The following is a 72,089-nucleotide window of genomic DNA, read 5'->3' on the forward strand; positions in this document are numbered from 1 at the left end:
AGGTTCCTCAAGAAATTACGAATAGAATTACCATATGACCCAGCAATCGCTCTCCTGGGCATCTACCCCAAAAATATAAAAGCATTTCTCTATAGAGACACGTGTACGCCAATGTTCATTGCAGCTTTGTTTACGGTGGCCAAGACATGGAAACAACCAAAATGTCCTTCGATAGATGAATGGATAAAGAAGTTGTGGTACATATACACAATGGAATACTATTCGGCGTTAAGGAAAGATGATATAGGAGCATTTGTGACAACATGGATGGATCTCGAGAGAATAATGCTAAGTGAAACAAGTCAGACAGAAAAAGCAGAGAACCCTATGATTTCACTGATATGTGGTATATAAACCAAAAAGAACAAGACAAACAAATGAGAAACAAAAACTCATAGACACAGACAATAATTTAGTGGTTACCAGAGGGTAAGGGGGTGGGGGGTGGGTGATGAGGGTAAAGGGGATCAAATATATGGTGATGGAAGAACTGACTCTGGGTGGTGAACACACAATGGGATTTATAGACGATGTAATACAGAATTGTACACCTGAAATCTATGTAAATTTACTAACAATTGTCACCCCAATAAAATTAATTAAAAAAAAAAAAAAAAAAAAAAAAAAAAGACAAGGAGAGCTGGTAGTTCATAACTGAAGTTGTTTTTTCCCCTGAGCTCCACTTACATAGATTGATTTATATCCCTGACTACCCCCATTTAAAATTTCAATACTCTTTCCCCTTTACCCTAGAACTTCCTACTTTTTTTTTTTTACTTTTTTTTCTCCATACCACTTATCACAAATATACTATTTTACGTATAGAATTTGTTTTCTTCTGACTTCCCTGACTGCAATGTAAGTTCTGTGCAGATAAAAATTTTCTAATGGCAGTGCCTCAGCTTCCCTGGACAGTACCAGGCACATATAAGCAATTCAATAATATTTGGTAAATGAATGTAGGAATAAATTGTTATGTATTGATCAAATGTACCAAGTAATTTCCAATTTTCCATTTGACTTCTTGTTATAACGATCATTTTCTGGAAGGCGGTGCCATTTAATAGTTGAGGGTAGTTTCTGAAGTCACTGTGGATTGAATCTTGATTGTAACATTGGTGGTCTGTTTAACCTTGGACAAGTTACTTAGCATTTTTTGCCTTAGTTTTCTCATTTCCCACGAAAAGGAGAATAATTTACCTATCTCATGCTTACAAAATATGTGTAAAGTGCTTAAAAAACAAAAGTGAAGTACATTCTGGTACATAGTCAGCCCTTAAACCTCGCTAGTAAGGTCATTAAATCAATTTGTGAAAAGAATAATATTCTTTATGAACTCATTGCCTAAGTGAAATAGAGCCATGGTAATTATGCAGAAATTAAAAATATCTTGCTTGGGATCACTTAGTTCAAAGCATATTTTAAATATACATTACTAATATAATTTACTTTCTGAAAATTAGGACATTAATTTTATTTATTTGACAAACTCCAATTAAGCCAAACAGAGTAGTATAATAATTCCAAAGGTCAAGCTTGTCTTTGAAGTCGGCCCTACCATTTACTGGGTCTGTGATCCTGAGTGAGCCAATGAGAAGATTTAGGCTTGCAATTCCACATTTGTAACAGGTTAAAAATTAAATCTGTGTTAGTAGTTGAATATTAAACACAGCACAATGCCTGGCACATAACAGATCTCAATAAAAGGAAGGTAAAAAAAATTATTAAATATACAAAATCTTGAGAATGGTGTTTGTGACAGAACTATATCACTTTGTATAAAATTGGGTGAGAATTGAAAATGAAATTTTTTTTTTTCTGACTTCAAGTTCAATCTTAAGGAAATAAATTAGAAATTTATATTTTGGAAGTTATTTTAAAAAGAAAATTTAATATGAAAATATGGAGATAATTGCCAGCAAATTACTTAGTATTTCCTTTGCATTGCTAAGTATAAAACACAGAGCCTATTAGTACCAGTTTAAGAGATGTGCTTGCCTCTTTTTAAAAATCAATACTTCTGAATGCCTTAAAATTTAATGTGGAACATACAATCCTCCTCTTACTCTATCCTCATCGATATAAATTTATGAGAGTACTAAGTTAAGAACCATGTACAAAACTTTGTGCATGCATATCTTCAAGGTCCTTATTATCTACAAATTCATTATTAGTATTTTGTAATATTTGCTGTGTAAGGCAGTGTTGTACACCATTGTTAGCACCAAAGTAGGGGTGTTGGTTCCTGTACTTGGTTATAGTGGAGAAGATGGGAAATGCTTCTGCTCAGGTTCTCTAACCAGAATTTGCTGGACCCACAATGGGACAGCAAGCACCTCATGTCATCCCACAGTGGACCACAGAAATCAGGTTCTACGTTGTGATATGAAGCTCAATTAAGTTTTTTAGCCAGATCAGGACTGGAGTATCCATATCTCTAATTGTAGCCTTTCCACCGCGCCCCCAGAAGCTACGGAACCTGAGCCAAAAAGACATTATGCTTTGAGTGTAAAGAGTCTCAATATAGAGTCCCTAAAGACTCTGTAAAGAGTCTGTAAAGAGTCCCTAAATTCCAAGCATCCCATTTTAGAAAAGAACTTTAGGAACTATGGTAATGTAGCATCCCCAAGCTTGCTACTGTGAGATGATGCTCAGGTTTTCTCTGTGCAGGGGAAGTATTGGAGATAGGATTGGGAACAGGAGATGTGCAAGTTTATAGCTCATCATTTTTTTAAATTTATAGGTAGAACATAAAGAGCCTCCAAAGTCTTGAAAATGCCATAAGCACTGCCAATGTTACAGGGATAAAAATGAGGCTTTTCAGCATATATAGAGTTTGGTACTACCCATGGTTTCAGGCATCCGCTGGGGGTCTTGGAAGGTATCCCCTGCAGATAAGGGGGGGGACTACTGTGTGTGTGTGTGTGTGTGTGTATAATTTATATGTATATGTATATGTATGTATATATAATTCATAAATTATAATAACACATTTGTTTGATTTTTTTAATTAAATTTTTCACAAAAAATTTTTAAAAAATGTGGCTTTTGCCTATACAAGAGATGTAGGTATCCTTCTAAAATGCCCTGCTTAATGTATACTAATGCTAAAATACAGACCAGTACAAATAACATTATAAATATAATAATATGATTTAACGATTCAGTACTGTCACTAATCCACAGGACACCTTTGTGTTGAGTAGTCTGGCTTCAGAACATGTGGCTTAGCCAAAGAAACAGAGGCCCTGTAAACATCTCTCCACTGGATGCCCTTGTGCAGGGTACAACTTGCACGCCAGTATGTGGTGGCCCTGAAACTAATATTTCAATGCCTTCTGTATGTCCAGAGTACGTTATGTTTTTTTATGCACTTATAGTTTATAAAGTCTTACGATCATCATCTTGATTTTCAAGTGACAAAGAGAATGACTGATGGGAGGATTTGGGTCCATATCTGCTGATATCAAAATCAATTGTTAAAGTAAACTGCCTTCTACTGCTACCATCTTTTCTTAAAAAAAAATAAAAATAAATTGTTAAGTGTTTTAATCTCCATGACAGTGCTAGAGGTCCTGTTCAAAATGTGAAGGGGAGAGGCATATCTCTTTTGGACAAACTCAGATTGGATCCAAAGTTGTAAAGCCAAGACTTTACTACTGCTATCAGTAGGCTGTTTCAAATAGCTGAGTTTCTCATCCATTTTTGGTAAATACAGAAATGTCCAGTTTAGGCTGTAGTAATAATACTCTTTTCACAATGAGGGCTTCCTCTTCCCGTTTAAAAAACAATTTTCTCCCTCATGTGCCCATGTTATAAAATACATCTATTAAACATACAAAATTTAAAAGAGTAAGGATAAATGGCAACTTCCCCCCGCCCCTCCAAAAAAAAAAAAAAAAAAGAAAACACACCGAGTTTATTTAGTATCAGATATTTAGGTAATTTATGCAGTAAACTTTGTTATCAGAAAGATCTGAAGTTGAATTTTAGTTCATCTACTTGTTTTCCGTATCACTTAAACTTCCTGAGACTTATTTTTCTTTCTGTGTACCTGGAGTAATAATTCAAATATAATCCAATTATTAGAAGGAATGTGAATGAGAGACTATAGGTAAACAGTCTGGCACACAGGGCCTTCTATGTGTACAGTGTGCACTCATTAAATGTTGTTTTTGTCCATTAGAAAACATAAAAGCTAGAAAGCATTTCAGAATAATAAAATCACTCACCATCGAAAATTCCTGACTGTGAATCCCTAGGGGTGGGAGACATCTCTAGATTGAAGACAACAGTGTGGGTCTAGCATTCCCAATGCCTTCTGGGAATTCAGGGGACTGACCATAAGGAGGGAGTGGGAGGGCATAAGACAGGTATGTGTGACGTGGCATGTACCACTTAGAAACAAGCTGCTCTGTTTCCTAGTAGTTTTCCAAAGAGTCCAGAATAGCAGGGCTGGCTTAGTCTGCTTGAAGTGTCTGGAGGATCTAGACAATGGAGATGTAGGTATAGCCAAGAGAGCCCAGGGTCTGGGTCAGCCACTTGTGTGAGACTTTCATTTAGGGACTCTCCTAAGGGATCAGAACTAACCAGGCTTGTGGCTGTTTTCCCAAAAGTCGTTAGGTTTGTGCCTGAGTATTACGTTACAATGCTGAAGGAAGGAAGCTCCTTTGAGTTAACATTTTTTTCAGTCTATTTTAGAGAGTAAACTCATACTTTACTTTCCCACATCCTCACCAAAGTGACTTCGTTCACCATAAACTTGTTATATAAAATGATGATTCAAAAGCAAAATGTATTTCCTTCCTTTTGCTAAAGATGTGATTAATCATCTAAGGGTAGATCTTTTAGGACATCTAAAATATCATGTTCCCCCCAAAACCCCAAGCTTTTAAAACGCACTAAATTATTTGAACAAACCTTTACAGTTTTATTTTATTTTTGCTTTTTATGCCTAGACCAAAAACCACCAACCCAAATGAGGTTTTGTGTTTTTTTTTTGTTTTTTTTTTTCTCTTCAGTGAAAAGACTGTACTTGAAGAATAAGTTGGGCACTTCTGGAAAATGTTTAACTTTATCAGGCCAATAAAAAGGCATTGAGAAAAAAGAAATTAAACACCACCCTGACAGGTGTTTAAGTATTAAAGTCAATTTATATTTGTTTGTTCAACCCACATTGATAACTTTAAAAAAAATCACCATCCATTACTTTTTCCTAAGAATTCAAAGTTTTCATGTGTCCGTATCAGTTCTTATTACCCACCAATGACCAGTCATTGGAGGAACCATGGTGTCATTCCACACATAGTATTTTTCTGTTCTCCATTTTGCTTTATTCCTGTGTTTCCTGAGAAAATGATACACAGACTACTGATTTGGAAAAATAGCGGTAGTTGGGAATTCCTTTGTTGAAGGGAAGTTTTTCCTGACATTATTTGGTCATCAAGAGTATTGAGAATTCTCTGAGAATCAAGTATTAAGTGTTAAATTCCTCTGCCTTTATGTATCTTGTTATTTTCAAGTAGAGAGTTGTCTCCAAATTGGTCTGTCTGCCTAGCTATGCTGTTCTAATCTGCCAAATACTTGGTTTGAGTTCTTCCTATGTCTTGCAGGATGTCAGGCGGGGTCTCTGCTCCCGCTCCCCACATAGGAACGTAGGACAAGGTGAGGCCAAAAAGGAACACCCATGGAGCCATAAGTAGGGGAGTCATATCACTATATTCTCACCGGCGGCATCCGCCTCTCTGCAATCTGCTCTTGCTAGCCCCCATTTTTTGCTAGCGTAGCCACAGCAGTTATATTAGTGGCCAGTGGCTCACTGGTTACAGCTGACGGCCAACTAGCCACAGCTGATGGCCATCCAATCACAGTTGATGGCCATTTACTACCTGAGCCAGCACCTTTCTATGTGAGGCCAAGAGCCTGGAAACTGCTTTCTGGGGCTCTGTCCCCACATTATTTATCATAAAGAATTTTTCTTTTATGAAGTTTATGTTTTATGTGTTAGCTCTTCCATTGCAAAAGCCTAGTTTTGTCAACCTTAGTAAACTGAAGCCAAAGAATGAAAATAATTTTGAAATATTGTGACCAAAATCTCTGCCTCTTTGCTGATAATTATTTCTCATAATCATTAGGCCTTTAACGAGCTTTGACTGTGTGGGGAGGCAAACTGCCTGCCTATCCAACAGTGAATTGAGATCAGCCGCAGTCTTTCCAGCAAGTAAGGGTGAAGGCTGGTGATGCGCACATGATGACTAACTGTTTTCTAGGTTTTGCAATGGAACGGATACGGTTGCTGTTGCTTCTAACAATTAGAGTGCTTCCGGGATCTGCTCAGTTCAATGGCTACAACTGTGATGCCAACCTCCACAGTAGATTTCCTGGTAAGTTGGAGCCTAATCTTTTCTCTAATTGTATCTGGAAAAAGTGATTATGTTTGAAAAGTAAATCATTTAAATACATATGAAAAATAGGGGGTATCCCTCTATGTTAAATGGATATTAACAAATGGCGAATGACAAAAGACATTTTTCTGGAGTTGTAATTTATATCCACATTAACATACAAAGTGTTCATTGTAGTTAATATTATTATAATGAGTGTTCACAGATGTGAAAAATATTGGCTAGTGGGTTGTAAAATTGGGAGAGACTAATTTCATTCAAAATTCTTCTAATTGATGCCTTTTTCCCCTCATATGTTAATTCAGACTTTCAAAACTGGTGTTATATGCAAATACATTTATTTAGGAATAATATTTAAGAAAATGATTGTAAAATATGCAATACTCAAAAAATATTATTTCAGTAAAATGTCTGTCACCACTAAAGTACAAGACCAGCTTCAGCATGCATTTCACAGCAACCCAGGAATGTGGTGACAGACATGAGATTTTGACCATATTGATAGAAAGGTCCCACAGATTCCTAAAATCTTTACTCAGTGAGAAGTAATTCAATGATTTATTTAAGTATTTGTCATTTCATATCCAATAAATTATAGAACCATAGTTCAACATTTTCAAAATAAAGTTTAGAAAATCTGAAACTATGTTTTCAAGTCTGCCATGTAAACCCAAATACCTTCTGCCATGTTTTCCATTCTCCAAACCTGCCAGTACCCCTATGTTCAGAGCATGCCGGAGCAACAGCATACCTGTGCAGAGCCATCAGTAGGTCGTTATGTAGTTGTTATGAGATTTCTAGTTTATCTGGAGAAGTAATTTGGCTTGCTCCAGGATAAAGATCAAAGAGTGTAGAAATGTCTTCATGAGCACAGACCTAGGATACAAGTACATGGCAGAGTAAGTAAAATATAGAGGTCAGGTAAGTCTAGGAAGGTGTGCTAAGGCAGGGTTGTTAATGGTTTTGAACACCTGAAACGATGTTTTTTTTTAAATTTGTTTACGTTTTTTATTTTGGAAAATTTCAAATATACTCATATAGAGAAGCAGAGATTAGTAAAACAGCACTCATACTGATTATCAGCTTCATCAATTATCAACATTTATAAATTTTGTTTCATCTTTCTCTTTTTACCACCCCATCTCTGGAATATTTTTTAAAAAATTCATATGGAATATTTTAAAATAAATTCATATGCATATATAATGAAAAATAACTTAAAAATCATTACACTTCACATACATGTCTAATAAACTTAACAATAATTCCTTAATGTCATCTAATACTCAGCCAATTTGCCTCTGAAACATCCACATTTGTTGATTTGAGTCTTAAGTCGATTTTAATTTAAAACAATTCCTCTATGTCCTTTGCTTTTCTAAAATGCTATTTCTCTCTTTACATAATTTGGTCTTTTTTTTCTTTCTCTTTTTTCTTTTTTTCCGTAGAACTCTGACACTCTGGATTTGGTTGACTGAAACTCTGATGTGTCTTTAAAATACTGTTCTTTTCCTGTATGTCCTGTCAACTAATTAGAGCTAGAGGTTTGAGTAAATTTAGGTTCAATGGGTTTGGCAATACTTTGTGTGTTATTTGTGTAATAAAAGTGTTTTGTTTTTATTTTATAGGCAGTGAAGAGCCGTTGAGTCTATTTAAACATATCTTTTAAAGGGTTTGACAAGGTCACGTTTTACTTTAGAAAGCAGACATTGGGAAAAGCGTGAAAGATAGAATCATGCTAGAAGAGACTAGAGGCAAAGAGAAATATCATGCAGGCAATGGCAGTGGGAGCAGAAGAAGGAGACAGCTATAAAAGATAGTTTGTGTAGACTAACCAGCAATGGAGGATGAATGTGATTTGGGAAATGAAAGGGAATACTAGAGGATGTTTTGAACTTGGATAATTGGATGTTGATACTGTTAACTGACACCAAAAGTATGGGCACTTGCAGGTTTTAGAGAGAAAGTTTGGGTTTGAAAATAATGAGTATGGGGTGCTTTTAGAACTTCATGGCAGCCTCTGTTCAGTGGTAGGAAATACGGGCCTGGGTGTGAGAAGAGATGTTGAAACTGAAAATAGTGAGATGAGAATTGAATCCCTGTGCAGTAAGTGACCAAGAACTGGGGGATAGGAAAATGGAAGGTATGAAGAAGGACTGTTAGTTAGATCACTTTGGTGGTGAAGGAAAGAGAGGAATAACCTGAGCCAGCTTTCATCGAGGTTTCGATGAAAAAGAGGATTTTTGGATTAGAGACCACCTTAGAGTATACACGAGTGAAGGAAAAGTATTCAGGGATTGGGTGTACTAGTAAAGAAATAACTGAGGTAATGAGGAAAGAAAATATGGAAGAGATCAAAGGAACAGGTAGAAGTATTAACCTAGGAAAAATGGTTGCTGTTTCTCTGGGTTAGGAGAGAAGGAGAAATAAAAGACACAGGCAGAGAAGTTGAGAGATGCTGATGGTCTTCGTCTCCACAGTGAACTGGGAGGCCTGGTCCTCATGAAAATGAGGGTTTAGAGGCCTGGCTGGGGCCTGGAAAGGATAGTCAAGACTTACTCTGTTATGGATGAAAAAGAAGGCCAAAATGTAAAAAGATGGTGGCAATTTCTGAATCTGCAGATGAGTCCAATATACATTTATGTTAAGAACAACTGACATAGTATATTCTATTATTTTCTTGAGTTCATTATTTTCATTGAAAGCACAGTCATGTGCTAGAGAAGCATAATTAAAAACAGAATCTCCCAATCCAGAAATGCTCTCCACAAAGATAGTAGAGATGAAAACACTTATCCTTGAATAAGCATTAAAGCAGAATATGATGCTCATCATAGGCAATCCACTAAGAGGTTACAAAGACAGAAAGAACTCTCATTCTTTTGCATAGCCAAGCAGATGCCACCCATTACAGATATGTTTTCAAGATAAATGATAACTAGTCCTCAAGTAAGAAGACTTGACAGCACCTTTTGTCACATATGATTTATCCTAAAATACCTGGTAATTGTGTTAGCATATTGGCTTTATCTAAGGGAAAAATAAAATTCTCATATCTTTATGACAGGAGGTACTTTTTCAATTTGGAGCAAAGATCCCACTGAAGTTAGGCTCCCACCCTCCCACCAAAACTCTGAAATTGGGGTTCTATCCTCCTTGACATTTACATTTCCAAGAGATGATTCCCAGGTTCTTGAGAAAAACATTTCTGGGTCATAAAGTAGACAAAAGACCTGTCTAGTTTTCTACAGGATTTACATACATTTCAAAGAGAAGAGAAAGTACTTACAATTATGAGTTTTCTGATGTAAATGATCTAAGTAATGGAAAGAAGGAGAAGTCTGTTCCTTTATTTTCAACAGGGAGGGAGAATCAAGCCTCTTATTTTCAATTTGTAATTGTCTTTGTATATGTTAGCACTTTTAGTACTGGCTTAGACAACAAATACCCAAACTTACACACACATACTCACTCATATATCACCACCCTCGCCCCCCTCCCACACACAATGTTGCGATTTAAAATTTATGTTTAAAAAAAAATCTGAAATCCACAAAAATCAGAAGTTCCAGGAGAGACTTTAAGTTTACGTGGGTATTATTTTCAAGTAAGCCCGTTTTTGCAGGCTGCTTGCAAAAGAAGACCAGAGTGAGCAAATAAAGCCTAAAGGTTAATTGCTCACTCCCCTCTTGGCTTTCGCCTTCGCTTCCCTATGAAGATCATCCTTGATGTCACCAGGAGCTCACATGCTGCTCAGACACTAAGTGTCAGTGTAGAATGAGAATGAGTCTGGCATAGGAGAGGGACTATTTAAATGCAAAGTAATGTTAATAATGATGACAGTAATCATCTCACCCTATCTGACCTTTGCTGTTTCATGACATTAGAACTATTTTCTTTAATTTCCATGGCATTTATCCTTGAACCAAGGGAAACACCACGGTCTAACTCATTTCAAATTTAAAGGGATACCATCTAACTTTAAGGTAGTTAACTCTTGGCTATCCAAGCGAATAGCAGGGAATAGATACTGTCCCACTGACATTATAGTTGTAATAAAACTCAAACCACAGTAGACTTTTAGAGTACCAAGGAATTATTTGGCCAGAGTGAAACATACCAAGAAATGCATTTGACTTCTGTGACTGATGGATAGTTTCTGGAACTAGCTTCCTTTTGGGGGAAGATGATAGTATATGAGAGTGAGCCTAAACTCAGACCCCTAAAGAAGTCTTTAATGACAGAGGTACAATCGAGAGATTAGGTTTATATGACACTAGAAACTTTGGGGCCTGACACTGTTTTATGGTGACCTAACTGGATGTGGGACACTGAATGTAAGTCAGTGTTACATAACTTGTTATTTTGTATGCTATTTAAAATAACACTGATAAGGAAGAAATCAATAGGTTCCACATATTGCATGCTAGGCACATTACATAATTCTCTCTTTTATTTCTTACAACAAACCTACAAACCATTTTTAATCCTCATTTTATGATGGGGAAATTGAGGATTAGAATTTGTTTAATGCTGCAAAGCTAGCAATTGACAGAGATTAAAAATTAGTACTCTTTCCATTAAATCATGATGCTTTAAAGTGAACTTTGAATACTAAGTTTAAAAAATGATGTATACAAACAAAACAAAACAAATAATCCAATTAAAAAGTGGGCAAAAAAAACCTGAATAGACATTTTATTTTTCCAAAGAAGGCATATAGATGGTGAACAGGTATGTGAAAATATGTTCAACATCATTAATCATCAGGGAAATGCAAATCAAAACCGTAGTGAGATGTAATTTTGTACCTGTTAGAATGTACTGGCAAAGATGTAGAGAAAAGGAAACACTTGTGCACTGTTAGTAGGAATACAAATTGGTGCAACCACTATGGAAAACAGTATGGAGTTTCCTCAAAAAGTTAAAAATAGAACCACTATATTACCTAGCAATTCTACTTCTATGTATATGTTTGAAGGAAATAAAATCACTATGTCAAAGAGATATCTGCACCATCATGTTCATTGCAGCATTATTTAAAATAACTAAGACATGGAAACAACCTAAGTGTGCATCAACAGATGAATGAATAAAGAAGTTGTGAGAGATATATATATAATATATTTTACATGTTATATATTATATATTATAATGTAACATTTTAACATATATATGATTTTATATATATAAATTATATAAATATAAATTATATATATAATATAAATTACATATTTATATTATATATGATTTTGAATCATATATATAATTTTATGATTTAATCATAATCATAATAATCATTTGATTATGATCATATATATGATGTTATGATTATGAATCACATATATGATTTTATGATATAAATATAAATTATATATAATATAAATTACATATTAATATTAAATATATGATTTTGAATCATATATATGATTTTATGATTTATTATTTTACATGTTATATATTATATTATTATATATAAATTATAATATATATATATACATATATATATATAATGGAATACTATTCAGCTATAAAAAAGAAAGGAAATCCTGCCATTTGTGAAAGCATAATGGACCTTGAGGGCAATTTGCTAAGTGAAATAAGTCAAACAAAGACAAATAGACAAATCCTATATGATCTCATTTATGTGTGGAATCTTAAAAACAAACAAACAAATCAAAAAACCTAAACTCATAGAAAAAGAGATCAGATTTGTGGTTACTAGAGATGGATAAAAGTGATTAAAAGGTACAAATTCCAGTTGTACAATAAATAAGTACTGGAGATGTAATGTATATGATGATTTTAGCTAACATGACTGTTTAGCATATTTGAAAATTACTGAGAGTAGATCCTAATAGTTCTAATCATAGGGAAAAAAACATTTTTTTGTATCTATATGAGATGCTGGATGTTAACTAAACTTATTTTGGGAATCATTTATGTAAATCATATATGTAAGTCAAATTATATGTGTAAGTCAAGTTATTATGCTGTACACCTTAAACAGTGTAGTATGTCAATTATATCTCAATAAAACTGAAAGATAAAAAAATGATGTGTAAATGGAGAATCACAGTGAAAATAACCACATAAAGGAATCAGAAAAGCCATAAACTAGAGCAATTTGTTTAGCTTTTTTGACTAAGGAAATCTTTTTTTTCCAGCAGTATTTATTACTATTTCAATGAACACTAGTGTTCCACAGGAAATAAAATAGAGAATCATTTATTTAGTTGATAAAATTCATGGGTGGGTCAAGTAAAATGAATGGTCTTCTGTGTTGGGCTTCAGTTAACCATTGGGTTGTTCTGTGCCCACAGACAATGCCAGAATGGGTAAGGGAGTAATTATCCCAGGGAATGAATGTTTTCTGGCCCTCTGTGGAGATGAGAAAGGCCAGTTCTCCTGCCTTCCTACCCAGTGTAGTGCTTTGGTCTGTGAAGTTCTGAAGAGGATGCCTGCTTTCTGCTTGGCGACTGGGACTGTGATTCCTAGAACCCAGATGAGGAAGAAGAACTGATCCGAGCAGACAGTGCTGACCACATCCTGATTCATGCATGGGGATAAATTTCAGTGGCAAGAAGAGCAGTCAGTCAGCGAGTTCAGTGACTGAATAAGTCAGTCCCAACCCTTCTTTATTTTAATAACAAAGTTTTTCATTGCAGGAATATTTCATTTCCTGTGCTTGTGTAAGTAAAATCCACAGGCATTTTTCTTCTTGAAAAAGATGACCACTCTTCTGGTTTGGAGAAGCAAGTGTGAATATAAGTCTGCAAAGTTTGCCTCAGACTGTGTTTGAATTTCCCACAGTATTGGAAACAACAGCTTCCATTTGCTAACAAGAAACAGATGTGAAAAACTAAGATGGCCAGAAACCTCTTCAATATAGACAGGAAACTTGAATTTCTAATCCACTTTAAATTCTTCATCAGCTGCTGGTATTTTGTGTCGATGAAATATCAATACTCCCTTAGGACTTCTCACTCTTTTAGCAACAAAACCTCAATATTGTATAAAAACTTAAGAGGAAAATTAACTTTGAAAAATGAATTAAGGCAGTCCATATAGCATCATTTCTCTAAACAATTCTGTTTTTGTAGTGCCAAATCTTACTTTCTCATTTTTCAGAGATAGAAATGGAAAAGATATATACATTACTCTTATAATCTGCTCAAATGGTATAAATTTGTTTGAAAATACCTACCAAAGTCCATCAAGTCAATTATTTCCAGGTGAGGTTACTATGGCACCACAAAGCATTGCATTCTTCAGCATGCAGAAAAGGCTCCTCCGAATATATTGAAAATATTTTGGTTCATACTATTAATTTTAAACCAATGCTACTATTAAGGTATAAACCAGCCCATGGATACAGGTGCCGTCATAGTCATAGGAATACCTACGTCTGAACTGTCAGAGCCTCCACTTGCTCACAAGACTCACCCATTCAACCCACATCTCTTCCAGAGCGTCAGAAAGTGCCCGGGGGGCACGGTCGCCATTTGAGGTGAACTGTCCTGCTTCAGTTATTACACTGCTATGGTTTATGAAATGGGCTATTGGGAGGTAGGAGAAGTTGAATCCTATTTCCAATTTTGTTTCACACATTGCAAGGGCACTAAACTAGATTTACTTGGGCTCAGTCTCACAAAACTTTTCATGAACCTTTTTCATTGAGATTCAAAACCAGTTAGTTCCTCAGACAAGGGAGTCAGACACACATCCATCTCTTTCATAGTTCTCTCTCTCTCTCTCTCTCTCTCTCTCTCTCTCTCCCCTTTTTCATACAAACCTCTTGTAAGCATGCCCAGCCAAAATATATAGTTGTGACGAGAAGTTCAACTGGTTAGGAGACTGGCAACTTTAACATCACCTGGAGATTGTGAGAAATGCACAAACCAGGCCCCACCCAGGTCTACTGAATCAAAATCTGCCTTTTAATAAGATTTTCTGGTAACACATATGATCTGACCATTAAGTTCATGAACTTTGTTGCAATGGTGTTGCTAACCTTTTTTGATATCAGAGGGATTATTAATTATGAATTTGTACCAACTGGACAAACCGTTAACCAAGTTTGCTATTTGGAAATGCTGTAAAGGCTGCATGAAAAAGTTAGACAACCTGAACTTTTTGCCAACAATTCATGGCTGTTGCATCATGACAATGTACCAGCTCACAGGGCACTGTCTGTGAGGGAGTTTTTAGCCAGTAAACAAATAACTGTATTGGAACACCTTGTCTACTAACCTGATCTAGCCCCCAATGACTCCCTTCTTTACCCAAAGATAAAGGAAATATTGAAAAGAAGATATTTTGGTGACATTCAGGACATCAAGGGTAATACAATGACAGCTCTGATGGCTATTCCAGAAAAAGAGTTCCAAAATTGCTTTGAAGGGTGGACTAGGCACTGGTGTCAGTGCATAGCTTCCCAAGGGGAGTACTTCAAAGGTGACCATAGTGATATTCAGCAATGAGGTATGTACGTAGCACTTTTTCTAGGAGGAGTTCGTGAACTTAATTGTCGGACCTCATATATACAGTAAAGTATAATAAGTATTGGTTAGAGCAGGGTACTTACGACGTTTTGCTAGCTCTGTGTTAGTACAGTGTTTATGCCAACACCAGGTGGCTGTCATTCACTTCCTTGCTCTTAATGACAGCAGGGATCAGCAAATCTATCATTGTTACGGGGAAATGTTTTTTTTTTTTTAATTCATTATTAATAACGAGGAAGGACAATTAGTCTCCAAGACTACTGCATTTAAAAAGTAAAATACCTAACCAAATAACAAAAATCCTTCCTATTCATATTATTTAATGGGTTGAATTTTTTCAGTTGGAAGTCAGAAAATATCTGACAGTAACGATTTTGATGTTTATCTAAATCTCTGCCAGTTGGCAGGCAGTTGGCAGAGTACAGATAGGAAATACGAGTTCTAGATGAACAGTCAGGATGGATCCCTATTAACTGTGCACATATTTTCTTTGTCTGTGAATCTTAGAACTTGATATTAAGAAGTTAGAAACCATGCTGTTTGTGAGATAATTGAATTAAGTATATTTTAATAAACATTCACTGAGTATTTCTTAGACACTCTGGGAAAATGCAGAGCTTCAGATGAGTTCATAATTCAGTGGGGAAGCAAGTACACACTTCCAGATGTAATGAAAGCAATACGGTAGACTCACCGCTAAAGTGATGTGGATAGAGCACAAGAGAATGATTATATTCTACTGGGTAAACGAGAGAGAGTCTCATTAAAGGACAACTTAGCAATTATTGTTCTGTTTTCAGCCTATTTTTCTTCTTTCTTGAATACTGTCATAGGTATTCCATCTATTATTATTGTTTGTTATAGATGTGCTGAGTATTTGGTGATTCTCAAATTTATATTTTTTCACTCTTTTCTAGTCTCCGAATATTAGAATCATATTTGCAATTATGTGCTGTACATTTCTGCTTGAATGTCCCATATGTACTTCAGCCACTCAAAAGCTAAGCTGATCATCTTTTTTTCTTCCTATATTCCTTATTTCAGGGAATAATCCCCTCAGTCGCTAAAGCTAGAAACCAAAGTGTCAGTTTGACATCCATTTCTCTTCATGCCAGGCATGTAATCAATTTCTTTTAATATTTAGTCATTTGGAACTATTTCATTTCTTCCCAACAATCCCTTCCAAACACCTCTGCCCTACCAAGACATGGTTGTATATAACATGGTATACATACTTCTACCCTAGCATTATCAGGCTGCAGTGTAATTGTCTGCTTTTCTTGTCTCTTCTATTCAACCATAAGTATCTTGAAGTAAAAGAGTCTTGCTAATGTTTATATCTTCAAAGTCCAGTACAGAGACTGACCCACAATATGTATATAATAAATGCTTTCTTTTTAATACTTTGTTGACACAATGTGGTATGTAGTTTAGATCTTGAAAATAAACAGAACCAATAGCCTCTAGCTTGTATAAAACTGATTTTGTGTTTTCGATACTTGTTCCTATGCACTCCACACTTTTTTTTTCCTTTACATTATACACTGACCCCGAGAATTGCTTTTGACAGAGATTTTTACTTATTTAGATCAATAGTGAAGGAACGTTTTGGGCCACAGTACTACAGTCCGGGTATAGGTTAACAGCCCAATTTTCGGGTGTTGCCATGTTTGTTTGCAGAATATATGTATGTAAATCACTTGAATAATTGCATTGATCTGTGTCCTTATTATTACAGGTAATAATTTTAAAAATGTTAAAATAAATATCTTGACATTAGTGAAAGGAAATGTAGGTCTCAAACTTAACACTATTGACATAAGATGAAAATTATTCAGTACATCAGAAGCTAAGAATCTTTAACCTCATTTGCATGCCATTGCATTTAAGCCAGGTGAGTATGACATTTTTGAGAAAAATCAGTTTAGTATACTTGTTAGATATGTGAATGATATGCTGCAAATATATTGTCAGTAATTATGTCTAAAAGCAAAAGTGTATTTAGGTGTTCTAGCAGTGGAACCTTATTATGGATAAAGAAGTAAAGTGATACGTTTATTCACATATACAGAATTGGATCCATCCCCTGTTTATCCCCATTTGTGCAGTTACTATATTCTACGAACCCCAAAACAGAACACATTTTTATACATAGTGGTTGACAGGGTGAAAGGAAGTTTAAAATTTGCGTAATTTTAGAAAACCTGAGACAAACTCATTGCCTGAATTCTAGGTGAGAGGAGTGCAGTACGTGTCTTTATTTTAACCTGAATTCAAATAAATACTGTATTGTAAACATTTCTATGAAAAGCTTAGCTTGGTTACAATATCAGGGGTAAAACTGCCATTTTGGCAATGTAACTCTACACAAACTCGGTAAGCAGGCCTGCCATTTTAAACAGTAGTAGTATCTTTAAACATAAAACATTAATAGACATCTAAAGGTATTTATTCATTAATTTTTTTTGTTGTTGTTGTCAGCTTGTACTCATTGGGTTGTTTAATACTTGAGTATTGTTCAAAGGGATGTCACAATTCAGGCCAGTAGTTGGACAATCAGGAGGCTCAAAAAATTTAGTTGTTGAGAGCAACTGTTATTGAGTATCTCTGAAAATATTTTTTCTACATTTGGCAGAAATTGCCCATTGGCAACTTGAAGTAGCATTTTTTTTTTCCTTTCAGAACTTCACAAATGGAAAAATTGTGCTGAATGAATGTCTTAAGTATCTACAATCAGGAAAAAAATGTGTTCTATGGAAGGGACTGTGAAAAATCTTTAGAAACTGGGTTAGGATGGATTTGAACAGATCTCTTTTGTTACACTGCAAAAAGTCTTCAGTTTGTTGTCATATCTCCAAGTGGGATCAGCTTGTAGCAAATTCAGTTCCATTGCAGGTGTTACAAGTCTTCAGTTATAAAGCAGAAAAGAAAAGAACGTTCTCTATGTTTGGACAAAGTAAACATTGCCATTTGTTAAACTATTCTAAGCCATCAATTAATTCCTCTCAGAGGTGAAGAAGCTAAAGTCTTCAGTTGGTTTAAGTTAATAAGAACGCTATTTCTCTTTTATAACGTATTTCATGATATATATCACTTCAATACACTGATGATATGCCAAGTAATGCAATGATACTTGTTCTCTATTTCATTTGATTTGACATTTAAGGAAACCTTTTATTTCTTTACAGATACCGTTTTGTAGGTAAAGATTTCCTGTGTACTTGCCACTTGCTTCCATTCCCTGCCATTTCCATTTTTGCATTTTAAATTCTAATGAAAACCAAATTGTCAAGCTTCCAACCAGCCTTCCAATCTGCCATTATTCACCCTGTCCCCTCTGTGTTATAAATTCTCCACTCCATGTAGCTAACTCCTACTGATACTTCAAACTTCAGCTCAATGGCACCGTCTCCCGGAAGTTCTACCTAACTAGCTGCTCTGGGTATGGTTCGCTTTCTATGCCATCCCATAGCTGTCTGCACAGTCCTTCTGATAATGTGGGTCATGTCTGCCTTCCCTTATGGATTGGGATCTACTTGAGAACAAGGACGACTGCTTTGTAAATCCTCAGTGCAATCTATTGCTCTAGTACTTTATGTGATTAAATACTCACGAGATTACATTAATGAATATCATAGCTTCCTGCTTTCGAGGGCTTTCAGTTTCATAAGAGGACAAATATACAAATACATATCATTCTAAGGCAATATGGCCTCATATAATTTAGGTTGGAAATTTGGGGATAGGGCAATGAAATCTGAGACCTGAAGGAAGAGTAGGAGTTACTCAAAGACTTGGGGTAGGAGGAGAATCCCAAGCAGAGGAAAGCACTGACTGAAGGCTTTGTGTTTAAAACCTGTATCACGCTTTTTAAAATGCTCACTGTAGTTTATTGAGAAATAATTTACATACAATAGAATGCAACAATTATCAGGATGCATCTTGAAATTTTAATATACACATACACTCATGTAACCACTACCCAGATCAAGATAATCCCAGATTGGGATTTTGGCTTCTATCATTCAGTGTGATGCTTTTAAAGAACTGAAAGAATTCAGTGAAACAAATGAAGAGAGATAATAGAGAGAGATAAAAATGCAGAGGCAGGCAGGTGGCAGGTCACAGAAGGGCTTGAGGACTTGGTTCAAGATTTGGACTTTTGGCCCTAGTGAACTGAATAGCAAAGAAACGACATGGTTGGATTCGTGTGTTAACCGCTGTACTCATTAGAGAGGGTAAGTGGTAATAAAGGAATCATTTAGGGAGTTAATGCAATATTCCAAAGGGAAAAGATAATGGTGGCATAGGCCAAGAAATAGCATGAAGATGGAGAAAACAATAGATTTGAGATGCATTTTGAAGTTGATAGACATTCAGTAAAACACTTGATAAAATAAACTCAGTTATTTTAGTAAAGAGCATCATTTAATAGTCATGATTGCATTTAAACAGTTAATGTTGCTGAAGGTTAATAGAGATATTCTCCCAACTGTAAGTGGTATTTATTTTTCTATGTTGGTAAAGAGTACTTCATAATGAATTAAATTTGTTTTTTTAACTATAATGGGAATATTGCTTGGAATTTTCTACAATAACTAACCTAATATTGCCTTTTGGCCATGAAAAAGATTTTCTTTCTATTTTGTAATGAGTTTAAAATCATAACCAAATGTGGAAATTTCCATATTGACTTATTCACATCTGCAAAATATGATTCACTTTGCCAGCAAAGAAAAAAAAATAGTAAAGAATGAGTACTCCAAAGAAATATGCTATAGAACACTTCTATCCTTATATTAGAACTGAGGTATTTAAGCAAATTAATTCAATGTCAGAAAATCCTGAATGACGTTTGCTTAAGTAAACATCTTATCATTTACCAAAAATATATTTTATTTTGCTTGTTTTTCTTTTTTTGAATAATCTAGTGTATTTCTTCAAATAGCCTACTCCAGTTTTGTTTGTGTGTGTCCACAGTTTGAGAACATGGTATATGTTTTAGATTCTTTATCTGGTAAAACAGAGTGTTATATCCTAATTCCCTAGGGCTGCCATAGCAAAGTGCCTCAAGCACTGTAGTTTTGAAACAACAGAAATTTATGGTCCTACAATTTTGGAAGCCAGAGTCCAAAACCAACGTGTCAGCAGAACCATGCTTCCCCTGAGACTGGGTCTAATCCTTCCTTGCCTCTTCCTAGCTTGTGGTGGTGATTTGGTGACAATCTTTGGCATTTCTTGTCTTATAGATGTATCATTTAATTCTCTGTCTTCACGTGGCATTCTCTCTATGTTTCTGTCCCTTCACAAGGCATTCCTTTTAAAAGAACACCAGTCATATTGGATTAGAGACCTACCCTGCTCCAGTATGACCTCATCTAAACTAATTACATCTGCAATAATTCTATTTCCAAATGAAGTCACATTCTGAGGGTTTAGGACTTAAGTGTATCTTTTTTACCTTGGGGTTGTGGGGAGGGACACAATTCAACTTGTAGCAGTTACCAAAACCAATAAAAGTAATAGCTTCTGCCACTGGGGAATTACCTAACAGCCAACTTCTTCATTTTCTACATATATCTTCTTCATTACATGTGGAAAAATTATTCAATAGAGATCTGAAAATCTCGTGTATGTATGTGTGTATATGTGTGTGCTCATCTCTACAAACCTAGAGTAGATCTCATCAGTGATAACTTATAGAGTCATAAAAAACTGTGCAAATTGTGCTTTACATTTCTATGCCTAGTTCATTTATTTTGTTGAGGCATGGTAACTGGTAACATTTTCTTAGAGTAGGCTATGAATTTTGGTTTGTTGTATCAGCAAACAATTTTTTATTCTCTTTCTCTCTAGTGTGATTTAAAATAGGTAAAATAGAATTGAATTCTATTAAAAATGGATAGTTTTTGTTTCTACATCCTGGATAAGATGGGTTCCAAAATACCAAAGTGCTCAACAATTTTGACTTAGGATGGATTTTAACTTTTCTTCCTTACACTTGGGAAAAGGAACCATTTGTAGTGAGCCTCACTACTCTAGAAGGGAGAGCTGAATAATTCAATTACTTCTGAATTTCCTCAATAATCTGATTTCGTCATTCAATTTTCCAATCATTTGGCAATACTCAACTGACGTTTAATGCACATCTACTGTATACCAGGCACAAAGGAATAGAGAGCTGAGCTATATAATCTCTACACTCAAAGACCCAAAAACCTTTCCCTAGATAGCTAAATCAAAAACTATTTTTCGTGGCTCCTTTTCTTAATACCTTTTACATTGGATTATGGTATATTCAAATACAAAAATGAATTAAACAGACCGAGGGGGTGAATAAATACCTCAGGGATGTTAAAGTTATTTTTATGTCCTCTATTTTGCTTTTGTGACTTATGTTTTTTTTTTTTATATATATTTTTATTTCAGCTGAAAGAGACATCAGTGTCTACTGTGGGGTGCAGACCATTACAATGAAGATTAATTTTTGCACAGTACTTTTCTCCGGTTATTCTGAAACAGATCTGGCCCTGAATGGAAGGCATGGGGATTCCCACTGCAGGGGGTTCATTAATAACAACACCTTTCCTGCCGTGGTCATTTTTATCATCAATCTCAGCACCTTGGAGGGCTGTGGCAACAATTTAGTGGTAAGATTCCTGTGAAATAGTGAGCTAGGTTTGGGGTTGTAACTAAAAAGAAAAATTTTCCCATTTCATGAAATAATCAGAAGCCTAATCTATCTTTCAAGAAGAAATTCCAGTAAAACTGAACAAATCACTTTTCTTTGCCTGCTTGAGGCTTCTGCTCCCAAACATACAATTTTATTTTCTAAAAATGGTTCTGTTTATTGTAGCCGGGCAGGTGGGGGGCCTGAGATGGGCTGTGCTACTCTGAGCAACATTATTTTGTGTGAGTGACATTGATAAATATGTCTCTACAGTTTGTCATTAGACATGTTCCTCATGCTTTTTATGAGAGTATCTTATCATACAAAAATTGTTTGTTCCAGTGAGTTTGGCAATAAATCACTTGGCCTATTGCTTCTTAGTGACCTAATTCAGAAAGAAAGATGAAATATAGAATGGGAAACTTAGAATCGTCTAGGTTTCACGCTTACCATTGAATAATTCACAGCGTTTTGTAAAAGAGGGCTGTCAGCATTTCCGGTGTGAAATTCTTCATTGTGTGGGACAGTCTTTTGAATTTCAAAATATTTATCATTCCCAATCTTAGCCATGAAATCCCAGTAGTACACTCTAGTCATTGCGAATTTCAAAACACCGCTTCAACTATTTCCACTCTGAACAAGAACTCCTAGTCTGTGCTGTTCATTTATTTAATCGTGCATTGAACACTAAAAATAGAATTGAATAAGGAAGCAAATCTCCTGGGAATTAAAATTAATTGAAGTAAGTATTTGGGAGGGGTTACACTGAAATTCATTTAATATTATTTTTTATTTTGCTTATTTAAATATATTCTTATTACTAAATCTTAGTAAAGACAAAAAGGAGAGACAATGATCATGACCATTTAGCCCAGTGAAGAGAGAGAAATTGGCTTTCCCTCTTCACAAATTATTATTTGGGAATAAAGGGCAAGCCTTGATTATTCGAAGGGCAGAGTTTTTAATAGTTTTTGGTGGGAGACGGGGCACAGGAAAAAGAGATTTCTTTCACTCCTTCTTTATCTTTTCCCAGAGAACAGTTAGAATATTGTGCCCGTGACCATTTCCAAGCCTGCAGCTTGAGTATTGTTGACTGTTAAAAACCTTTATTCGTCTTTCTCAGCTCTGTGCAGAGAGATTATAAAGTGGGCCAAAGGGGGAGTGAGGTAGGTTGATTATTACATGTTTGTGTTTCCTTGTGGAGAGAGGAAGCCAAGGTGAGCAGCAGCATTATTTTCTTTCCTCCCACCATACCCCAAAACCTTTCTTTTATGGCACTTCTTTGGATTTAGTCTTGCCCTGCTGCCTAGAAAACAGTTCAGGGGAAATGCCAGGCAAAGCATGTGCACACGTGCGTGCACTTGTGTGTGTGTGTGTGTGTGTGTGTGTGTGTGTGTGTATGTGTTACAGACAGAATTGTCCTTTTTAGCTAGCCCGTCAGGCAAGTGGTGAGAAGAGGGGAACATTGGCTTATTTTTCAATTTTACCTTAGACATCACCAGCTTTGGAATCTGTTCCTAGGACATTCCTACGAGGGAAAAATTAAGTAGACTACTAAATCACTGAATTAGAATTGAGATGTTTTCATTCATAATGATTCTGGCTCTATTCATGAATCAGCCAGATAATTGCCTCAGTTTTGCCCATGTGCCCCCTAGGTTCATGCGTAAAGGTTATTCTAGTATTGAAAATTAACTATTACAGGTCTCTATAAGAGCTGCTAAAAACATTTATTGAGTGTTATACGGTGATTGACACCGTGAGAGAAGCTGTATTCCTCTGTGGTATTATAAAGGTTAAGCACAATATTGATTATTCCTGAAAGGCTAGTTCTTAAATTTTAGTGGGATTGGAGAATCCAGTGAGAGCTCATCACCCCCAGGAATAAAACACACGTGGTCAATACTTTTTTATAATTTCTGGGAGTTTATGATCCCCCTGAAACCTACTTATGGACTGGAAGGCATGAGAATCTTCATGTACTACAGAGGAAAACCCCGAGAAGATCAACTCTCAGGAAATTTGTGACCTTAACTCATTTATTTAAAAGTGATCTTGGGGGCCCCAAGATGCTGACCTCACTGTGTTGTACTGAAGATGAAATGGTAGACTAAGGGGCCTGATCATGGCTGAGGGGACTGCTGAGTCAGGGGCTGCTCAGACACTGTGACCACTGCTCTGATGGAGGGAGACATTGTGGGGGCAGAGTTGGGGAGGAGACCAGAGAAGCTTCCTAGGGAAGATGAGATCCAGGGGAGGAGTAGGAGATGTTTTGGGGGAGTGTGGAACAGAGGGGGCAGAAAAGTATGCCGAAAGACCACACAGAACAACAAAGGGGCTGGGGCATTTTTAACCAGGAGTGGGAACCTGGCGATATGAAGCTGAAGTGGAAAACACCATCAGACTAATAGGGGTCTTTTAAACCATGCCACAGAATTTGGATTTATCATGAACATTTTCAAATTATTTGTTGTAGCACTCTGAATTTATAATCTCTCTCATTTTTTATTTATGAAATATAAGTAAAGTGTCCTTGGTAAATACAAAATTTCATTTAGTTGAGACATGTATAATCACTTAAAGATAGCATTATGTATGTATAATCTCAAAATCATGACATGTTATAGTTGAAACAGATCCTAGAAAGGACCTGCTCTAACACCTTGCATATGAAATGCCTTGACTTGTATATAACTTTTTAATCATTGAACTTAATCTACCATTCTAACAGGTATCCACAGTTCCTGGAGTCAGTGCTTATGGAAATACCACTTCAGTACAAATAGGAAATATTTCAGGATATATTGACACTCCAGATCCACCAACAATCATCAGCTATCTACCTGGGCTTCTTTATAAATTTAGTTGTAGTTATCCATTGGAATATCTGGTTAATAACACCCAGCTTGCTTCGTAAGTTGGCATTTTATTCTGCTGTGTCATATTGTCTACATATTTGAGTTGTTTCTTATCTTGAAGAGACTTATAAAGATTTATTTAGCAGGATTTATTGAGCGTAGCCAAACTCAATGTAATGACAATCTTATTACAAGTATCTATCTATCTATCTATCTATCTATCTATCTATCTATCTATCTATCATCTATCTAAAATGTTATGACCCATATCAACAGCTGAAGAAATATAGTATATATCATATATATTTAATATGTATTACATATTGCATTCTTTATATAATATATATATATATATATATATATATATATATATGTTTACTTATTTATTATATGTATTTCCCCCCAAACTAAAACAGGCTCAAACTAATCAGGTGTCTGCCTTGGGTTCTCCTCACTCCCTTCAGAATTGCCCAAGAACCCAAGAATTCTGGGTGTCTATGCAGTCCAGAAGGCCTGTCATGTTTCCATTGTATAGACCATTCAGTCACTACATTGTTGGGTCCTGCTTGGCTTCAGTCTTTGCCATGTGCTCTCATGGTTCAATTCTACAGGCCCTGAGTCTGGGGTCTCAAGTCTTCCTGCTGAGGTCTCACCTACACAAGTGCTAATCATTTCCAAAGAAAGGTGGCATCACCCAACACCAGAGAGCTCCAGACAGACATGGACTGAGGTCATAGCCTTAGTTTACAGTCATGTTTTCATTCATTATTCCTAAAGAACATACTCCAAGACAGACATATATCTGCATTACATCATAATCATCTGGATTTGTCAAATATTTTTGACAAAATCAGATGATGGAGAGAAAACTTTCCCTTGCCAATTCTAGGGTTTGCTATCTATCACAGAAGTATAGTTTTTGATTAACCATAGTCACAAGGAAACGTGAAGACCACATTTTGCTTTAGAAGAAAAATATTTGTAGCTGTTTTAATGACACAATGATGATAAACACCTAATCAAAAACAAGATTTGAATCTGGAGAACAAGAAAAGAAAGAACTTGAGTCTAAAGGATACAGGTGTAGAGGAAAGCAGGTCATTAGGGTGTCACAGTTTCTCACTCTAATCATCTGCCCCACCCACCTCTCCACTAAACATGTACTTGAACCTGAGCTTCACTGTGCGTGGAAATTCATTCATTTATTCAATAAATATTGCTTATACACATGTATGTACCATGTAATGTTCTAGCAGTGAACAAAGTAAAACAAAATCCCTGATCTCATGAAACTTCTGTTCTAATGCAATCGATGAAAATGTGTTTGCATCGAATTCAAAATCTTTTGGAATGATGTGCAAAATATCTCATATAGGTACCGCAAAATGGAAAAAAAAATGCCTTTATAAATAAAAAGATAATAACAAACAGTTTGTTTTGACTTGACCCCTCATACTTTTTGATTATTTATCTGTTTAAACTATACACTCTCTCCAGGTCTAGTTAAAAGTATATCAGGCTTACTCAAAAATTTCAATGCCTTAAATCTGACATTATGTTATAACTGAAACTTTTAATTTACAATCTCATCAGTGCTTTCCTTTTTCTAACTCTGTTTTAGGTCCTCAGCTGCGATTTCTGTGAGAGAGAACAATGGTACATTTGTCAGCACTTTGAACCTGCTCCTTTATAACGTAAGTTGATTGGTGAAGGATGTTATTTTCTCTCACTGTTTTGAGGAGCCATTTATGTGACTGACTTTTATATAAAAATTTACCCCAAACCATATTAACCCGGTTATACTTTGGTAAGATTTATTCTTCTTTCCTACCATTTTCATATATCTTAGTGATAAAGGTATAGAACCTCCACTGTTTTCTACAAGTTGATAATGATTTAGATTTTATTTCATAAATATGATTCTGCAAAGTTACTCCAAGTGTCTGCCTGCCTATAAATATATGTATGTATGTATGTATGTATGTATGTATGTATGTATGTATGTACATGTGTATGTATGTGTAGCCATAGTCAGAGTCAAGATTTGGGGAATATTTTTGTGGTTAAAAAGAGAGCAAAAGCCTAAATGATACTTCTCTTGAAGTCCTCCTTGGTCACGAATGTGTCAATACTTTTAACACAGTTTTGGCTGATGTCAATTCTGTCACATCTGAAATAATTTGGGTTGACTACATAGCATTGTCTAAACTTTTGTCATGTAAATACCAGCAGTGGCAGCAAAAAGTGAAAAATACATGCATTTTTATTTATAACTCTAACATTAATACTCCAAATGATATTTTCATGTTGATTAAAAATTTTTATTCATACATTTTAAATGCCTGATTTAAATATCATTTTTTCAATCTATCAACCAACATTTTTATAAATTATGAATCTGATTTTTACATTATTATTCATGTCATCACCACACTGAGTTATAATTCATGCAACTGATTTAAAAGTCAGTGCTTTATACTTTGAATATAATGAAATATAAATATTGTAGTAGGATATTTTCCAAAGGCATTTAAAAAAATCATGTTTGTAAGTTTGTAGTCTGACACCACAGAGTTCTAAACAACAAATTAAAATATGTTGGAGAGAAGATCTCTTTTGTTGGTATGATTTTCTGCCACTTCAAAACAACTTTCTTTTGTAAGAAGCTGCCAAGTTACTTGGTTCTACAATCTAAGCAAACATGTGCCAATATTCATTCCCAATATGGCCAGATATTTATTATTGCTGTGAGGACTATTTTTAAATTAAAAGTTTCTATTTGTTGATTTATATGTGTAAGCTCCCTGAGATAGAATCGAGGTGACTGGTTTGGGTTCAATATAATTGGTTTTAACTGAGTGAAACAAAAATGACAATTCCTGATCTTAAAAAAGAGAAAATTATACACATGTGGCATTTAATGATATAATTCCTTTCTGTGAAATTAAACTATTCTCTCACTGGAAAGCAGAAAATCAAAATTTAGAAGTGTGGATTTGAGGAGAGCATTGCTATTAAGGTCTTTCCTTTATCATTACAAATAATATTATAGTCCTGTTGCTAACAAGACATAATCCTTCAAAGAGTTTCTAGAATCCTAATGCTAAATAAAAGCCTATAATTTGATGATAACCGTAAGATTTTAATTCTATGCTCAACAGGTAACTAATTGTTTGTTATCAGACTATAAATGAAATAGGTAGTACCAGACTGCTTCTCAGTTTTAATTATTTTCCAATAAAAGTATTTTTAATGGTTAAATAAAAAATTAATTAAATTTTAGAAGTTATTTACTAACCAGCTATTTAATAGAATTCAACCATTTCCCCACAAACTAGTATTTTTTTAATTAAAAGATTGTTTTTTAGAGCAGTTTAGGTTTACAGAAAAATTGATCTGAAGGTACAGAATTTCCGCATAACTCCTCTGCCTGCACACAATTTATCCTATTATTTATACCTTGTATTATGGGGTATATTATTACAGTTGATAAACCAATATTGACATATTATTAACTGAAGTCCGTCATTTACATTTAGGTTCACTCTTCATGTTGTATATTCTATGGGTTTTGACAGATGTCTATGACGTGTCCTTCAATTACTGAATCCTACAGAAGAGTTTCACTGCCCCAAACTACTTTTTAAAATATGGTACCATCATAATACTTTGCCATGTTACAAGGCATTAAAAAAAACTAGTAATTTATAAGAGAAAAAAATTGAGGTATCCTTTCATTAATTGATTCAAAATCATATTTGTTACTTGTTTGGGACATGAACACTTAGCTACCGAAATGTAATTTTACTGTAGCGTTTCAAATTAAATATTATTTTACAGCCATGAAGGGCCATGGCTTCCTATTTCACATGCAGAGTTTTTGATTTCTTACCTTTAGGAATGTTGAAAAATTGTATTACGTACCTATATTACATGCTCTTATTCTCTGATTAGTTATTTGGAAGGAAGGTTGTGCTCAATTTGAATCAGAGCAATTGTTTATTTCTCTGTGATCTGGGATTCAATATGTGTACTTAGGAAAATTTCATGAGAAGCAATGACTATTGACTATGCTATTTCCATACATGCAGGTTATTTCAAGTTGAACTGTGGCCTTTTTCTGTGAAATATATTTGTTTTCTCCTCTGTGAAAATGGAAAGTGAGAATGACTTTGTGAATTTGAATTGTACCTAACTATTACTGTCTTCTCAGCAGATACAGAAACAGTAAATCTGAAATAAGGTTATGGTAAATAGGAATGTTTTTAAAAATCTAAAACAAATATAATTGATTTTAGGGACAATATTGTACTAACAAGAGTAAAGGCAACAATCCAAAATAAAGTCAGAGAATTACCATTTAGAAGCAATTTTAGGAAGAAAAATTTGGTTATTCATGATTAAACCACAGGTGAGTCATATCATTCAGTATAACACTTGTGAAGGAGTAAGTTTCTTTTGGGCAATATTGATGCAAGTATAAGAGAAAAATGCTGTATAGTTAATGAAGTGTGAATTTCTTGGAGAAGTTAGAAAAGAGCCAAAAAGATAACTAAATACAAATACTACCTATAAAAAATGGCTAGAGCAGCTATTATTATTTATCACAAAAATATAGAAAATAGGTACAGCATATACCGTGTTTCCCTGAAAATGAGACCTAGCTGGACAATTAGCTCTAATGCGTCTTTTTGAGCAAAAATTAACATAAAACTGGGTCTTATATTACATTATAAGACCGGGTATTACATTATATTATATTATGTTATATCAAGTTATATCATGCTATATCATGTTATATCATGTTATATCATATCATATCATATATATCATATCATATTATAAAGACCCGGTCTTATATTATAGTAAAATAAGACTGGGTCTTATATTAATTTTTGCTCCAAAAGACGCATTACAACTCATTGTCCGGCAAGATCTTATTTTTGGGAAAACACGGTAATCCCTCATTTATCTGGTTTATTTGGGAACGAAATATTTCACATGAATGCAACTTTTTCAAAAGTGAAGCATATAAACTATTATTGTTTTAATTTCAAAATCAAAATCTGTTGCTTTCCTTCTAGCCTTCTTAGAATATGTTCCGTAGTTTGCCTTTGCTTGGTGACTTTGAGATTTCAAAATGAACATTAAAAATGTCTCTTTGCTGCGAAATAGCACTATCTTCAGAGTTACTACATTTTGAGGAAACAATTTGTCTCCATGCTAAATGACTTGTCAGCTTACATTTTTAGGAGATTTATTTATTTATTTATTTATTTATTTATTTATTTATTTATTTATTTATTGCATTCTGAAACTTTTTGTCTCTTTTTCTTTATTATCATATTGAAGTTGTCACTTCTCAATGTCTAACCTGCTGCTTTAATCTACTGTAGATTGGAGAGTGATATAGTAAATAAGCTCTCTAGAATAGATCTCAAATAAGGGCAAAAATGGTAGAAATGAAGTTCTGAGATACCATTTTACAAGTAACCACCAAGGAATTTGGTGCAGGAATTCTATAGCAAGTATTTTGGCAATTCAGAGAACATGTGGTCTCTTTCTTGGTTTTCTATTAAATTTGATAATTTCATATCGCCAGATAAGTGATTTGGGTAAGTGAGATATTATCAAGCATATAAAGACCTATAAATCCAGTGGCAAAGGGCTTAAACTAAAGCAATATAATTTAAATAAACTTTTTAAATAAATGGAATATTAGTTTAAGTAAACTGAATATTGACAATTGAACATTAAACAAATGAAATATTAACCATTGTCTGATTATTAACAATTGAGTAACATTTAAATGCACTGAACGTTGATCATCATATATTGTAAACTATGGAAACAAAAAGATTTATGCATGAAAATGAATTTGTTACTTGGATATGGTTTAAGGGCAGTTCTGCCAAGGAGCCAGAGGATGAATTAGGTCCCTTTTGGAGTTGGTTCAGTAGGTTTATGTTAATTTGCCCCTTTCTCTATATGACTTTTTTTTTTTTTTTAAGTTGTAAGTGTGCTGTTGTTGGGAAGGCAATAATGGATTAATTGTTTATTTTTTCATCATTAGGATTCAACCTACAGTCAGCAGTTAATTATCCCAAGTATTGGATTACCTTTAAAAACCAAAGTATTTGCAGCTGTACAAGCCACTAATCTGGATGGCAGGTATTTTCAAACTCTTATTTTTTGTTGGTTAAAATATTTTGGCTGCCTAAACCCTCATGAATAGAAAAGTTAACTTATTTGTTTTTAATTTCATAAACACTGTCGTTGCCACACCACTTAGGCATGCTCAAAATAATAAATTACAAACATTAAGAGGTGACACTCATTTTACGTCATTAATTTGAAAATAACAAGTCTTCCCATAGAGAAGGAGGAGTAATGACTGGAAGTGGGCATGAGAGATCTTCTGAGATACCAGAATCTTCTAGTTTTTCATCTGAAAGATGATTCATGAGACGCAGTCATATTTGTGAATATTTACGATTTGTGTACTTTTCTATCTGTATGCTACTATTAAATAAAAATTTATTAAACCAAAGAACTTTCTCTCCAGAAGGATCTGGGTCAAAATTATATAAAATTATCCCCAGAAACATCTCTGCAAAAAAAAACAACCTAAATCAATCAATTTTCCTATGGTATTTAGAAAATTCAGAATGATTGAAATTGAAAGGGAATTCAAAAGCTAAAAATCCAATCCTGCTCTATAAAAAACTAACAAGTAAATGCTTTATTTGGGGTTTCTTATATATTATTATTTATATGTTGTCCTGAAGAGATTATTATACTCTAGAATTTTGGTTCTACTTTATCTTCCCCCTTTCTGTCTTGGTATTTCTATTCTTGGATATACGTGATTCTTTAAAATTTTCTTACTAAATGCATGTTTTTGTGTTTTATTTTATTGGCATTCAGTTTCCACAGACTAGCGAATGTCATTATACCAGAGCTGGAATGAAATAATGTATAAATGTAGGTACAATCTGGCCTTGTGGATGAAGGCTGTGTGTTTGCCTTATGGCTTCTTCTCCCTAACACAGTGTCTCTGTGGATCCCAGCCCCACCCTCCACTGATTCTGGCATAATTTAGAGTGTACAATTTATGCACCAAACTCCATTGCTGTATGTAGTATTACAATATCCTTTGTCATCTATTACAGACAGTAACTTCTGTAAACAAAAGGCCATTGTTCATAGTGAATATAAAAGCACCTACACAGCTCAGGCTTTTTTTTCTGTATGTGTTGGCTATTCAGTTGCCTTGTACACAATTTTTGTGTGTGTGGTATTAGCCTTAACCCCACTGGTTGTAGGGTGGCAATGTATTGCAGATTGTAAAACATCTTTGAATTCAGGAGAATGTTTTAATAAATAGGAATCCTCTGCAAATAACTAATAGAAAACTATACTTCATGGGATATTTGTCAATATTTACTTGCCTCCGATTAGTAACTAATACCCAGTAGGACACTCTGACTCTAGATTCTGCTTACCTCTTTCTTCAGGTGGAATGTTTTAATGGATTACTGCTACACAACCCCGTCAGGGAACCCGAATGATGATATTCGGTATGATCTCTTCCTTAGGTAAGTGTCTAAGTATTGCATTGATAGCAAAGACCCAGTTGTAGATAACTAAAATGGAAAAATCTAAGTCAGAGAAACAAATTATAGGGCACTTTTATAGCTTTTAAATGTAAAGTTTTACATTTTGAACTTTTAGTTCTTATAAAGCTGGAAGTACAAAAGTTGAGAACAGTTTTTAACACGAAATGCTGATGAGGCTATGGTTGAATGAAAGTTGCAAGTAAGTTAGGTCCATCAAAGATGTTTTATTCATGTTTACGACATATGGGAATATTTCACTGTCTTAGGAAAGGCATGACTAAGATATTATTGACAACACGAGGAAGGCAGTGGGAGGGTACTATTTATCCCCAGCTAGACTGTCTCATCATATGTCAAAAAAAAAGAGTAAAACTAAAGTAATGGTCTAGATAATTTAGACCCCAAAATGCTTTTCTTCATTTATCAGTATTTCATATAAAATATAAAATAGCCTACCATTCCTTTTTTATCAGAGCCAATAATTTCAGCTTCATTCCCCAATAGACAGTGATAGAGTGGAAGTAATCTACATTTGGGGAAAGGGGACATTGATCATAAAAGCATTCAATCATCTCAGTTCTCTTTAGCATTTTTATCTGACAGCAGAACAGACTTGAGAGTTAAGCCATGACTTCTAATCATGCTTATAAATGCAGTTGGCTCAGATCGCTGCTATTTATTGACACAGGGTGGGAGTGATATGATGGGAAACCAAAAGAATACATTTTGTTGGGTAGTCAAGGTTAAGATGAGGTTCAGAGGGTATGGTCAAACTGACACTCTTATATCTTATTTCTGGAAGTGTTAATTTGGGTAACATTTTTTTGGGGAAAAATGTCAGTATGTATCAAAAGCCTTAAAAGATTTCATATTCTTTAATTCTATGTTTTCAAACTGGGAAACATATTCTAAAATATTTATGATTTTTCTAGTCTATCAGTGCTATTTAAAATAGTAAAACATGGGAACAAACCAGATATTTAGCACTAAGGAAATGGCTAGGTGAACTGTAGAGAACCAGTAAGTTGAGAGCTCATGCAGGCACTGCAATCATATAAACTTATAAAACAGAAAAAAATAGTTAATTCTATTTTATCCCTTCCCTTTCTGTCTTCTCGATATTCCTATCCTTGGAAATATGTAGCTCTTAAAATTTAAATGCATTAAATATGAAGTGAAAGAATCAGCATAAAAAATTGCATGTAAATTGACCTCATTTATATTATATACAATAGAAAAGACTGTAAGGAAATACATCAAAAGGTTCACAGTGATTATTTATGCATGGTGGAATTGTGGATCATTTTGTTTTGACATTTTTCTCATTTTCCTAAATATCTATAATGATCACAAATTGATAATCTAGAATGCGATCATCACACTTCTATCTGTTACTATGACTATGGCTTCAATCTTTTTCATTTTCTTGTTGAAAACTATAGAAGAGTTAAATGCATAACAGAAAAAGTCCCCCAAATGCCATTTTCAGTAATACTAGAAAGGAAAAAAAGCTGTAGAAATTCCAAAATACGTATTTGGTGTCAATAAAATCAGTTAAGATCAAGAGAAAATGGTGCAGGGAGAGGTTTGCAGGAAGCAGTCCCAGGAGAGGTGGCAGAGAAGCAGGAAAGAAAAGTGAATGCTTTGGGGTCGCAGGGGCATAGTTCCAAGAAACAGCCAGGAGAAATGCAGACCTAGAAGGAGAGATATCACTGTGGATGGAAGTTGGTAGGATCAGGGCTCAGGTCCAACAAGACACCAGGGCTGGGGAATATAGAGACTGAAGGAGTGTGTCCAGAGCATCCAAAGTGGCAGATCTCATTAAATGCTAGCATAAATATGCCTTCTAAAGGTGAAGGAATCACCTGGGAAGCAAGGCAAAGGCCCTACCCTTGTGAAACAGGCTCGAGACTAGACCTGAGGAATATAGGGCTGATACCCTCATAAATAACTTCAGAGAGGCAGAGAAAACTCTGCTACACAATTATGCTGTATTAAAAACAACAACAAATAAAACAAAATAAAACAAAACAAAAAAAAACTTTTCTGTGATTGTAAAAGAAGAGGGAGCACTGGAATTGAGGAAATCCTTCAGGAAGGTCATTAACACTCCACATTGCCACAGAAGTCCCCTGAAAATAGCAGGTCTGGCAAATCCAACTCTTTCAAATAGGAAAGACAATTCTGTCAGTGTTCCTTATATTCTATAAGAAAAATGTGGAAAAATAACAGATAAACAATATTTTAATGAATTAAACTCACTGGAAGAATGTTCCCATGGAACAGATAAGATTTGTAATAAAGCATTCCAACATTAATTTTATTTTACAAATTAAAAAGTAATCATAGTTACAAACATAGACGTGTAAGAAGTCAGATAAGAAAGGATAGGTGAAAGGTAAGGCCACAAGAATGTGAAAAGGGAATTAGGAGAATTTAAGATGGATATGAAAAAACAAATGTATTACAGAAGGAAAGTCATAGTTAGAAGGTATTCAAGGGAGAGAGAATACACACAGCAGAAAGTACAGCATGGGACAGGGAAGATAAAAATAAGAAATGCAAATAAAAAGAAACAAATATAAAGGAAAAGATAAAAAGGATTAGTATAGGAAAGATAGACATAAAAGGTAGACAAAAGGAAGGCAATACATGCGTAATATGAGTATGCATAATTGGAACCCCCCAAAAGAAACCGAAATAATAGAACAAATATTTAAAAATATAATCCAGGAATACCTTTTTAAATTAAAAGAAATTTATATCAACATAGTGAAAGGATGCCTTAGATAAAATCAACGCATTTATAAAGTGGAACTAAGGGAGCTATAAAAAGTCATAGTCAGAAACATAATAAAAATGGGAGATTTTAATTACACTGTCTCAGGAAACTTAGTTCTGGTGGCCAACGATTAAGTAAGGATGTAGAACATCTAAATGACACAGTAAGTAAGCTATATATTGATAGCTAGCAATTTATAACAATATCAGAAAACAGAAAGTCACCACAACTTGGAAGAGTAAAACTCTTAAATAACACTTGGATTGAAATGGAAATATGAGTCAACATTTTGCAATAAATAAGGAACAGGTATTTTCTGTGAAAAAAACATAAAATAGAGAAACTACAAACTAACGTAATCAAGAAAAAAGGGAATTAAAGGACAAATCCATGAAACAATAAAAACATAGAAATGAGGAGGGTATGATCCTACCAGAGATGATAGTTAAAAAAGCTCTAACATTATTAAAGGAATGTGATACTATGCAAAACTAAACACAGACAAAAAAAAGTTTAGAATAGTAAGCTGAGAAATAGATACATATGGGATTTTACTATATGGTAGACTGTGATATCAAAAATCAGTGGGAGAAACAAATATTTTAAAAATAGTGCTGGACAATGGATAACCATGAGAAAAATACAGCATTGGATCTATATTTCACTTAACACATCATAATAAACTTTACATATATTATTCCCTACAGCTTTAAAAGTGATAGAAGAAAACATATTCACATAAGAAAGATTTTTAAAACTTTGGAGTAAGCAAAATCTGTCTTCAGTCCAAATACTGGAAGCCATAAAATAAGATATTAACATTTAACATACAAATAAATCTGTAAGCGTGTGTACAAGTATGCACACACACACACACACACACACACACACAGTGAGAAATGTCCAAAGCCAAACAACAAAGTAAAACAATTTATATAATAACCAAGGCACCCCTCTTCCTAGCATATAAAGAACTTGTAGGAATCCGAAAGAAAAGTCCAACACAACAGAAATTTGGGCAAAAGAATAAACAGTTTTCAGATCAAGAAACACAAATGGCTCTCATGTATTTGAAAAGACGCACATACTCATTTCCACTAAGAAAAATGCATACATAACCGAGGAAGCACAAAATATAGTAATATTTATGGACGGCAACGTGGCACAATATATTAAATGATCTCACAGCTACATTGTACTAATAATCCTGCACACATTCAAAAGGATGTATTATAAGGCTATTTATTTTTTGTAAAAAGCAAAGTATTCAAAGCAATGCAAGGGTACAGAAATAGGTACTGGCTAAGTAAACTCTGGCACACATGCCCGATGGAATGCTCTTTAGCTGTGGAAAAAGAATGAGGAAGTTCACTAAGCTGGATACGGAAAGATCTCTATGATGAATTGCTAAGTTTTAAAACGGCAAGGAACAAAATAATATAGGCTGTGCTATAGTTTGTTTAAGAAGGAGGCAACAATGAGAATATATTCCTTCTGCTTCTATTTACATATAGTCTGGGAGGATGCAATACAAGTTTATTCAAGTTTATCCAAGCAACTTTATTCTAAATTGTCAAATTTATCTAAGCTGAAAAGTGTTAGGAACTAATTTCTATAGGGAGAGTGGATATGCATCAGGTTAAACTATTTGAAACAGGATTTATTAATTCATTCAGTAAAGATCTATTGAATGCCTGCTTTGTGCCAAGCGTTATACTGGGAATGAATGAATTCTGAATTCAATTAGCTTATTTTTAGGAGCATGAGATAGTTATAGAATAAAACAACACAAAAATGTAATGGCACAAAGGCAGACATAGACAGATGTGGATATAGAATGGTGTGGACAAGGACAAAGACAGGAGGGAGACTTTTTACTATATCTGAGATCAGACAGTTAACTTTGCGAACTCATCCTAGAAAAACTGCTACATACCTCATTGCTATGGTGCTGTGACTCTGGTCACCTTCAAAGTACTCTCCTTGGAAAGCTATGCACAAATGCCAGCGCTTACTCCACTCTTTAAAGCAATTTTGGAACTCTTTCTGGTATGGCCATCAGAGCTGTCATCCTATTACCCTTGATGTCCTGAATGTCATCAAAATGTCTTCCTTTCAATATTTCCTTTATCTCTGGGTAAAGATAGAAGTCATTGGGGGTCAGATCAGGTGAGTAGGGAGGGTGTTCCAATACAGTTATTTGTTTGCTGGCTTAGAACTCCCTCACAGACAGTGCCGTGTGAGCTGGAGCATTGTTGTGATGCAAGAGCCATGAATTGTTGGTGGAAAGTTCAGGTCGTCTAACATTTTCATGCAGCCTTTTCAGCACTTCCAAATAGTAAACTTGGTGAACTGTTTGTCCAGTTGGTACAAATTCGTAATAACTAATCCCTCTGACACCAAAAAGGGTTAGCAAAATGTTGCAACAAGTTCACGAACTTAACTGTCTGACCTCGTATACTGTTTGGATTTTTGAACCATGTGAATTTACCTCTAAAATTTGATGGTATTATTATATCCAGAAACTGATCTATTTATGTTTTATGATCTAGGTCATTCTTATGGTATCTGTTGTGTGAGCTTATTCTCTTGTTAAATGTCTCTGACATGGCACGATTTTGTTGGCTCTTAAGGTAGCGGGGTACCCTTAACAGAGCAGAAATTTATTTACAAGCCCCAGTGGGCTGGTATTTTCCAGTAATTTCCTGTTTTCCCCTTCCCTAAAATGTAGCTGTGACAAGGACCCTCAGACCACCGTCATTGAAAATGGCAGAAGCCAGCAGGGCCGGTTTTCCTTTGAAGTGTTCCGATTTGTGAAACACAAGAATCAGAAAATGTCCACTGTCTTCCTGCACTGTGTTACCAAGCTTTGCAGAGCTGATGACTGTCCCTTCCTTATGCCAGTATGTTTTTTAGCAACTTTATTCTAAATTGTCAAATTTATCTAAGCTGAAAGGTTATCAAGTGTTAGGAACTAATTTCTGTAGGGAGAGTGGATATGCATCAGGTTAAACTATTTGAAACAAGATTTATTAATTCATTCAGTAAAGATCTATTGAATGCCTGCTTTGTGCCAAGCCTTGTACTGAGAATGAATGAATTCTGAATTCAGTTAGCTTATTTTTAGGAGCATGAGATAGTCATGGAATAAAACAACACAAAAATGTTATGGTACAAAGGCAAACATAGACAGAAGTGGGCTGTAGTAAGAGGTAGTACTCATCATTATGAGAGAGATAAAGCAGGAGGCAGTGGGAGGATTGGTGGAAGAGATGAACCTTGAGCTGTGACTTTGAAGACAGATCTAGAGCATGAGAGACGCTTCATGACAAAAGATGATCAAAGTCACAGACACTTAAAACAGAGTAACCAGGTGACTTCTAATCCTTCAGTGAGGCTATGGAGCAGAGGGGAAGATGGTGGGAAAAAGCCAAGGAGGAGGCAGAGCTGGCACTAGAAAGAGAGACTGGAAAGAGATGGCCTGGGAAGCCATTGGATTAAAAGCTAAAAGCTATAAAAGGTGTGGATCTGAATTGCTTACAGCCATCATATAAAATATAGATCCGTTTACCAGTGAATAAAAGGATTATATTTCTGACAGGCTCCCCAGAGTCACATGAGTATTAACCTGTGAAAAATGAAGGCGTATTTTTAAATCTGAAATGGCTTTAGTATGTTCATAATTATGTTCAAATTCACGCATTTCTTTGTAGTCATTGGTTAATTTAGTCCTAGCTACGTAGCAATATCAGATGGGGTTAAATGGAGAGTTCACAGTACTTTGACTCTGTGCTGACCAACATTTCAGGGAAAGATTTAGTAAAGCCTTGAGAAAAATAAAAGTGGAAAAGTTTGATAAACACAGCTCTTTTTCAGGAGAGCCACTGAGCTATGTAAATTAATGAGGCAATGCACAATTACAGCGGTAGGAAATAAGAAATGGGGCCCGAGCCAGGATAAGAAACACTGTAGCAGTTATATGCAAAGTAATTAAATAAATGCACAGAAGTAAATGAATAAAATTAAACATGTGGTATCTCTTCCAAAAGAATCTGCTTTCCAAATGGCCATAAAGAAACAATTTTGTGCCGGTGTGGATTTTCATTTGTTTTCATTAACTCCTCAGATTTGCAGCCACAGAGAAAGGAGAGATGCCGGGAGTAGGACCACTTGGAGCCCCCAGAGCACTTCTGGGAATGCCATCCTCTCTGCGGGTCCCATTATCACTAGGAGCGGTAAGAGTGCCCCGCCCCCTTCTGTGTGTAGTAACAGATAGTTCCAAAATGGCTTGTTACTTGACTTCTGAGGAGAGCTCAAAGTGGTTCCTAAAGAGCACTAATTAACTGTGAGACAAGATAAACTGCTGAACAACTTTAATTTCACAGTAGTTTCCTGTTTACTCAACTTATACACAAAGGGATGTTGTCTTTATCACATTTCCCTTTAAACATACACACACACACACACACACACGCACACACAAAGTGTATCCTGCTGGACTGTTTCATTTGTCTCCTGGATCCACTCTACCTTTCTCTGCCCTGCTCTCTCTGCCGCTGAAGACTGGCCTGTGTGAAATGTGTCCACCGGCTGCCTTGCCATCTAGTTTCCAGTTGGGCTTGGCCAATAGGCGGCGCTGTCAGAGAATCAGGCCAGAGGATTGTGTCCCTAGAGCTACTTCTCAGTTCTGGATACCCTGCCCTTATCCCATAGCCCAGATAACTTGATTTTTCTCTTGTGAATTCTGTATATCTTTATTAATCGTCCTATTAAACTCTCATTAAATTGCCCAGTTTGAGTACCATTTGTTTCCTTCCAGGATCCTGAATATTACATACTCCTATCCAGTACACTCATTCATGCTCATGAATCTAATGGATACAAATGTTTATACAGATATATTCTCATGTATACAAATATTTATGCATGCATTCTCTTTCTCTCTCACTCTCGCTCTCCCTCTCCTCTCTCTCCAAATGGATATTGCTTTACATCAGCATGAAACAAGAGAAGTCAGAATCAGTTTTATAAAACAGATCTGTGTAATAAACAATGCAAATCAAAGTAAAACAACAACAACAGCAATAAACTGGGTCTATTTCTAGCTTTTGTACTAACAAGCTCTATGACTTGAGATTTCACTTCACTTCTTTGGGCAAATGTTTCTTCACTTTTAAAATAAAGGATTTGAAAAAATAGCCTTTAAGATTCTTTCCAACTCTATAGTTCTAAATTTATTTTTAAAAAGCAGAATTCTGATTTGGGTTATATTCTAATACCTTTTCTCTATTTTTTATTAGCCGTAAAGCTATTATTATGTTTCAATTAGATTATGTTTCTTTACCTTTTCTCCCATACCTCCCATCCTACAGTGAAAAGAAAGTTTTGCCTGAAATAGGTAACTAAGCAAAAAGTGGTTTGAGCCTAAAAAAATCCAGACAATTGCTTTTATTATTCATTGCTCTGCACTTTGGTAGACGTAGCATAATTTAAAAACAAACTAATAGGTTTTTTAAATAATGCAGAAATATATTAAATATAAAATTTCAAACTTATTTCATACTCCCTGAGGGTTTAGTATGTGTTTTGAATGCTTTGAAAATAACTGGTTCATGGTTTGTAAAAGGCCTAACGCTTACCTCTATCTAGCTGTCTGAAATAGCTTATAGAATTAAACTGCATGGAAACTCAGCTCTTGTTGCCAATAGTTAGGAATGTTTTGGGGTAGGCACAGTAAGAATTATTTTTATTTCTGTGGAGCATTATCTAGAGTCAGTTCGCTGTAAGAAAAGAACTTTGAAAGAGACATCTCTCTGTTTATGTAGATGGCTTTTCCTCCATATTAACTTCCTTGCCTCCTTCTTACTTGGACCAAATGGAATTTATTATTATTGAATTTAAATATTACACGTTTTAAATATTTTTCTAGTATAATTTTTAAAAATACCAAATTTACTAAGACCCCCAAACCTCAGTAAAGATTACCAAGTAGAAGTTTCTAATTCTATCAAAGCTGACTAGCTGTCCAGATTTGTAGGTTTCACCCACACCATATTTAGCCACCCAAAATATCTATGTTAAAGCCTCAAAGAGCTATGCCTTTAATCACCAAGCCACTGAGGCCATGCCTGGATTTCTTCCTTTTTAATTTCAACTTGTTTCCGCCCAAATGTGTCATTTATTCCCCAACGCTCTAGGGTTGCCTCTTAGTCGCCTCAGTCTCTCCCCGGGTAAAGCCCTGAAAAGAGCATGTTCAAACATTCCAGACCCCTTTCATTCTTCTCTCACTCTCTGTGGATTTATTTTTCATAATTTTGATAAATAGCAATAGGGTGTTCCTCTTAGTGATCATGGTGGCCTCACTGTGTGACAATGTTTGCATATTGTTTACATATGTACATATGTTACATTTACATATGTAACAGTATAACAATGTTTACACTATCATACCATGCTATCCAGGCAAAAAATATATTTTAAATTCCACATAAACACAGAACTCAGAAATCAAGCCATATCCATCCAAAGGCAAATCTAATATAAACTTAATGTCCTGCGTAATGACCAAGGCTAACTTCTTTCCTTAGTTTCACTTTATTTTTACCTTAGGTCAGCTAGAATTTATCTTTCCAGGTCCGGTGGCCAATTTTATATAGAAAAGTCTAATTTCAGGCTTGATTTGCTCTCTTCAAAGCTCTCTGATACTTGAAATTTTTGCTCTGTTTACTCATTGAAACTCTCCTTTCCTGTAGACATCTGACTTAGGTGAAGTTTAATAAGTTGTTAAACCTCAGAACTTCTGCTTTGTTTTGTGTTTTAACGAAATCAAACCCATTTTGGTTAGTTTTACCCAACATTGCTAAACAATTTTGTTAATTGATTTAGGAAAATATTCACATCCTCAAAATTCAAAATCCACAAAATTCCTGAGCTGTTCTTCTTTTAAGCTCCCAAATGCTAAAGTGGTTTGATAGGAAAATGCTTGTCATGGGTACAGTTCTAGAAATTCAGATACAACCATTGTTTTTCAATGATTGTATCTGAATTTCTAGAACTGTACCCACGACAAGCATTTTCCTACCAAACCACTTTAGCATTTGGGAGCTTCCAATGGTACCTAACCATTTGTTTACATACATTCTGATGGAGAAGCCCAAGCCAAATTAGTATCACTGAGTTTCATGGATAGTTAATAATTCATTCGATCATATTTATTTAGCCCCCACATGGGACAGACACTCTGGTAGGAACTTGGAGTACAGTAGCGAATAGGCCACAGTCTTTGCCCACAGGGATCTCAGAGTCCAAAAGTAGAGATAGACTATTAACGAACATAACGAGGTAGAAAGAAAAAAGTTTAGAGGTTCTGAACGGGAAATATGTGGTCCATTTTACCACATAGATAATTGAAGATTAAATAAAATAGTTTGCTTATACTAAAAAAGGAAAAAAAATCATTCTTCATATATCTTTGTACTGATGTTCATTTTTTTCCATTTATTTCAACTACATATATAAGAGAAAAAACAGAGAATGACAACTTATCTGCTACTGCCGGCTTTCTAACAGCTGTGGTATTGCTGCTACCCCTTTTCTCTCTATAGATCCTCAGCTAACTTTATGTTTTTTGAAGAGCCCACCAAGTTTAGTATTGCAACCTCTTCTAATTCCAGAAGGTTTCTTCTGATGTATATGTGTACATTAAGACCAAGTGGATGGGAGAGAAAAACAGGAGAGTGTGGTGACAAAAAGCTCCTGGGAAATATCTACCTTCCCTTTCTGGGTTAGACAGTGCTTTGATTTTTTAAAAATATTTTATTTTTTATTTTTGATTGCAGTAGTACTAAAATTGCAGGATGCCAGAAATAGCAGCCAGATAAAGTTATTCTCTCTACCTCTGTCCACTATCAAATGCAATTCCAAACATTATTCAAATATTACATGCTTTGAGTTTAGCCATCTGTCAAAGGTAGGGTGCTTTTGCTTTTTCAGAGTCTTGGAACTTGGAGCTGGAATGGGTCATTTGGTATTTTGTCCTCATGCAGGGATTTTGTTCAGAGCCAAGTCCTCATGGGTGACAACTGGGATATTTTTCTTACAAAAGTGTTGGTGATAATGTGGAACAGGAGGGGGTAGTCTGACTTCTTTCATTCACCTCAGGATGCAGAAAATAGTGGGGGCTTCCTGTCAAAGCACTTTTGCCTAATTTGGGGCAAATAAGAGAAACATGTTTTCTATTCTTTAATAGAACCATTTTTTAAAAGCAAATGGTGTGATTTCTAAATAAATTATAATTGTTTAAAAGGAATTTTATAGCATTATATATTCTTTCCATGTTTCAGTGAGGCAGTTTGTCTTAGGAAAGGGGTACATTCTATTTTGGATGAATTAATCACACATTATTCATTTATCCCATTTATTTCCATGAGAAGAAAGTGTCTATAAAATGATGTTGGTTGGAGGTTTGGATTTTCCTAAGGGTACCCTATAAGGAAATTTGGTGCTGTTTTTATTTTTGTCCTATAGCAGTGCACTGCACCATTCTAGAGAATTCTGTCAATGTGTGCTCTGTTAATTTTGGGCATTATCCTGTAGGGATCAAAGAGTAGTAGCATCATTTCTGCAAAGATTCATGTCTGAAAAGAAATGGCATTAGATGTTTTATAAATATCTCATCAGGTTCTCCCAGCAGTGATTTTAAATACTAATACTGGAGTTTTGTAGCTTGAGATATTTCATCTCATAGACTAAAAATATTTTCCATACTTAGCTAGTTTATATTATTTTAGAAAAAGGATACTGAAAGTGAGCTTTTATTTAAACATATTTACTTTATCATGGAGGCTGTGACAGATGAAAGTTTTTTCATCTGTAAAATGGGGTTAGTAATCATATATAAACCATACGACTATTATGAGGATTAAATGCGATAACATATGGAACAGCACTTTGTAGCCTGTATGGCACTACACACATATTAATTGTAATAATATTTATACTCCAAAATCAGTCAACTGCACACATTTTACGTTTCAAATAACAAACCCTCAGACACATGCACACCCACATATTTAAATACAAATATGAAATCCACTCACTGTAAAGCTTGAGGGTTAATTGCTATATGACTACAAAATGGGTAACAAAAATTGGGAAGCCTAGTAAAAGTGTTCATTGCATCTATGATTACATTTTCCAGGGAAAAGTGAAAAATCAACAGTTCCAATCTTTTACTTCACAAATGCAAATAAAACTACAACTCAGGCTCAGACGTCCTGTTTTCCTTTCATTTAGTTATTCGTGTGAATTTATCTTCTTGGAACTTAAAATGATGTTTTTGCAGATTATGCTCCACAAATTGGCAACTCTTAAAATAGAGCGGCACTAAATAATGAATATTTCTCTATAATAGAATAAAAAATGGCATGCTATAGGGCTATAAAAAATGTAATAGCTGTTAACAATTATTGGCCCCACTAACATGATTGAAAAGATAATGATGAAGCAAAATTGGCAGGAAAGAGTATAGCACAATATATATTGTGATTATATTTGTATACTCAGGGCACCGGCAGGGTGTGGGCTTGGGAAACAGACAGATGATGAAATTTTGGCCATGTGGAATAGAAAATGGGAAAACAGAATGGTTTAAAAGCATTTTTATTATTGCTTTCCCCATGGAGCTTGTGGGTGAAGGTGAGGGAACATATCTATAAAAAGTAATTATAGAAATATAATCAATATAATAAATATATAGAATATAATAAATATTGTGGAGACACATGTTGTTTTTCTTTTTTTTCCCTCCAGATGAGACTCCAACAAACAATTCACAGCTTGGTAAGATAACTAACAGATATTGAAAATTAAAGTATTTAAAAAAATTTTAGATATTTTTGGTGATTAGTTACAAAACTATAATCAACTAAATATAATGACATCTGCTTTTATAAGTTTGTTATATTTTAAATAATAGTTCACTGAGGATTTTTGAACTCATATGTGACCTGTTGGTCAATTTTTATAGGAATTTTTATAGATGGCTTTTTCTCTTTTTTTGGTTGCCCAGGGGATACCAAGCCTCTAAACCATATTATCCTTTGGTTATTGGATTGCATTACAGTCAGATTGTTTCATGATCCAGTGTCATGATGTTATTCTACAAGATAGTGATGACAGATGTTTTGCAGATATAAAAATGGGATAAGGTGAGATGAATCTGATATTGGACCATTCCACTGTGTGTTTTATTACTTGCAGGTTCTCCAAATCAACCTCCTTTCCAGCTGAATGCTGTCACCGGTGCACTGATATCTGGAACGGTCATTCTGGGAGTCATGAGCTTTTCCCTTCTCCTGTGCTCACTGGCCCTTCTACACAGGAAGGCACCCTCCAGTTTGGTGTTGAATGGCGTAAGAAACCCAGTCTTTGACTGACTCTAACAAGTTCTGCTCTGGGGAGAAGGCTCACTGACTATAACATGTGTGACTGCAGTCGGTGTTCCATTTGAATTGAATGCCAACCAGCATTTGATATTTGTAGATTTGGTAGATTTCACAATGTAGCTCATGATGATAATGAAAGAATTTTGATAATATTGCTCTTGTCATTTATGTATGTCAGCCATATTTGTATGGCTCTAATGGGTATACTGGCGATAAGCAAACATTATTCAGGACTTAGGTCTTACAGGATCAGTCATATTTTATTTTATTTCAATTTTCTTTTGAGTATTGGTTATAGAGATAAAAGATAGGTATAGAAAAAAATTAAATCTGTTACATTTCTCCCCTTAGCATTAAAACCGAAGGCTATGACATTTAGATTTGCATATGTGGTCCTAAAATGAAAGTAGTTTTTTTTGGTTTTTTGTTTTTTTTCCTCCAGATAAGTCCAATTTGGGGATATGTTTTAATTGGATTGGCCAATTTGGACATCTGAGATTTAACTACTAATTCTATGACTTCCTGTGTTTTGGGCTGATTTCTATGTCTGACGACATTCATGTTTTGGAAAAACTTTTGGGAAATGTACCTTAATGTGGAGCATCCATTTGCGTAGCAAACAGTAAAAATATACCTGGGAAAGATACTAAGTGACCCTTGATCATTATTCATTTGGCTGTGATCAGTTTCTCTTTTCAGTTCAAGTGCGAACATCAGCAGGTGTTGTTGACTCTTCTCCCAGGTAAACAGCTCAGCTATGACAGCAGCTGTGCTTCCAACAGTGAGGCAACTGCAAAGATTATTCTCAATTCAAGAACTATGACGTGGGAAAGCAAACCACAGTTGTGGAAAGTAGACATTGTCCCCAAATATAAGCATAGTGTTCTTATGTGGGTTTTTAATAACCTAGGTTCCTATCTTTTTCTAGAACGAAGAGGAAACAAGTTAGGGGTGTTTTACAGAACTTTGTTGGAGTTTCCATGAAAATAAGTTCCTTTTTCTACAAATTTCTGATGCCAGCAAAGCAAATAGTCTAGAGGAGGCTTTCTTTTTAAGGTGTCTTCTTGAAGGTGTCATAATTGCCATGGAAGAAACAGTATTTTCCTCTAATAATAAGCTGCAAGAAGCGTTTGATCCTTTATCAGTTTTGTAAAAAGGTTTTAAAAAGCCACATTTTATTCAGCGTTTGCTACTACAAAAATAAATGAAGAAATAAATCAACCTTCCCTTTGTTCAAGCTATTCACACAATCAAACAAATAAAACAATTCAATGACAAATAGCAAAACCTACAAGTGGTGTACTAACTATAAAAACTGCTGTAGAAATTAATTTCTATTCAACATTTGTGACCAATTATTCAGCACTTAATTTGCTATACTACATGGAAATCACTATGCAATTTTAGATTGTTTCAAATGAAGTGTGTACACTTTGACGTTAATAATTAAGCCAATCATCATATCAAAAAGCACCTTTTCTCCAATTTGTCTGAATAGTTCACAAGAGAGCATTTATGTTACAATAATTAGCTATATAATTGCTTCAACTTTCTCTTTCAAGGTGTAGACACAGTCAGAGTGACATGGAATCAGGAACATGACTGGATAATTTCTTCAATATAAAGAAAGCTACCATGTAAAAAGCAAATCTCCTCTTCTCTGTGTTACCTCAAAATAACTTTGACATGACCATTCTGAACTTTGCCTGTGTTAACAAATGCATTTTCTAATTTAAAGGGAAAAATCCTACAAAAAGAAAAATATGGACCATACTACGTATGTGACCCTAAGCATCTGTGGATAGTATTGAAATATTCTGGAAAATCTATTTCAGATACTCACTTTAAGTGAATTGCCATTGATCCAAGGATTGAATCTTATGAATAGGACATTATATCATTGAAGCTGGTTTATCAGTTTGATTTTTGTGCTTTGGGATAGCTACTGTTTCAGTTGACCTTTTAAATTATATCTACCATTTTCTAAAACTGAATAACGGACATATCATTTTATAAGCAGCTTAAATCTCATATATTATTTTTTTGCCATTCTTTCATCATAAATGGGAGAATTAGAGCTATAATGAGACAAACAAGATTTGTTTTACATAGTTTTGTTTTTATAAACCTGCTGTTATATGTAGTATTTAGTTATACTGAATATTCTGGTTACTATAGTGTGAAACCTTACAATATGTGTGCAAATGTTTTTTCAGTTTTAATACCTCAGACTTTTTGTTTTTGTTTTTGCACTTCAGGGGTAAGGTCTGATGGCATGTAAAAGATGATTGTTTAATAAAATAATTGTAAATGGATATCATTAAAATAGTGACTTTTTACAAAAGTATTTCTCCTTCCTACTCTCAATATTCCATTTCTATGGTCACAAACATTAAGAAAGATTAAATTTAAAATAAACTGCCTAATGCAATAAGGAAGGTCAGTGATCTCTGCAATTAGATGAAGCTCATCCTCTCCATACTGAGCTTCCTGGTTATGTCCCTGTGTTGGGAAACATATCCATGAGATCAGCTGAGGGTAAAGACAAAAAAAAGTACACTTTACCTTGAGTTTCAGCTCTGACTAAAACAGCCTACAATTTTTAAAACATTAAGGGGAAAGTAAAAACTGGAAAGACAGGGCGTCAGCTTCTGCCATGGTTGCATAGTCTCTCAAGACAGTTCCATCAGCGTCTCGTTGTCATCCCTTGTTTTGGAATAAGACATAGAATTGAGGAGAAAACCTTTTCCTGACTCAGGGAGAATCCAGTCCTACCAAAGTACTACTCTGGGTCCTCAAGAATCGGCAATTATAATAGCTTTGGGAGCATCATAGACACAATTGTTCGTGAAAGGGCATTGTCAACTGTAGAAGATATAAGGCAGTAGACTTCTAGAAGTGAGAAATAAACAGAGGAAGAAGTCCATGGGTGACACTTGTTTGTGGACACACATGAGGCATAGTTAGAGAGATTCCCAGAGCACTTGGCAGGAGAGAATAATAACAGGATGGAGAACCTTCTATCATGATGGTGGGGACTATTAGGCCAGCACACATTTGCTTTCATTCCATATTTATAAGAAAAAAAAGCAAGCTGGTCATAGATCAATTGCTTTTGAGAATGATATTCCTCAATTACTTGCAAATGGGGAGACATTTCATGTAATACAATCCAAATTTGTAATTAGAAAAAAATATAATTGGGTAGTAAACAAAATAAATCCTAGAGTTAGCTAGTGTATTAGTCAGGATTTTTAAGAGAAAAAGAACTAATAGGATGTATATAAAGAGACTTAGTTTCAGGAATTGGCTCACATGATTGTAGAGGCTGAGAAGCCTCATGTTGTGCAGCCAGCAAGACCAGGAGAGCTAGGGGTGTAGTTCCAGTGAGAAAGCCAGCAGGCTCAAAACCCCAAAAGAGCCATTGTTTCCATTGGATTCTAAAGGCAGAAATAAACCAGTGTCCCAGCTTAAAAGGGTCAGGCAGAAGGAATTCCTTCTTAGTCATGGAAAGGTCAGCCTTTTGCATCTATTAAATGGGGTCCACCCACGTTAGGGAGAGCAATCTGCTTTGCTCATTTATTCAAATGTTAGCCTCATTCAGCAAAACCCTACAGGCACACCCAGAATAAGGTTTGACCAAATGTCTGGGCACCCAACTCATGGCCTGGTCAAATTTACATAAAATGAACTATCACAGCTGAGAAACTTGTAAACATACCACCAACGTATACCACACGGTTGAAAACCAAGTCCTAATCAATCCAATGACAATTAGGGAATGAATAAGTAAAAGTGTTACAAAATTTGACAGTCTACAATTGAAAGGATTTTGAAATATCTAATGTCTGGAGGTAGGGGCTTATGAACAGAGTGTCCTCTTTTATTAGCTAGCAATATAGATCTAATAGAGAAAAGACAGGACCATATGGGTGAAGGTGCGGTGATGAGCTCCAAACTCATGCCAAATTATCACACATCATCAGGAGAAAGACATCGAAGTACTGACGGCCCCACATCCTGAACAGTTGTCACTGGAGCAGAGTGAGTGATGAAATCGGCAGTGACAATAGGGCAGAAGCAGTAATGAACATAAAAGAGCTGAGCTGAAGTAATAGAGGGCAAATGCAAAAAGGGAAGTGATGGACACCAGGAGAGGTACCTTCTTAATGGGAACAAGTTCACTGGTAGGAGACGAAAGCAGAATCAGTGGTTGCTGTTGCCCATATTTCTCATGATGGCCTGTCTCCTCCAGAGGCTCAAAGGGGAATGTAAACTGGATAAACATAAGTTATATTTTCATGTTGGTGAGAATATCTTGCCTGATAAATTATTGGTAAATAGCATCAATCTGTAAATTTGAATAATGTGGGAGAAATAAAATAGCCTTGATTAATGCCCCTTTTTATTGAGAGAGCAAGGAGAGAATTGGTTTGGGAGCCTTCTACTCATGAGTACTAGACATAAAATTGGGAAATCTCTGCTCAGTAAACTTCATTTATGAAATGCTTTGTATTCTTGGCAAAGTGAAATTGAGAGCTCAGATTGTTATCTGAATCGTTCAAATCCCCAATTACTTTTCACCTCAAGTATCTGGATATTTTGTTTTTCTTAAATTACCAAATTAATTACCTCTATTTTCCCTTTCATTTTCTGTATTGGAAAGAGAAGTGCCATCATTATATGAAGGTTTAGTCAAAGGCAATGTGGCCCAGATTTTGAGGTTAGTTTTCATCAGGAGCATAGCTATATTAGCATTGCTCAAAGTGGGACAGTAATCCTGCTGGTTTGACTAATCCACTAGCAATGTAAGAGCCTGGCAGATTTGTGGTTTGACAATTTCATACAACTCTTCCTCAAAGTTATACAGGTCCGGAAGCTATTTCTCCTCTTACATACAGTTTGTAACCTTTTTTTACCCCCTGTAGTGAACAATAGACTAAAATGAAAAATTACTCTAGAGGAAATCGAGTACTTTTAAGAAATTATTTACTAGTTGAAATTGGGAACTGATTTGTCCTTTAAACACTATTGTTTTGCTAACATATATTTTGTTGTTGAGAAATGAAATGGCAGAAAATGATGCGGAGTGCTCACTGAGAAATTAAACCCAATAATCTTCCTTAAATCCTATAGAGAAATAAACCATGAGATTTGTTTATTTGTTTGTTTGTTTGTTTGTTTTTGCATCACCCTCACTCTCAAAATACAAATTGAAGAAAGGTGATTCACTCCCTCTCATTAAAAGATTTATTAAAACTTTAATGCTTTCTTTCCAGTTTGTCAATAGATATATAATGAGAATTTCTCTTATTTCACACTCCACCATCCGTTGTCTATAGCCCTTCTCCTATGTTCCAAACTGGAGAAAGGTCCACAAGTTGAAGCAAATGGCATATACCATCAATAATTTAAAGAAGTTTCCTGGAGGCTGCCACAGGACACTTATCCTTACACGTCACTGGAAAGAACTTAGTCACACAACCATGGATGTCCTTATGGCCAGCTATCATCAGAGGATTTGACTTACACCCGTTACTCAAGTAGTGCCATTTACTCATAGCTTTAAAATGTTAGATACATTGATTTATGTATAAGGATGTTTATCACTGTATTATTTTCTAATAAAAAAAGAGATATCACTTAAATGTTCCCAAATGAATAATTCTTAGATGTATTATGGTATTTTTCTGTGATATAATAATACATAGACACTGAAAATCAGTTATAAAAAAAAAAAAAACCTTTACCAAGTGAGAAAATACATAGGCTATAATATAAAAAGAAAAAAGCATAACTGTATATATAATATGAGCTCAAACAGAAAAAGACAATAGGGAAACTGAGAGAAATGATAGCTATGTTCAGTAAGGAAAAATAATTGGTTTTATTTATTATTTTTTTTCAATTTATTTATTTTTTTTTAATTAATTAATTTATTTATTAGTTTCAGGTGTACAAAACAAGGTAATACTTAGACGTTCATCATTTATATCCCTCATACTGTGAACCCCCCTCCCCCCATCCACTATCCCTCCGACCTCACACTGAACCATCACATTATATATATAAAATTATAGTTGGCATTCATTAATGTTTAGCTTCTGGTGTACAATGCCATGATCAGGTATCCACAGTATCCCTGAGGTGGTCTCCCAAATAGGACGCATGTCCATCGGATACCCAACAAAATCTTTACAACATTATAGAATACCTTCCCCAAATTAATTTTCAAAAGAAAAACCCTGAGGCCATCTTGTGGTTACCAGCTGCTTCCAAATCCCTTCACCTTTCCCCTTATCCCCAACCCCCTCCCACACACCCATCTAACCACTCTCGGTTTTTTCTCTGCGTCCCCAAAACTGACTCTGATTAGTTCATTCACATAGTCTTTTCTTTAGATTCCATATATAAGTGAGATCATATGGTACTTGTCTTTCTCTTTCTGACTTATTTCACTTAACATAATGTTCTCTAGATCCATCCATGTTGCTGCAAATGATAAGATTTCTTTCTTCTTTATGGCTGCGTAATACTCCATTGTATAAATGTACCACAGCTTCTTAATCCAGTCATCTACCGATGGGCATTTTGGTTGTTTCCATATCTTGGCTATTGTGTAAAGTGCTGCAATAAACATAGGAGTGCATACAGATTTTTGAATTGGAGTTTTGGATTTCTCCGGGTAGATGCCTAGGAGTGGAATTACTGGATCATAGGGTAGTTCCATTTTCAGATTCCTGAGATACCTCCATACTGTTTTCCATAGTGGCTGCACTAATCTGCAGTCCCACCAACAGTGCACTAGCGTTCCCTTTTCTCCACATCCGCGCCAGCATTTGTTGTTTGTTGATTTATTGATAATAGCCATTTTGACTGGAGTGAGGTGGTATCTCATTGTGGTTTTTATTTGCATTTCTCTGATGGTTAGTGAGGTTGAGCATTTCTTCATATGTCTTCTTGCCTTCTGTATGTCCTTCTTAGAGAAATGTCTCCCCAAGTCCTCTGCCCATTTTTTAATTGGGTTGTTTGTTTTTTTGGAGTTGAGTTGAGTAAGTTTTTTATAGATTTGTGATATTAATCCCTTATCAGATATATCATTGGCAAATATCTTTTCCCATAGAGTAGGATCCCTTTTTGTTTTATTGATGGTTTCCTTTGCTGTGAAAAAACTTTTTAGTTTGATGTAATCCCACATGTTTATTTTTTCTCTTACTTCGCTCGCGCGAGGGGATATATCAGTGAAAATCTTACTCCGGGTAATGTCCATGAAGTTTCTTCCTATATTTTCTTCTAGATATTTTATGGTTTCAGATCTTACATTTAAGTCTTTAAGCCATTTTGAATTTGTTTTTGTATATGGTGTAAGGAGGTGGTCCAGCTTCATTTTCTTGCATGTGTCCGTCCAGGTTTCCCAACACCACTTATTGAACAGACTATCTTTACCCCATCGTACATTCTTGCTTCCATTGTCGTAGATTAGATGGGCATATAGGCATGGATTTATGTCTGGACTCTCTATTCTGTTCCATTGATCTATGTATCTATTTTTATGCCAGTACCATGTTGTTTTGATTACTGTAGCCTTGTAGTATAGTTTGAAATCAGGTATCGTTATACCTCCTACTTTGTTCTTATTTCTCAAGATTGCTGAGGCTATCCGGGGTCTTTTATGGTCCCATATAAATTTTAGGATTATATGTTCTATTTCTGTGAAAAACGTCGTTGGTAGTTTGATAGGAATTGCGTTGAATATGTATATTGCCTTAGGCAGTATGGACATTTTAATTATATTAATTCTTCCTATCCATGAACATGGAATGTGTTTCCATCTATTTATGTCTTCTTTCATTTCTTTCTTCAGTGTTGTATAATTTTCTGAGTACAGATCCTTTACATCTTTGGTTAGATTTATTCCCAGATATTTTATAGTCTTTGGAGCAATTGTAAATGGAATTGTTTTTTTAATTTCTCCTTCTGCTATTTTATCATTGGTATATACAAATGCAACTGATTTCCGAATATTAATTTTATATCCTGCTACTTTACTAAATTCATCTATCAGTTCTAATAGTTTCTTGGTGGAGTCTTTAGGGTTCTCTATATATAGTATCATATCATCTGCATATAATGATAATTTTACTTCCTCCTTACCAATTTGGATGCCTTTTATTTCTTTCTCTTGTCTGATTGCTGTGGCTAGAACTTCCAGCACTATGTTGAATAGAAGTGGAGAAAGTGGGCAACCTTGTCTTGTTCCTGATCTTAGGGGGAATGGTTTTAGCTTTTCCCCATTGAGTATGATGTTAGCTGTGGGTTTGTCATATATGGCCTTTATTATGTTAAGATATGATCCCTCTATTCCCACTTTCTTAAGGGTTTTTATCATAAAAGGTTGCTGTATTTTATCAAATGCTTTTTCTGCATCTATTGATATGATCATGTGATTTTTATTTTTCATTTTGTTAATGTGGTGTATCACATTAATTGATTTGCGGATGTTGAACCACCCCTGCATACCAGGGATGAATCCCACTTGATCATGGTGTATGATCTTTTTAATGTATTGCTGAATTCTGTTTGCTAATAATTTGTTGAGAATTTTTGCATCTATGTTCATTAGAGATATCGGCCTGTAGTTTTCTTTCTTTGTGGTGTCTTTGTCTGCTTTTGGGATCAGGGTGATAGTGGCTTCGTAAAAAGTGTTTGGGAGTCTTCCTTCCTTCTGGATTTTTTGGAAGAGCTTGAGGAGAATAGGTGATAATTCTTTTTTGAACGTTTTGAAAAATTCACCTGTAAAGCCATCTGGTCCAGGGCTTTTGTTTGTTGGGAGATTATTGATTACTGATTCAATTTCCCTGGTGGTAATCAGACTGTTCAGGCTTTCTGTTTCTTCTTGAGTTAGCTTTGGAAGGTTGTGCGCCTCTAGAAAATTGTCCATTTCTTCAAGGTTGTCAAATTTGTTGGCATATAGTTGCTCATAGTAATTTCTTACAATTTTTTGTATTTCTGTGGTGTCTGTTGTCACTTCTCCTCTTTCATTTCTGATTTTATTAATTTGGGTCCTCTCTCTCCTTTTTTTAATGAGTCTGGCTAAAGGTTTGTCAATTTTGTTTATCTTCTCTAAGAACCAACTCTTGGATTCATTGATCTTTTGTATTGTTTTTCTGGTTTCTATTTCATTTATTTCTGCTCTGATCCTTATTATCTCCTTCCTTGTGCTCCCTTTGGGTTTATTTTGCTGTTCTTTTTCCAGATCCCTTAAGTGTGAAGATAAACTGTCAATTAGTGATGTTTCTTGTTTCTTTAGGTAGGCCTGCAGTGCTATGAACTTCCCTCTTAGGACTGCTTTCGCAGCATCCCATAGATTTTGGGTCGTCGTGTTCTCATTCTCATTTGTCTCAAGATATCTTTTGATTTCTTCTTTGATCTGCTGCTTGACCCATTCATTATTTAGCAACATGTTATTCAGCCTCCATGAATTGGTGTATCTTCCTGGTTTTTTTCCCCTGTAGTTCATTTCTAATTTCATAGCACTGTGGTCAGAGAAGACAATTGGTATGATTTCAATTTTCTTAAATTTATCGAGGCTTGTCTTGTGTCCTAACATATGATCTATTTTAGAAAATGTTCCATGAGCACTTGAGAAGAACGTGTATTCTGCAGCATTGGGGTGAAATGCTCTGAAAATATCAATTAAGTCCAACTGCTCCAAAGTATCATTTAAGGCTGTTGTTTCCATATTGATTTTCTGTCTGGAGGACCTGTCCCTTGTTGTCAGAGGTGTGTTGAAGTCCCCTACTATGATAGTGTTGCTGTTGATCTCTGTCTTTATGTCCATCAGTACCTGTTTTATATATTTAGGTGCTCCTATGTTAGGTGCATAGATGTTTACTAGGGTTATGTCCTCTTGTCGGATTGATCCCTTTATTATTATATAGTGCCCATCTTTGTCTTTTAATATTTTTTTCATTTTAAAGTCTATTTTGTCAGATATAAGTATTGCAACTCCAGCTTTTTTTTTGCTTCCATTTGCATGAAATATGTTACTCCAACCCTTCACTTTCAGCCTGTGTGTGTCTTTTATTCTGAAATGAGTCTCTTGTATACAGCATATACAAGGGTCTTGTTTCCTTATCCACTCAGCCACCCTATGTCTCTTGATTGGAGCGTTTAATCCATTTACATTTAAAGTGATTATTGATAGGTACATAGTTATTGCCATTTTTAGATTTGTAGTAAATTGTTTTCATCTTTCTTCTATTTACAGAAGTCCTTTTAGTATTTCTTGCAATGCTGGCTTGGTTGTCATAAATTCTTTCAGTTTGTTCTTTTCTGGGAAGCTCTTTATCTCTCCATCAACTTTAAATGATAGCCTTGCTGGATAAAGCAATCTAGGTTGTAGGCCTTTGTGTTCCATCACTTTGAGTATCTCCTGCCACTCCCTCCTTGCCTTCAATGTTTCTGTAGAAAAGTCATTTGATAGTCTTATGGGAGTTCCCTTGTATGTAACCTTCTGCCTTTCTCTTGCTGCTTTCAAGATTCTCTCTTTGTCTTTAAGCTTTGCCATTTTAACTATAATGTGTCTTGGTGTGGGCCTGTTTGGGTTTATCCTGGTTGGAACTCTCTGCACTTCCTGGGCTTGTATGTTGGTTTCCTTCATCAGGTTAGGGAAGTTTTCTGACATTATTACCTCAAATATGTTCTCAATCCCTTGCTTCTTCTCTTCGCCTTCTGGTATTCCTATGATGCGCATGTTGTTGCGCTTGATGTTATCCCAGAGGTCTCTTAACCCATCTTCATTGTTTTTTATTCTTTTTTCTTTCTGTTGTTCAGTTTGAGTGATCTCTGCTAACTTGTCTTCTAAGTCGCTGATTCGATCCTCTGCTTCATCTAACCTGCTGGTCATTCCTTCAAGTGAGTTCTTAATTTCGGTAATTGTGTTTTTTAGTTCTAGCTGGTTGTTCGTTAAGATTTCTACATCCTTTTTTAGCTCTAACTGGTTGTTCTTTATGATTTCTATATCCTTCTTTATGTCTTCTCTAAGCTCCTTAAACATTCTTATCACCAGTGTTCTGAACTCTGTCTCTGACATGTTGGTTACCTCTGCTTCATTTGGTTCCAGTTGTGGAGGTTTCTTCTGTTCTTTTATTTGGGACATGTTTCTTTGTCTCCCCATTCTGACTGACTCTCTGTGTTTGCTTTGATGTATTAGGAAGATCCCCTAGAGCTCTTAGTTCTTGCTGGGTTATCTTATGTAGTATGTGTCTTTTATATTTGACTTGGACTACTTCGTTCTTCTCTGTATGTGCTCCACAGGAGGCTCGTGTGTTTAGTATATCGTCCTGTTCAAGAAGAACTTTGATTGCTTTTTGCTTGTGAGTAGGTGGGCTTAACTCCTAGGCCGTCTAGTTGTGAAACTTGGCTCTGCTCACCACAGGGTGTTCTGCTGGGTGAGGGTTGGCCACTTAAATGAGGTTTGGCCTCTATGGGCTCTTGTGCCTTCAGAGAATTCCCTCTGGGTGTGTGACTTGTAGGTCAAACTCGGTAGTACTCTGGTTTGGTCCAGAGTTGGCTTCTGGAAAATGTTGAATCTTGTGCCTCTTAAGCTGGGCCCTGGTAGGGCAGTTTCAGCACAAATCAAGTTACCAAGTACAACAACAACAACAACAAAGAAAACAAATCAAGTACATTCACAAATAAAATACAACCGACAATATCCCCTCAACATAGGCAAAGATATCAAAGCAATAATGACAGAACAAAGCAAATCCCTACAAGCAAAAAAAAAAAAAAAAAAAAAAAAAAAAAAAAAAGGAAGTACCAAGCAAAGCAAAACAGAAAGCAGAACCAGTCTTGGCTTAAGCCCACCAGGTAATCTCCAGGTTGTCCTCTGCTGTGCCAAAGAGTTCCCTGCCTATTGCGCAGGCAGCGCTGGTCACCTGGTGCCCAGAGTGAATTTGGGAGTGTAGATTTAAATGCGAGGGGCTGAGGGGTCTGGATGACAGTTTTCAGAGAGACCATGCAGTTTCTGTCCTTTCCTGCACAAATGCACGCTGAGAGTAGCTCCACCAGCCCTGTGGTCAGTATTCCTGAGTCTTAGGGCCCTCCTTCCATGGGTGACTTGTAGGTCAAACCCGGTAGTACTCTGGTTTGGTCCAGAGTTGGCTTCTGGATATGTTGAATCTTGTGCCTCTTAATCTGGGCCCTGGTAGGGCAGTTTCAGCACAAATAAAGTTACCAAGTACAACAACAACAACAACAACAACAAGGAAAACAAATCAAGTACATTCGCATGTAAAATACAACCGACAATCCCCACTCAACATAGGCAAAGATATCAAAGAAATAAAGACAGAACAAAGCAAATCACAACAAGCAAGGAAAAGAAAAAAAAAAGAAGAGAAAGAAAGAAAAAAAAGAAAAAGAAAAGAAAGGAAAAAAGAGAAGAACAAAGCAAAACAACACAAAACAAAACAAAAACAAAAGCAAAAAAACAAAAAAGCAAAACAAAACAAACAAACAAACAAACAAACAAAAAAAATCACCAAGCAAAGCAAAACAGAAAGCAGCACCAGTCTTGGCTTAAGCCCACCAGGTAATCTCCGGGTTGTCCTCCGCTGTGCCAAAGAGTTCCCTGCCTAGTGCACAGGCAGCGCTAGTCACCTGGTGCCCAGAGTGAATTTGGGAGTGTAGATTTAAATGCGAGGGGCTGAGGGATCTGGATGACAGTTTTCAGAGAGACCATGCAGTTTCTGTTCTTTCCTGCACAAATGCACACTGAGAGTAGCTCCACCAGCCCTGTGCCCAGTACTCCTGAGTCTTAGGGCCCTCCTTCCATGGGTGACTTGTAGGTCAAACCCGGTAGTACTCTGGTTTGGTCCAGAGTTGGCTTCTGGATATGTTGAATCTTGTGCCTCTTAAGCTGGGCCCTGGTAGGGCAGTTTCAGCACAAATAAAGTTAACAAGTACAACAACAACAACAACAACAAAGAAAACAAATCAAGTACATTCACAAATAAAATACAACCGACAATCCCCACTCTACATAGGCAAAGATATCAAAGAAATAAAGACAGAACAAAGCAAATCACAACAAGCAGAAAAAAGAAAAAAAAAAGAAGAGAAAGAAAGAAAAAAAAATAAAATAAAATAAAAAAATAAAAAATAAAAAATAAAAATAAAAAAATAAATAAAAATAAAGACCACCAAGCAAAGCAAAACAGAAAGCAGCACCAGTCTTGGCTTAAGCCCACCAGGTGATCTCCAGGTTGTCCTCCGCTGTGCCAAAGAGTTCCCTGCCTAGTGCGCAGGCATCGCTAGTCACCTGGTGCCCAGAGTGAATTTGGGAGTGTAGATTTAAATGCGAGGGGCTGAGGGGTCTGGATGACAGTTTTCAGAGAGACCATGCAGTTTCTGTCCTTTCCTGCACAAATGCACGCTGAGAGTAGCTCCAACAGCCCTGTGCCCAGTACTCCTGAGTCTTAGGGCCCTCCTTCCAAGGATGAGTGGGAGGGGGCGGGCGGGAGATCTCTAAGCTGCTGAAAGCCGGGAGCTGCGACTGCCGCTTACTGCTGAACTCAGGGATTGCTTCCGCGGTTGCCCTTGCCCCGCCGCAGGCCAGCCAGAAAGGGTGGGGCCTGGGGATGGAGGGGTCTCCTCCCTCCCAGGCCAGCCACTCACACTCCTCCCGCAGGCCTGAAAAGGTGGTGGCTGGGGGTGTGGGAGTCTCCTCTCTCCTCGTCCAGCGAAAATCCCCTCCTCCCAGCCTCTTCCGATGGTCAGAGCCGGCTGCCAATCTTCCCAGCGCCTGAGCGCAGACGCCCCTCTGTAATCTGACACTGTTTCTCAGTTAGGGGTAGTTTGAGTCTCTTCCACGAGCCTCCGTCCGACCTGGGAGCCGCGCAGCAACGCTGCACGGCCTGTGCTCCGCTTCCAGGAGTCTCTGGTTTTAATATTAGTGTTTCGATACTACTGACTAGCATGTTTTCTTTTCTTTTTCTTTTTTTTTTTTTTTTTTTTTTTGTTTTGAGAAAATATCCAGATAATTTAAACTAGAAAGCAGTATTAGTTGTCTGGTTATTTAAAAGTTGAGGAAAGTGTTTATTCTATATTATTGAGATAATTGCATCAATCCTCAACTTTATGTAATTTCATCTACTGAAAAAATTTCTTTGTGCCTAATCTAATAAGCATATACACGAAGTAAACATAAAATCCAAACCTTTCTGAGAGATAGTGAAAATGCAACTGTTTTGTTTATTCTTAAACAAGTCTAACATTTTACTTCACATGCAAATACTTTGCATTGCATTTCAGATTATACAATGGCAGAGTTTTGAGAACTCTGACTTCTACTGGCGGCAATGAATGAGCTATCTGACACTGTTTTTCATTTGTGCATTTGTTATGGTCATGTAGCCAGACTGACACTGAAAACGAGTTTATGCTCTGGGGAATGGTTAGAAAGCATCATCATCTTCATTACATCAACTATGAAAATTATGTTTGTCCGTGCTCTCTGTAGTTGGTGGCTGGAGTGTTTGAAAACAATATCCAGGCATTTTCCTTCTCACCCTGAGGAAAAAAAAAAAATCTATGCCAGGATTATTCTTTTATTTTACACATAGTCTGTTTTTTCCTCACCCGTTAGAGCTGAGAAAAGCTGCATGTAATGAATGCTATTTGTACATAAAGGCAATTTCCAGAATGAGTATAACGTCACTGTCTGTCGAGTCTTGAGAGAAATGGAATATAAAGAAGATATAGAAATTCTGCAGATTACCCATATTTTGAAGTAAACAATATCTTTTCTACGCATTTTCATGTTACGCCTTCTCCTGTCAGAACAGTGATAATTGCTTTGTTGGCTCTTCATATTCCCACCATTACCTATTAAGTATTCCTTAGAAGAGGTGGCCAGAGCTCCATTATAAATCAAACTACAAGATCTGAATTCCTGCAGGTCTGAGGAAAAAGGCTTCAGCAGCTTTCTTCCATTGACTCATTAACTTTTTGAGTTAAAATTTTCCTCTAAAATGGATCTTTCCTCAAAATGGCAGCCAGTGAAAGTAACTTTACACATACCCAGAAGGTTTGAAATAATGCCTCGAAAAGTGTGTGGTTTTTCCTAAATTGTCAACCGGATAGTTCAAAAGGAATCACATTTTGCCCCAGAAAAATGTTCTTAAAATCAACATTTTTCTTTCTTCAATGGGATTAAAAGAATAACAGAGCCAAGGATACCATATCGATTGTGTATCTTTTGCTCTTCAGTTTAAATTACTTCCCCCAGTTATCTAAGCCCTGAGCTAACTCTAAATGGAAGTCAAGAAGCAAAGAATAATGTGCTGTTTTAAATGTAGATGAAAAATAAAATGTTGAGACTAAATTTTAGAAAACTGTACCAAGATATACTCATTCTATTCTCACATTTAAATAATGCTCACATTAAATAATTGTTCCAAAGGAACTGTCAAAATGAAACAGTCAGTATAGCTTTCCCCAGCTGAGTTCTGACAACTATGCAAGTGTAAGGCTTACAGTGACACTAAGAATTATTTTCTAAAAAATCATTTGCAAAACATGAGCAAAACTTTATTTCTATCTGATTATTGGCAGAAAAATGAACAAGTCCCACATTATTGACTAACTTTCTATACAATATTGATTATGCAGGGCTACCCCAAGGACTGTAAACCATGCAGGACAAAATTGAGTTCTGAGGACCTATGCGTGATCACAAAGGTATAGTATAGGCATGATTGTTCTTAACATTTATCTTTTCATGTACGTCTGTGCTTTCTATGCTCAGGGGAAATGTGGAACTCACCATGAAATGCATGAACTCTGCAAATCAGTACATAGGGCTTCCTGGGGCCTTACTAGAAGTCAAAGAATTTAGCACTTCGCTTGTAAAGCCGATTGCTCATTCCTGAGAGCTGGGATCATGTTAGAGCCAACATTGGTCTGGAGTAAAGAGAAAGGAATCAAAAACTTGCAATAATCGTAGAACCATAATCATCCAAGTATGGTCCCCTGACCAGCAGCACCAGTCTTATGTGGGATTTTGTCAGAAAGGCAATTTCTCAAACCCAGTCCATACCAACTCGATCAGAAACTCTAAGGTGGAGCCCCATATTTTCTTTCTAGCAAGCTCTCTGCTTGGTTCTGCTGCATGTTAAAGTTTGAGAACTACTGCTCTGGAATAAGACAGAAGAAATCTTATTCCAGAACGCTGAAAAGAGAACATGGTGGATATGTGGCATCATCTATATATCCCCAAATAGGAAGAAAGAGCCACACTATCTAGTGTCTGGAACTGGACGTGCACTTTCATCATGAAATCAATCTGTTTTAATCTGATTGATTATACTTTCACTTATTGATCGCTCGAGCTGACTCGGCTGACCTGACTGGGCAGGTGTGTACTTTCTCCTTTATTTATTCTCTGCAGGCAGTCATTTATATGCTTAAAGGGAATGCACTTATCAGATAGAGAAAGACCGTTCTTTGGTCAAGACATACACATGCCAGATTTCCTCTGAGGTTCTGTACCACATTCCTTAGGGACAGAGACCTGCTCCCGCACATGGAAAAGTTCTATTGTCTAGGTTGTATAGATTTGGTCTTCAGCAATATTATACAATAGAAAAAGACATGTGCTTAGGAATCAGAAAGACCTGATTTGAATCACAATTCTGTTATTTGTTAGCTGCATGACCTGGGGGAAGTCATCTAACTTTTTTAAATTTCAGTTTACGTATGAAGTGAAGACTCATTCCAACTTTTCAGGTTCATTTGAGGACTAGGGGCAACCTGTGTAAAGGCGTGGCACTCAGAAGCCATTAGATCTTCCACCTTGTCTGATTTCCCTTTACTATGTACCTGCTTCTTGCCATTATTATGACTTCTGACTTCTTAATTTGTTTCTATGTAGGGTGGTGGGAGGTTAAGAGCATGGGCTGCGCTGTCAGCCTATCTGGGTTGGAATCCCAGCTCTGAAATGCATCCTATGGTTTCTTCATGTGTACAACGTGAAAAGGAATACAACCTAACTTCACAAATTGTTCTAAGAAGTAAATGAGTATAACGTACTTATCCAGTGACTGACATACAGTAAGCATGTAATTAATGTTAGCTATTAGTATTATCCTCATTCCTCAACTTTGTTGTGACTTCACTTTTCTTGCTTGTGCCTTACACATAACACTTTGGTGGGGGGAAAAAATCATCTTTTCATTCAGCAAGTACTTTTGAGGATCTACTATGTGAAAGGATCTGAGCATGGATAGGTCCCTGCCTGAAGTTTCCAAGGCACAGGTTGGTGTTGACCACTTACTAGTTCTCCAAGATTCCTAATCTCTAAAATGAGGATAATAATTCCCTCTGTATCTATGTTAGAGTGTTTTTAAATAAAATGAAGTAATAAGTGTGATTCCAAAAACTGAAATGAAAAGCTTCAAGGCCATGCACATATAATCAAACCATAAACACCTCCCCAGGTAGTATACCCTCAAAGTGGAGGAGTACAGCTACTGCTCCTCCTTTGCAAACACATGCCCCAACTCTCTATTTGGCTGCCTTAGTGCTCTTAGTAGAGTGAGATGAGGGAGAAAAACAAATGATTTAACAAGTATGAAATGAACCAGGAAGACCAAATCCACAAGATTTTACTCTTTTTCAAAAACTTTAACTAAAGCTCTAGATACTACTTTAAATATGTTATATGTTACCAAGGTTATTTGTTGGAAAGAATGTTTATCTACCACCAAGATTAAACTCTGGAAACAAGAACTTGGTTTTTGAGCACTGAATGCCATATGAGCGCCTGTATGCTGGGGTCAGTAAATGACATTTGAGTGTGTGTTGTGGTCACTGAGTGACATTTGAGTATCTGTGTGTTGGGGTCACTGAATGCCATTCAAGTGCCTGTGTATTGGGGAAAGTGTGGGTTCCTGCCTGCTTCAGGCTGCAGGACTGCAGGTTACTGAAGATTCAGTTTAGAGGCACAGAAGAGAAACCCGGCAGTGTTAGAGGCCTTTTCTCCCTCAGGGGTGATGATAGAGTCTTAAGTTTGTCTTGCTACTTTCAAGACCAGTTGCCATTGGGTCGCTGGGAATTCTCTGGACATCTGTGTGTCCATCAGCCTACACTCTTTCCTGTTATTTGTCATCTTTCATGACTGGACTTCTAATTCCTGACTTGTTCTCTCCTTTTCTGACAGCCTGCATAATCCTTTTCTCTGTCTCTGTTCCTAGCAGTTGCTACCAGGTCCTGTTCGATTATAAACTAGAATCATTAGCTGCTGTTGGAAGATTCCTTTTTTGGGTCACTTCTATCACTTTTCCCCAGTGGAATTTTACACCAGCCCAGAGCATGTCTAAGTCTGTCTGAGTTTCCATTTTGAATTTTAGGTGGTTGGCCACCCCCAGGGGATCTAGTGCATGTGGGTTTTCACTCGTGCTTATTCTCAGCTTACTTCTCCCATGCTGTATTCTGCTGAGCAGTCTTAGAATTTCACAGCCTAGATCATGTAGGTCAAAATGGATCTTTCAAAGAGAAAAGGAGTCATTTCCAACTTCCCAAGGCAAAAATTTAAGAAACCCAGGCCATTCAAATCATTAAACTTCTAAAAAGGCAAGCAAAAATGTTAATTAAATGCTTAATTTTTATTATAGCTATCATATTAATTTTAAGCAGTTTCAATTCGTGCTATAGCACAATTTTATTTATGTGCATAGAGTGCCCTCTTATATAATCAATTTATACAGAATATTTATACTCATTTTATTGGACTCCAAGCATAATTTTACTATTAAATATATGAAAAAATCTTTCACTTGTTTTTATGACACCATTGGCCTAAGCTAGGTTTACTTTTATGCCAAGTCTCTTGTCAAGAACCCAACTTTCACTTTCAACATTGTTTCTATGGGAAAATACATAAATATACTACCTCTTATGAACATCTGCTTGTTTACTATTTCAATAAAGCTAATGGACAGAGACCCAGGTTTTCTTATTTCTGTTGGAACTTCTTTTCCTACCTGTGTTTCCATTTGGGGATAATAATTGAGATTATGTGGTTATGTTATATGGTTGTCAAGTCTTTTATTATGAATGAAGCACTAATTTCCTTGAAATTCAAATTTCTCAAGAAACTGAAGTTCTTAAAAAGTGTATGAGTGTGGGGGTGGAGAAGTTTGTATGTATAAATATATTACAACCAAAAAAACCCCAACAATCTTTAATTAGAAAATGATTTCAATTTAAAACTATTGAAATAGAAAACAAAATTGATCTTACCCATATGTGTTTTTTATAATCAATACTTTATTCTTTCAGTGTATTATAATTCATAGCCATGTTCAGAGATTTAGATTTTATTTGGCCAATGAAGACTGAAAATCTTCTACCTGGTCATCTGGAACAAGATGGAGTCTGACAGATGTAAATGTGGTACATCACATCATCAACAGCACAGGATACCTGGTGGCTGACAATGAAAGTAAGCTCTACCCAGGGCTGTAGGTAACATGCAAAGTAGTAGGAATTAGTGATAATGCTAGAAAGAATGTTGAGCAAAAAGTTGGGAGACCATCATTAACTTTGGAGAATCATAATGTCTCTGAACTTCCATTAGCTTCCTTATTGTTGAGCTTTATTAATTTCCTAGAAGAAACGCAAACAGCGTTTCTTCTACTTCATGTGTCAAACTACTTTAATATATTAACATTTTAACAAAAATGGTATAATTACAAGTGGAAAAGTATAATTACATGCATTGCAACTTTAAGTTTTCTGCACTCGGAGAGAGAATAAGTGTTAAGCCTTACCATGTAGCCTTAGGTTAAGTCAGAAATCAATGTAACTTGCTAATTTAAAATGCCCCTTTTCAGACTTTATATAATAAACTATATACATGATAGAATAATAAGATCTCATAAACAGCAAATACCTAACCATCTTTTGTTTGTTACTGAAAGCTTTTATTTTATGCCAGTTGTTCTTTGTCATTATGTATTGTAAGATGCAAATTCTCACAACCATCTTTTTATACTAATGAAAACGCATATAAATTTAGAAACTATTTCGTTTCATCCATGCAATGTTCATTTCAATTTAGGGTAAGCAAATGTTTTACATGCACAGTGAATCTCCTATAGTTCCATTTTAAGGTTGTCAAGTATTCTGATTTCAATCCTATTTGACCAATTTAAATTGCAATTTAAACGGTTAGATTCTACGATTAGATTTTAATTACCTTCAATTCTATCAGAGTGGGTTTCAACCTTTTGTAGCAAATTCATTTCCTGCTTAACCAAAGAGACAATACTTTTTAAATAGGCTTATCCCCCTGCTAGTACTTTTTCTGGAAAAAACATAGTTTTAACACAGACTGTTGTTTATTTCCTCTCTTACTCCATGACAAATTAATGAATAAAATGAGTAACACACAAATACAAGGGAAAAACAAGCTGAGAAACATAATATTTACTTTCTGAAAGAATATGCTCATTATTTCTTTAATATTTGTGACTGAGTGACTATCATTTCAGCTAGAAACCCTAAATGTTCATAACAGTATGACTGCATGTTTAAACCTTTCTTCGCACAGGTCATTTCAAATACAACCTTTCTCTAGAGAATATAATTGTATAATTAATGAAGTACATAGAGAAAAAGAAATTCTCTCTAGGTGGCCTGTGTTTACAAGCACAGTCCTATTTTTTAAAAAATCATAAAGAATCATCAGAAGTGTACACATTTAGACATATAGAAATACATTGTAAAGATTTAGCAATAGAAAGCCTCATTCTTATTCTTGATTTAAGCTATTATGAAGCATTTCTGGTCAAGTCATTAATTGCTTCATGCCACCAAGGGCCCACTTAGTGCATTGAAGCAATAATCTTCTAAGTGGTCCCACTGGCCAGAAGAATTTCAGTTAGGCTCCAGAAGAAACTCATGATAACTTATGTAGGCATGCAGAAAGTCAGGCTTGTTGGAAATGACTTTGTAACTGCATATGATAACATTGGAAATGCAAATATTGTCATATGTGACTAGGTGGTAAATGGAAAATATTTTATTTTTCCTTTGAGGCTTGAGGCTTTTTTGCTATAACCAGCGTCTAAGAGTGAAGGTGACTCTATCATGATGCTATAGTATCTTGGCAGAAAAGCTTCCCATTATTTGTACACCATTTTAATCAAATTCTAGTGAGGCAAGAGATTGCCAAGTTTCTTAAAATTGGATCTGTTGCCATTATAATGAAATCTGACAGACTTCTGGCTCATCCTTTAAAAGAAAGTACTGTTTATCCTTGAATCAAATAATGAATAACCTAAAAAAAGTCAAATTGAATTTTTTGTAAGATTTGCAAATCTTACGTAAAACATGCAGATATAAACAAAGAGTTGGCTTCTATGCCTGTCACTGACCAGTATTAGGGAAGGTACTGCATGCTAAAGTGATTGACGGCTTCAGATTCAAACAAGTCTTGGTTATGTCATTTACAAGCTATATGACCTTGGACAAATTTCTTAATGTCCACATAGACTCAGTAATCACATCTATAAAATGGGGTGACTACATATAGTTGTAGAGAGGATTTAATATGATCATCTAACATACGAGGTTGGACAATTAAGTACGTGAACTCATCCTAGAAAAAGTGCTACATACCACATCGTTGAATATCACTACGGTCACCTTTGAATACTCCCTTTGGGAAGCTATGCACCGATGCCAGTACCTAGTCCATCCTTCAAAGCAATTTTGAACCTCTTTTTCTGGAATGACCATCAGGGCTGTTGTTGTATTACCCTTGATGTCCTGAAAGTCATCAAAATGTCTTTCTTTCAATATTTCCTTTATCTTCGGGTAAAGAAAGAAGTCACTGGGGGCCAGATCAGGTGAGTAGGGAGGGTGTTCCAATACAGTTATTTGTTTACTGGCTAAAACTCCCTCACAGACAGTGCTGTGTGAGCTGGTGCAGTGTCGTGATGCAAGAGCCATGAATTGTTGGCAAAAAGCTCAGGTTGTCTAACTTTCATGCAGCCTTTTCAGCACTTCCAAATAGTAAACTTGGTGAACTGTTTGTCCAGTTGGTACAAATTCATAATGAATAGCCCCTCTGGTATCAAAAAAAAGTTAGCCACATTGTTGCAACAAGTTCGGGAACTTAATTGTCAGATCTACGTAAATTCTCAGCATAGGGCCTAACCCTTAGCATGTTCTCAGTATATTAGTACTGGAGAGATGGTGTGTAGCTCTCAACTCAGACTGAAGTCCTTTGATAGCTTTCTCATTGTGCATGTTCAAGCAGTATTCCAATCCTTCAATTTCTGAACTATCTCACATCTGTGCTTTATTTTTAGTGAGGCCTTTCTGCAATTCCATCAGACTGTATTCAAATGAAAAGAGATATGTGAGAGAACGTTGTAAATTCTAACACACTATAGAATTATCAGTTATTTTAAACATTTTATTGAAACTTCCCAGACTATAGTACTTAATTAGCTAGTATCTGCCATTAGTCATTAAACATTCCAATCTATTCTTGACAGAGCTGCCAGAGGTACATTTTCTAGCATGTCTTTTCAGATTGCTCCCTTCCTGAAATATGGTCTATGGCCCTTTAGCATGATGGACAACAATCTCCCAAAGTGAGCTATCGTCTCTCTTTATAACCTTAACTTCCAATATTTCCACTCACATCCCACCAACACTCTACTTACTCTCCAACACTTCAGAAAGATGTCCTCCTCTAAATTTGTTTTAAGTTTGCCTTATAGAAGTAGTTAACTCTTTAAGTATTAATTTAAATTTTTTTCATATGCTTTTTCTCTGTACCAAATGGTCAATTTCTCTTTCCATTCTTCAAATTCTGTCTTCCAAGGCCCTACTTAATTTATTTTTTCTGTTTCGCCTTCTTGAATGTCTCATGTGAGAATCAAACTCTCCCTCACCTGTTCATTTTTCAAACCATATCACCTTGGTTTGTCATTTGCAACACAATCTGAGACATCTGGAAGGCAAGGACTGGGTTGCTATTCTCCCTCTGGCCTCCACAATGCCTAGTGGAACATCTTTCATAAGGAAGCTGCTAAATTAGGAGAAGTATGAAGTCTTTTCTCTATAGGTGCATTTGCTAATAATACTGAGCTGTAGTAAAGAAATAGAAGAACAAAAGAAAGAACAGTGGCTGGATAAAAAAAAAAAAAAAAAAAAAAAAAAAAATTCCCAAGCCTAGAGGGGACAGAGTTTGGTTTTGATACTCCCTTCTCTTTTTTCATGTACTCCTCTTAGGCTGTACATTCTTTTGATACTTACTTTAACCAGAATTCACTAAAATAAAAATGTTAAGTGAAAGTCATGAATAAAAGACAGAGAGAGAAACAAAATTTCTCCCCAGATCAAGTGCCACTGCGGACGTGGACCCAAGTCTTTATTCTGCTTTATTAAGACCTGTGACAAATCCCCTATCTATAGCAAGAACAAAAAAGCACATCCATAGCTCTCTGATTTCACCTTTTTTTTTTTTTTTTTTTTTGCCATTTTATAACAACTTGTATTAGCCTGACCTGGTCAGTTTGATATTCAGAGTAAGGTGAAAATTCATCACAGAGAAAAATGGCATTTTATCAATGGCCATTGTCCTTATTTTCTGCATCCTATCTCTACCCCAATATTTTATGGTTCTCTTTAGCCCTAAATTGTCTTTCTGGGTGAGATGCTGAAGATTAAAAGGCAGAGTTAGAAAATACTTTCTTGGCCTTCAACACAACCAAGGTGCAGGATTGTCAATGTTTACACATCTATCAGTCAGGTAACATTGTGAGGACGGCTTCGGGCTTCTCAAATCTGCTTTTATCCTTCATTTAAATCACAGGACACTCCTGTGAACTGTGTGGAAGAGGTAATGGAAAGGGTCTTTGGGGGACAGAGTGCTGATGGCTGTGGGCAGAATGCTGTTATAAGATTTTGCCATACCTTTGGTGGAGTAACTAACTAGATAAATAACACTGGCCCTTTATGGATTTTAAAATCCAGCCAGAGCCATCCATCTTTCTAAATAAATGAATGAAACTGGTCAGCAGCTACAGTTGCATTTTGCCCAGACTTATAGACAATGAAAAGTAGTTGTCTTTTACTCTGAGGAATGCATGATCTTAATCCCTCCTGTTTTGAATCCCAATTTAAACATAAGAATAAATGGACTAAAGAAAAAACGAAAAAAAAATGTGCATCCTCAAATTAGCAATTGTGTTAAGCAAAACAAATAAGTTTGTTCTTGGCCTATTGCCTGACTGACAAACTAAATCAGAGTGGAGAAAGAGTGGCCTTTTTTTCCACGTGTCAAAGTATTCTGGGCTCCTTGTTTTCTGAAACAGCCCTTCAATAATGGCTGTCAATCTCCTGACAGCCCATGAGTTTTACTTTGCATCAGATCTGGGTGAGGGATATATTGAGTGCTTTTGTTTCTGTGATCAACTCTTCTCCTTTCATTTAAAGGTGCATTAAACCCAGTTTACAAGGATATTCAAATCACACAGGTTTTCCTTTTAAAGTTTTCCACTTGATAGAACAGAGCAACGATATCATAGCTACGTTGCTATTTGTACTGAATCCACTGTTTCAGAAAGATATTGCCTGCAAAACTGCTGCTAGCTATAAAATGAATAATATATCAATGCTGAGCTGCAAGATACACACCAGATGTAGCCATGCTTTTCTGGAATCTATGCCCACTGTAAGAAACTGGCTCTGCGCTCTTTTAGCCTCATAAATAGGACTCTAATTAGCATGCTGATAAATACTTCAACAACCAGCAGACACAGTAAGCATTCTGTGGTCTAATTTATACAATTCTTCTGACATTCTCTGGTAAGGAATGATAAACCATACTGCTGATACCAGGGATTCATGAAAGCAATGATAACATTAACCAAACTCTATTTACAAAATAATCTCATTACGCCTCAATCTTGACTATCCCTGCGATGATGAACAGGGATAGAACACATAAATGCAATTTGTAGATACTCATCTCCTATAAACTTTTAGATTTTAGTTTCAGTTCCAGATTCCTTGTCCTCTTGTCCCTTTATTAAAACTCTTTACGAAAACCTGGACAATAGACTGATGTAAACTTTACTATAACTCCTTTCTGCCCACCCTTGCTGAGATATACTAGACTTTTGCAAATTCATGAATAAGCCCTTTATGAACCCGATACAACAAGTCTATTTTATTGAAGCGTACGTATGTCAGGCTCTTTCAGGTTGCAAAAAATCAGAAGGGTATGCAGGTTTCTCTGCATAACATGAGTTTTCGGTCAGGATTCACACACTGGAGTCAGCAAGCATTGAAAAAAGTTCCAGCAGGTACACAATTAGGACTTGTGGAGAACTGAAACTCAGTAGGAATTCAAGCTGCTCTCGTGGTCTCATAATTCTAGTAATGAATTACATCCCCCCCTCAAGTCTTTTTCACACTCTGTAATTCTTTCTCTACTTCTTCTTTTTAAATTAATTAATTTGTTATTAAGGTAACATGGATTAATAACATTATATAAATTTCAGGTGTACATTATAATTTGATAGTTGTATATTGCATGCTCACCACCAAAAGTCTAGTTTCTGTCCATTACTGTATATTTGACCCTCTTTACCCATTTCACACTCTTCTGAGCCTCCTTTCCCTCTGTTATCTGCTTTCTCTATTTCTGTTTCTGCTGTTGATTGGAATCAGGCCACCTCCTGGCTTTTATTTATTCATGGTTACTCCTGTTTCATGGCTCCTATTTATTGCAAACTCTTCATGTGTCTTTTCTTCTGTGCTACTATATCTTCTAAGTCTCTCTATTCTCTGTATTAGAGTTTCTCAGAAAACAGGATCTAATCAGGACAGATAATCATAGTCTTGCATAGAGCACCCATAATAAACACATTAGGCTACATATCACAGGCTGTGTAAGTCATTGTAGGGTCGAGTGCCTTTAGTTTAGGGGTTCTTCAACTATAACAAAGGTGGTGGTGTGACATGGTCCAAAGCATGGTGAGATATGCATTGGAATCAAGCATCTTTAGTTGTAGAGAAGTCACTTATTTCCATTTATAAGCATTGAATTCTGAGTAGGCAATTCTAGGATATTGATGAAAAGTGATACCAAAGAAATAGGACAAGAGGAGAAGGGGGAGAAAATGTCTTGGGAAAAGGATATTAAATTAATAACTTTCTCTATGTTTATGTTTCATTGGGAACTGACAATAAGAAATATAACTTTCTAAGAAGAGCTCTTTTTATCTCTTTAAGAAACATAGGTATTAAATAAATTATCAACCAGATTGTCCACCAAAAATATAGCATATAATTGTTAAAATTAGAACTGTGCTTGCATGAGATTGACAATGAACTTTAGCTCATTTGGTTGTCCTGCTATTCTAGAGGTGGTCAGGTATAAGTATCCTCAAATCCCCTAATTTAATAGTTGTAAGGGAATATAAGATCATATTACCCAAATCTCTTATTCTCCAGTTGGAGAATAAGGCTAAATGAATGGTCAAGATCTCACAGCTAATTAGAGACTAGGTGCTGTACAATAGTATGGGGAACAAGTTTAATGGTGTAGGAAAACATTTTCCCCTTAGATTCTGTGTTCTGCTAAAACTCTGTGAGCAGCAATTTTGCATACATCTGGGGGAATCCAACCAATGTTGAGTGATTACTCCATCACCTAAAAGCCCCAATCAACAGATCAAAGAATGGCTATAGAATTCATTTGAGTTACTGACAAA

General features: G+C 35.7%; 1 protein-coding gene across 1 annotated transcript; it reads left to right on the top strand.

Annotated features, from left to right (window-relative positions):
* Positions 1-6,247: 6,247 nt before the first annotated feature.
* ZPLD1 (zona pellucida like domain containing 1) lies at positions 6,248-45,273 on the top strand (the record flags this gene model as incomplete). The annotated part of the gene is made up of 10 exons (XM_081063778.1): positions 6,248-6,383; positions 21,338-21,558; positions 24,310-24,491; positions 26,058-26,130; positions 30,510-30,607; positions 31,954-32,034; positions 37,569-37,740; positions 38,964-39,072; positions 44,648-44,677; positions 45,098-45,273. 10 exons carry the CDS (start codon positions 6,248-6,250, stop codon positions 45,271-45,273), a joined length of 1,278 nt encoding a protein of 425 aa, XP_080919904.1.
* Positions 45,274-72,089: the final 26,816 nt, after the last annotated feature.

This window comes from Rhinolophus hipposideros (assembly GCF_964194185.1).
Source record: "Rhinolophus hipposideros genome assembly, chromosome: 2".
NCBI classification, from domain to species: Eukaryota; Metazoa; Chordata; class Mammalia; order Chiroptera; family Rhinolophidae; genus Rhinolophus; species Rhinolophus hipposideros.